This window comes from Chenopodium album, chromosome 20 (genome assembly GCF_948465745.1).
Source record: "Chenopodium album chromosome 20, dcCheAlbu1.1, whole genome shotgun sequence".
Taxonomy (NCBI): domain Eukaryota; kingdom Viridiplantae; phylum Streptophyta; class Magnoliopsida; order Caryophyllales; family Amaranthaceae; genus Chenopodium; species Chenopodium album.
Genome location: NC_137853.1, coordinates 18,837,874 through 18,909,962, shown reverse-complemented (window position 1 = coordinate 18,909,962; position 72,089 = coordinate 18,837,874).

Sequence of the window (72,089 nt, the reverse complement as noted above, 5' to 3'; positions counted from 1 at the left end):
GGACGATCATCTGAAGGATCTACGAGAAACTTTTACCGAACTTATGCGGCATAAAATGATGTTAAATCTAAAGAAGTGTGTCTTTGGTGTTGAGTCTGATAAATTTCTCGGATTTTTAATTGTTCAACGTGGAATTGAGGCCAACCCTGAAAAAATTCAAGCCGTCTTGGACATGAAGTCACCAAGAACAATTAAAGAAGTGCAAAGACTGACCGGCTGTTTAGCAGCTCTTGGTAGATTTCTGTCAAGGTCAGGGGATAAGTGCCGTTATTTTCTCCAAAACATTAAGAAGAAAGCTATGTTTGAGTGGACAAAAGAGGCCGAAGAAGCATTGGTACAATTGAAAAGTCACTTGCATACATTGCCTCGGCTCGTCAGTCTTCTCAAGAATGAGAAGTTATTCATTCATCTTTCCATCTCCAAACACTCTTTAAGTGTCCTCCTACTTGCTGAGAGGGACGGCCACCAGGTCCCAGTCTATTTTATCAGCCACGTACTTCACAACGCTGAGCTTAAGTATCCCCTTATTGAAAAATTTGGTCTGGCATTATATATGGCATCAAAGAAGCTGCGGCCGTACTTTTTGGCACACTTAATTGTGGTCTATACAGACCAACCCTTAAAGAAGCTATTCTCAACTTTAGAAGCTAGTGGCCGCATGCTCAAGTGGGCTTTGGAACTTAGAGGCTTTAATATTACGTTCGAGAAAAGAAAAGCAATCAAGGGGCAAGCCTTTGCAGATTTTTTGGCTGAGATGACACGGCCTGATCTCAGCCGGCCAGAGACCAGATCTGGAAAGTGTTCGTGGATGGTAGTGCAACAGCTACCGGGTGTGGTGATGGTATCATATGTCAGTCTCCCGAGGGAGATAGGTTTGAGTACGCACTGAGATTTTAGTTCCAAGCTTCAAACAATGAAGCTGAGTATGAAGCATTGTTGGGCAGCCTAAGAATGTGCAAGGCAGCCGGGGCAACCAAAGTTGAAGTGTGTTCAGACTCTCGGCTAATAGTCAGCCAGGTCAATGGTGGCTTTGAAGCAAGGGAGTCGGCCATGATGAAGTATATGCAATTGGTTAAGGAAGAGGCCGAGTGCCTAGAACATTTTTCTCTACGACAGGTTCCTCGGTCAGAAAATCATCAAGCGGACGCGCTCTCCAAGCTAGCTTCCTCGGCATCATGTGATACTCCAAGATCAGTATTTCTAGAAGTAAGAGAGAAACGGAGTATTGATGCCGAGCCTGTTCAGATCATAGATAGAAGTTCGACCTGGATGGACGGAATTATCTCCTATTTAAAAGATGGAATTCTTCCGGACGATCCTAAAGAAAGTTGGCTAATGAAGAGGAGAGCGGTTTGGTTCGAGATGAAGAATGGGGAACTATTCAAAAAGACATTTGTGAAGCCCTATCTTAAGTGTATAACTCATGAAAGAGGGCATGATGTGTTAGACAATCTCCATCAAGGGCATTGTGGCTCCCACATTGGAGGACGAGCCTTGGCTGAAAAGGCCACTCATTTGGGATACTACTGGCCGAGCTTGAAAGCGGACGCCATGCAAATGGTGAAAAAGTGTGATAAGTGCAAGAGGTTTGCGACCTTAATTCATCGACCAGAAAATAGTCTTTCGGCCATAAGCAGTCCGCTCCCTTTTGCAAAATGGGGCATGGATATCCTAGGGTCGTATACCCTAGCGTCCGGCCAAAGACGGTATGTATTGGTGACCGTAGACTATTTAACTAAATGGGTTGAAGCCGAGGCCGTCCAAAGCATTAAGTGGATGGATGTGTCAGCCTTCATATGGAAAAGCATAATTACTTGTTATGGAGTATCCTAGTCAATGGTGTTTGACAGTGGACCTCGGTTTGAAACGTGCCAGCTCAAAGATTGGTTGGGAGACCAAGGCATAACTCATTGTTTTGCTTCGGTCGGCCGTCCACAAGCTAATGGCCAAGTTAAGGCCTACAACAAGTTGATCTCAAATAAAATCAAGCGCAAGCTTGAAAAAGCAGGCGGCCTATGGGCCGATGAGTTGGTGAATGTATTATGGTCCATTCGGACAACAGCAAAAAGTTCCACAGGAGAAACCCCATTCTTTCTGGTCTATGGAGCCGAAGCAGTACTCCCAATTGAGATCTACGAGCCCACTTTGCGGGTGATGTTATATGATGAGTCGGCCAATTGGGAGGCCATGAAGACCGCCCTAGACTTTCTTCAAGAGGCTAGAGGCAATGCGGTGCTTAGACACAAATCTATCGTTTAAGGATGACAAGGGCTGATGTGTGTCACAAATGGAACACATTTGATGAGCATTTAGGTCCTTTTATCCTTTTTTTATAGCTTTCTTGCTCAATAAATGTTCGGTTTTATGCTTTCTCTCTCTATTCTACCTTTCTTCTCTTATTTTACGGCTTTTGAGCATTTCTATGGTTTTCTAGTATTCTCTCCTTTTTTTTCTTTTATTTTCGTTATTCTAGTTGTTTTCTCTTTATTTTAGATTTTATAGATTTAGTTTTATTTTATTTTAGTTTATTTGATTTTATTTTCATTTCATTTTCTTTACTTTATTTTATTTTCATTTTATTATATTTTCCTTCCTTTATTATTTTCATTTTCATTTAATTTCTTTTACTTTTATTTGTTGGTTTTAGTTTAATTTAGTTTTATTTTACTTTATTTTATTTCTCGGTTTTATGTGTGTTTTGTAGGTGTTTGTTCCAAGTCCAAATTGGTGCTAGCTACTGCATACTTGGGTCTTCGTCACCATCATGGTGATGATAATGATGGTGTTGACAGCAGGCAAGAACTCCTCTATTTCCCCTGTTCCCGCACTCCTCGCAACAACAACTACTCCTTCCTTATCTCCCCTGCTTTCCCCTGTTCCTGCCTCCCTCAGCTAAACCTTCACACGCAATTTCCACCAGAAGCAGCCCCTCGTAATCCCGCAACACCACCACACACGCAGCCACACAAGCAAACCCCGCAACATCACGCAACAACACCACCAAACCAGCCACCTCACGCAACACCACCGCAATTAACAACCACCAGCAGCGCAGCCCTGCTTCACTCCACCACCGCAACCTCCAAGCAGCAGCGCAGCTCCTTAATTCCTCCTATAACAGCCGCAAGCTTCAGTTACCCTCATCTCAATTCCCGCAAGCCACCTCGCAACTCAAGCAGCAACTCCAATTCTACTCCTCCGCAACCTCCGGCAGCACCGCCGCTGCTCCTTCTTCATTCATACCTCAGCAGGTGCGGGCGCACATTTAACGAATGCGGCCGCACCCAGCTAGGTATTACTTGGACCGTTGATTGGAATTGATTAACGGTTGTGATGGTGTGTGATTTGATGATGATGAATGATGTTGAGCTGCGTGCTTGATGCGTGAGAAGCAGGGAATTATTTTCCCTCTTGATGAGCAGCATTTCCGTTTCTTTTCCTTTTCATTTTCTTTTGATTTTAGTTTTCTTTTTATTTCTTTTATTCCATTTTCTTTTCTTATTTTAATTTCTTTTCCTTTTCTTTTATTTTCTTTTCTCTTTTTATTTCTTTAATCCTTGTATGTATATATACCCATTTTTGGGTAGAGAGAGAAACAATTAGGAATTAGATCACAAATAGAATTAGATCATTTTTCCTAGCTTAGTTGAGAGCTTCTCTCTCTAGTTTTTAGGGTTAATTTTCGGAGTAGATTTTAGAGAGAGAAAGTGAGGAATTTCAATGGTGATTGAGATATTGAAGATTCAAATGTGACAATTTTATTGGAGATCTACTCTATTATCAAAGAGCATTTCTAAACTCTATCTCATGTATTGCTTTGTTTAATATTCATTGTTATGATTGTTTGATTTTGTTTGGAATTTGATGAATTGATGATTGATCTTTGATTAGTGTAATTGTTCTTCTTTTATTGTTGATTCTTTGATTGTTGATTGTTGATTACTTTAGTTGTTAGTTGAATTGATAATGGTGTTAGAGTAGTTGTTTGGTTAGGGATTTGGTGAAGCTTATGATGTAATGAATTGATGTAAATTGGGGATAATTGATGAAGTTGATGATGTGATTAAACTTGGTTGATTGATCATGTGCATGTGTGTGATTAATTAGAGAGTAGCTAACTTTGATTATTGCACTAGATTGCATTGTAAGTTCACATTGATACAGACCATTGATTTGTGGCTTGCATTTACACGATTAAGGTGTCTTGTGATGTTTCCTAGCTAGAGTTTATCGTAGTTGATGCTAGTTAGACCTCTAGGAGAATATCTTGACATGCTCTTTTGGTTGCATGATTGATTTTCCCTCACATTGCTTGACTTAGTCGACTTTCCATTCCAATTTGCTATGTTCATTGCTATTATTTGCGGATCCTAATCCCTAGCTCTTTATTTGTTTGGTTTCCTTGTTTTAGTAGTTGTTAGAGTCACCTTTTACCCCTCATCTTCGACCTAACTTAGGCATATAATTGGAAGCACTTAGACATTACCGTTCCTTTGGGTTCGACCCTTGAGTTACCTCTATACTTGTATTTAGGTTTGTTGAGTGTTTATAAATTTTGTTTGGCTTAGGGAGAATTAGCCCGACGACCTAGTTTTCCCCACGTCAAAATGGCGCCGTTTCCGGGGAACGGTGTCTATGTTTGAGTGTTTTTGATTGCTTGAGTCTAGGTCTTTGTTTATAGTTTTCTTTTATTTGATTTCTTTTATTTGCTTTATATAAAATGGCATGTCTATCTTTTCCTCAATATGATAATGCGCCTTTTTGTGAATATTTATATAGACTAGGGAGATTTCTTGACTATCATCGTTGTAGTCTTCGGGAGGCTTGTGAGATTTGCTATTTTGGTTTGAATGAACAAACTAGGAATGATATAGAATGCATGCATAATGGTAGATTTAGAGCATTGTCAATTAATGATGATTGGGATTTCTATGCTTGGTTTTCTATTTCCCCTATTGTTCATGATAACAAGGTGCATGCTCAAGTTGACAAATCTCATATGTTTGATTGTGCCCCCACCCCCCAATGTGATGTACATGCTCATGATTTCAATGTTGATTCTTCCAATCTTGGTTGTACTTCTTCTTCTTTTGTCGAGCCTCAATCTTCTACACCTTTTGAATCTCTTATTGCTACCTTGGAAACTCAAATTAGACATGTTGAGCTTAGTGATGATCTTGGGCCTAAAATGGAGTCTACTCTTAATTGTTTGAGAAGTCAATTGGAGATGATGAAAAAGAGTGAGGAGCGGCTTGAGGAGGGAAGAAGGAGAAATGAAGAGCGAGAAAGCCAATTGTCATCTTTGATGCATGTGTGTGAAAATTACAAATCCAATGTATGTGTTGAGGATGATAATGGTGATTTTGAGCAACCAAGAGAGTGTGAGGATACCATTGGTGAGCATATGAGTGATGGTGAAGGAGTTGAGAGAGAAGAGAGTGTTGAATTTGTAAATCCCAACCCTCCCACCCATTGTAATGAATCTCAAGTGTATGAATGTGACTCTTCTATCCATGAGTATTTGGACTCGTTTGAGGTTATGTCAAATGTGTTTATTGGGTGCATAAGGAATAGCCATAGCCTTTTAAGCAAGTTGATTGAGAAAGCTTCATGGGAGAGAGATGAATTTGAAGTGAATTTGCCTCCATTCATGCATGGTTTTGAGACTCTAGGCTTTAAGGAAGTTGAGGGAGCTATTGTTCATGAAGTTAGTGGAGGAGATTATGTGGTTCCTCTTGGGAGTTGGATGTTTGAGGGAGATGGTGATCATGAGTGTTCTTCTTTTGAGGATTCTATGATTGATTTTCATGCCCTCATTGGCAATGTGAGACGTTGTGTTGAGGGAGTCGCGAGCCCTTTACCTATTTCTCATACCCCTTTCTCTCAAAAGTTCGACCACATCACCTATTGTCCTATTTTTCTCCCTACCTTTGTTGGTAAGCCTATTGGGGACCCTTTTTTTCTATGAGGATTTGCATGTGGCTTATTTGTTTCAAATCGAGGAAGAGGGTGATGTTGCCACCCAAAAAAATTTTAGTGAGGAGGATTTGCCTTTTTCTTTTTCTTTCCATTCTTTTATTCCCCCTTCTTCTTCTTCTTCTTCTTCTTCTTCTTCTTCTTCTTCTTCTTCTTCTTCTTCTTCTTCTTCTTCTTCTTCTTCTTCTTCTTCTTCTTGTTTTTCCTTTTGATCCTTCTTCTTCTTTCTTTTGGCACCTCCCTTCTCACTTGCGTGCAATGATCTTGTTGCACGTTTTTCTTCCGTCATTTGCCTGCATTCTCTCTTATGAAATGTGTAGTAGTGCATTTGACAAGCTCTTGCGTGCGTTGAATTATTATTTTACTAGAGCGGTCAAGCTTGGACCTTAAGCAAGCCTTTCTCGGGAAGTAACCCGTGTTTTAGATTAGATTTTTCTCTTTCTTTTTAGAATAGATTTTTCTCTCATGGAAATTTTTGTGTGCCTTTTGCTAGGTACACAACTTGATATACTTTGGTGCTTCGATTTGGATCAAGAATCAAGGAAGGTTGACTCCTATCTTTGCGAGCATATGGAGACAAGGTTCAATTCTTGAGAAATTAGCTTTGAAAGGTTAAAATTGGGTCATTTGCGGGTATTTACACCCATCTAATATCCGGTAATATCCTTCCTTGCTCTTTCTCTAGTGGATGATGACTTGTTGGACATATGTTAGTTTGTTGGATTGATCTCCTTGTTTTCCCCTCCCATGGATTATATGATTTATGTTTGAGTGTATTGTCTCATTCAAGCTTGGGGGAGGGTATTCTATCATGTTTGGTGGGATGTTGATCCTTATTTGTTATGCACCTTTGTATATGCTTTTCCATGTTTCTTATATTTTGAAAAACTCCAAAAAGAATTTTATTTCTATCAAGGCAAATTTGCAATGTGTTTTGTTTTGTTCTTGCTTTGGACATAATAACATTTGGACTTGTATAATTGAATGCTTTTCTTCTTAAATGGTAATGGTGTGCACGGTTTGAGAGTACGCTTGGTTGATTCTAGGATAAAGCATGCTAACGTAGTTGGTTAGAACTAGTGGGAACATGAAGCCGGATTCTACTTGTTTGTGGCACGTTTAATTTGGTAGTTGCTTCCTATAGTTGATTTGACGCCAATAGTGAGTTTTTGCTACATCCGTGTGAGTTCTATGTTTTTCAAGCCTTATACCTATATTTGCATGAGCGGCATGGATCCTTGACTTCTTGCAAACCTAATCTTGTAACTTGACTCATAGATCTTGAATCCGAGACCGAACCATTTAGGGAGGACAAAGGCACATTTTTCGGGGTGGTATTTTTCATTTTTGTTATATTTTGTTATTTTCTTTATTTTGGGTTTACATTTGCCTTCTTGCAACCATTTGAGCCTTATACCTTCTTTTCAAGCCACATCTTTAGATCTTTAGCCTTTTGTTTCATTTTCTTTCTATTCTTGGTTTTTGTGAATTAAAATGATCATTTGTGATGGAGTTTGTGGTAGATGAGTTGGAATTTTGGTTTTTATAAAGGCAAGTTTGTGATATCATTTTCTTTGTGAATAATGGCAAATGAGTATGAGTAAAAGCCGTCCTATATTATAAAAGGCATGGACAAATAAGTGCAAAAGTCGAAAAAGCCGTCCAAAGTTAAAGAGGCGAGGACAAAGCATTTTTGAAAAATGAAAAAAAGAAAAAAAAGTGAAAAATGAAAAATATTCAAAAATATTTTGATGTGAGTTTTCTCCCTTTTTAAGCATTGAGGACAATGCTCCATTTAAGCATGGGGAGAAGCGTTCTCACGCTTTTTGTGTATATGTTTGTGATCTATAGCTTTAAATAAGCTTGGGGGTGTTAGTTTGTTTTTGTTTGGTGACTACTTGATTGTGATTCTAAGAAAGGGCTCGTTTTTTGCTTCACTATTAGTAAAACCACCAAATTTTAAATTTTAGCCTACCTTCACCCTTTTGCCTTAACGATACAACCTTGGGGAAAGACCTTTTGACCTAAATGGTTGAGTCATTCATCGGTGGAGAGGAATGTGAGTTTTAGGAATAGGGAGAGGGGATGCAAAAGTCAAGATGTCGAGTAGCCTAAAAATTCTCTTTTTCCGGTTCCTTCGTGGAATCATTGGGATGCTCATTTGAGGCCGATTTGAAGCTATTAGGAAGAACGTGGTAAGATCGTTTAGGATGAAAGTGGATTGTGAAAGCTAGTTCCTATGCTTAGCATATTTATGTTTCAATCAACCTTGGGTATCTTGGAACGTGCACTCCCTTACTTGTTTAGAAAGATTTGCATCCACTTTTGCTTGTACATTTGCAAAAGTCCTTTCATGAACATTTGTTTGCTTTTTCTTGTATTTTATTTTCTTTTTCATGCTTTGCCTTGTTTGTATTATTATGAGAGTTATGGGTCAAACTCTTAGGATACCCTTACGAGACCTCACTCATCCTCATAGGCGACTTTGGGGTTTAAAGGGCTTGTTGTAGCTAAAAGCAACCGTGATTCCTACGACAGTGAGTTAGTGTATATTCTTGTCTCCTTTTCTCTCTAGTTTGTTTTAATAAGCTCGTCATTTTCACTCCCTTGGTTTTGTTTTGCTCGAGGACGAGGAAAAGGTAAGCTTGGGGTTATTTGATTTGTGTCATAAATGGCACACATTTGATGAGCATTTAGGTCCTTTTATCCTTTTTTTATAGCTTTCTTGCTCAATAAATGTTCGGTTTTATGCTTTCTCTCTCTATTCTACCTTTCTTCTCTTATTTTACGGCTTTTGAGCATTTCTATGGTTTTCTAGTATTTTCTCCTTTATTTCTTTTATTTTCGTTATTTTAGTTGTTTCCTCTTTATTTTAGATTTTATAGATTTAGTTTTATTTTATTTTAGTATATTTGATTTTATTTTCATTTCATTTTCTTTACTTTATTTTATTTTCATTTTATTATATTTTCCTTTCTTTATTATTTTCATTTTCATTTTATTTCTTTTACTTTTAGTTGTTGGTTTTAGTTTTATTTTACTTTATTTTATTTCTCGGTTTTATGTGTGTTTTGTAGGTGTTTGTTCCAAGTCCAAATTGGTGCTAGCTACTGCATACTTGGGTCTTCGTCACCATCATGGTGATGGTGGTGATGGTGTTGACAGCAGGCAAGAACTCCTCCATTTCCCATGTTCCCGCACTCCTCGCAACAACAACAACTCCTTCCTTATCTCCCCTGCTTTCCCCTGTTCCTGCCTCCCTCAGCTAAACCTTCACACTCAATTTCCACCAGAAGCAACCCCTCGTAATCTCGCAACACCACCACAAATGCAGCCACACAAGCAAACCCCGCAACATCACGCAACAACACCACCAAACCAGCCACCTCACGCAACACCACCGCAATTAACAACCACCAGCAGCGCAGCCCTGCTTCACTCCACCACCGCAACCTCCAAGCAGCAGCGCAACTCCTTAATTCCTCCTATAACAGCCGCAAGCTTCAGTTACCCTCATCTCAATTCCCGCAAGCCACCTCGCAACTCAAGCAGCAACTCCAATTCTACTCCTCCGCAACCTCCGGCAGCACCGCCGCTGTTCCTTCTTCATTCATACCTCAGCAGGTGCGGGCGCACATTTAACGAATGCGGCCGCACCCAGCTGGGTATTACTTGGACCGTTGATTGGAGTTGATTAACGGTTGTGATGGTGTGTGATTTGATGATGATGAATGATGATGAGCTGCGTGCTTGATGCGTGAGAAGCAGGGAATTATTTCCCCTCTTGATGAGCAGCATTTCCGTTTCTTTACCTTTTCATTTTCTTTTGATTTTAGTTTTCTTTTTATTTCTTTTATTCCATTTTCTTTTCTTATTTTAATTTCTTTTCTTTTCTTTTCCTTTTCTTTTATTTTCTTTTCTCTTTTTATTTCTTTAATCCTTGTATCTATATATACCCATTTTTGGGTAGAGAGAGAAACAATTAGGAATTAGATCACAAATAGAATTAGATCATTTTTCCTAGCTTTGTTGAGAGCTTCTCTCTCTAGTTTTTAGGGTAAATTTTAGGAGTAGATTTTAGAGAGAGAAAGTGAAGAGTTTCAATGGTGATTGAGAGATTGAAGATTCAAATGTGACAATTGTATTGGAGATCTACTCTATTATCAAAGAGCATTTCTAAACTCTATCTCATGTATTGCTTTGTTTAATATTCATTGTTATGATTGTTTGATTTTGTTTGGAATTTGATGAATTGATGATTGATCTTTGATTAGTGTAATTGTTCTTCTTTTATTGTTGATTCTTTGATTGTTGATTGTTGATTACTTTAGTTGTTAGTTGAATTGATAATGGTGTTAGAGTAGTTGTTTGGTTAGGGATTTGGTGAAGCTTATGATGTAATGAATTGATGTAAATTGGGGATAATTGATGAAGTTGATGATGTGATTAAACTTGGTTGATTGATCATGTGCATGTGTGTGATTAATTAGAGAGTAGCTAACTTTGATTATTGCACTAGATTGCATTGTAAGTTCACATTGATACAGACCATTGATTTGTGGCTTGCATTTACACGATTAAGGTGTCTTGTGATGTTTCCTAGCTAGAGTTTATCGTAGTTGATGCTAGTTAGACCTCTAGGAGAATATCTTGACATGCTCTTTTGGTTGCATGATTGATTTTCCCTCACATTGCTTGACTTAGTCGACTTTCCATTCCAATTTGCTATGTTCATTGCTATTATTTGCGGATCCTAATCCCTAGCTCTTTATTTGTTTGGTTTCCTTGTTTTAGTAGTTGTTAGAGTCACCTTTTACCCCTCATCTTCGACCTAACTTAGGCATATAATTGGAAGCACTTAGACATTACCGTTCCTTTGGGTTCGACCCTTGAGTTACCTCTATACTTGTATTTAGGTTTGTTGAGTGTTTATAAATTTTGTTTGGCTTAGGGAGAATTAGCCCGACGACCTAGTTTTCCCCACGTCAAAATGGCGCCGTTTCCGGGGAACGGTGTCTATGTTTGAGTGTTTTTGATTGCTTGAGTCTAGGTCTTTGTTTATAGTTTTCTTTTATTTGATTTCTTTTATTTGCTTTATATAAAATGGCATGTCTATCTTTTCCTCAATATGATAATGCGCCTTTTTGTGAATATTTATATAGACTAGGGAGATTTCTTGACTATCATCGTTGTAGTCTTCGGGAGGCTTGTGAGATTTGCTATTTTGGTTTGAATGAACAAACAAGGAATGAAATAGAATGCATGCATAATGGTAGATTTAGAGCATTGTCAATTAATGATGCTTGGGATTTCTATGCTTGGTTTTTTTATTTCCCCTATTGTTCATGATAACAAGGTGCATGCTCAAGTTGACAAATCTCATATGTTTGATTGTGCCCCCACCCCCCAATGTGATGTACATGCTCATGATTTCAATGTTGATTCTTCCAATCTTGGTTGTACTTCTTCTTCTTTTGTCGAGCCTCAATCTTCTACACCTTTTGAATCTCTTATTGCTACCTTGGAAACTCAAATTAGGCATGTTGAGCTTAGTGATGATCTTGGGCCTAAAATGGAGTCTACTCTTAATTGTTTGAGAAGTCAATTGGAGATGACGAAAAAGAGTGAGGAGCGTCTTGAGGAGGGAAGAAGGAGAAATGAAGAGCTAGAAAGCCAATTGTCATCTTTGATGCATGTGTGTGAAAATTACAAATCCAATGTATGTGTTGAGGATGATAATGGTGATTTTGAGCAACTAAGAGAGTGTGAGGATACCATTGGTGAGAATATGAGTGATGGTGAAGGAGTTGAGAGAGAAGAGAGTGTTGAATTTGTAAATCCCAACCCTCCCACCCATTGTAATGAATCTCAAGTGTATGAATGTGACTCTTCTATCCATGAGTATTTGGACTCGTTTGAGGTTATGTCAAATGTGTTTATTGGGTGCATAAGGAATAGCCATAGCCTTTTAAGCAAGTTGATTGAGAAAGCTTCATGGGAGAGAGATGAATTTGAAGTGAATTTGCCTCCATTCATGCATGGTTTTGAGACTCTAGGCTTTAAGGAAGTTGAGGGAGCTATTGTTCATGAAGTTAGTGGAGGAGATTATGTGGTTCCACTTGGGAGTTGGATGTTTGAGGGAGATGGTGATCATGAGTGTTCTTCTTTTGAGGATTCTATGATTGATTTTCATGCCCTCATTGGCAATGTGAGACCTTGTGTTGAGGGAGTCGCGAGCCCTTTACCTATTTCTCATACCCCTTTCTCTCAAAAGTTCGACCACATCACCTATTGCCTTATTTTTCTCCCTTCCTTTGTTGGTAAGCCTATTGGGGACCCTTTTGTCTATGAGGATTTGCATGTGGCTTATTTGTTTCAAATTTAGGAAGAGGGTGATGTTGCCACCCAAAAATATTTTAGTGAGGAGGATTTGCCTTTTTCTTTTTCTTTCCATTCTTTTATTCCCCCTTCTTCTTCTTCTTCTTCTTCTTCTTCTTATTTTCTTGTTTTTCCTTTTGATCCTTCTTCTTCTTTCTTTTGGCACCTCCCTTCTCACTTGCGTGCAATGATCTTGTTGCACGTTTTTCTTCCGTCATTTGCCTGCATTCTCTCTTATGAAATGTGTAGTAGTGCATTTGACAAGTTCTTGCGTGCGTTGAATTATTATTTTACTAGAGCGGTCAAGCTTGGACCTTAAGCAAGCCTTTCTCGGGAAGTAACCCGTGTTTTAGATTAGATTTTTCTCTTTCTTTTTAGAATAGATTTTTCTCTCATGGAAATTTTTGTGTGCCTTTTGCTAGGTACACAACTTGATATACTTTGGTGCTTCGATTTGGATCAAGAATCAAGGAAGGTTGACTCCTATCTTTGCGAGCATATGGAGACAAGGTTCAATTCTTGAGAAATTAGCTTTGAAAGGTTAAAATTGGGTCATTTGCGGGTATTTACACCCATCTAATATCCGGTAATATCCTTCCTTGCTCTTTCTCTAGTGGATGATGACTTGTTGGACATATGTTAGTTTGTTGGATTGATCTCCTTGTTTTCCCCTCCCATGGATTATATGATTTATGTTTGAGTGTATTGTCTCATTCAAGCTTGGGGGAGGGTATTCTATCATGTTTGGTGGGATGTTGATCCTTATTTGTTATGCACCTTTGTATATGCTTTTCCATGTTTCTTATATTTTGAAAAACTCCAAAAAGATTTTTATTTCTATCAAGGCAAATTTGTAATGTGTTTTGTTTTGTTCTTGCTTTGGACATAATAACATTTGGACTTGTATTATTGAATGCTTTTCTTCTTAAATGGTAATGGTGTGCACGGTTTGAGAGTACGCTTGGTTGATTCTAGGATAAAGCATGCTAACGTAGTTGGTTAGAACTAGTGGGAACATGAAGCCGGATTCTACTTGTTTGTGGCACGTTTAATTTGGTAGTTGCTTCCTATAGTTGATTTGACGCCAATAGTGAGTTTTTGCTACATCCGTGTGAGTTCTATGTTTTTCAAGCCTTCTACCTATATTTGCATGAGCGGCATGGATCCTTGACTTCTTGCAAACCTAATCTTGTAACTTGACTCATAGATCTTGAATCCGAGACCGAACCATTTAGGGAGGACAAAGGCACATTTTTCGGGGTGGTATTTTTCATTTTTGTTATATTTTTTTATTTTCTTTATTTTTGGGTTTACATTTGCCTTCTTGCAACCATTTGATCCTTATACCTTCTTTTCAAGCCACATCTTTAGATCTTTAGCCTTTTGTTTCATTTTCTTTCTATTCTTGGTTTTTGTGAATTAAAATGATCATTTGTGATGGAGTTTGTGGTAGATGAGTTGGAATTTTGGTTTTTATAAATGCAAGTTTGTGATATCATTTTCTTTGTGAATAATGGCAAATGAGTATGAGTAAAAGCCGTCCTATATTATAAAAGGCATGGACAAATAAGTGCAAAAGTCGAAAAAGCCGTCCAAAGTTAAAAGAGGCGAGGACAAAGCATTTTTGAAAAATGAAAAAAAGAAAAAAAAGTGGAAAATGAAAAATATTCAAAAATATTTTGATGTGAGTTTTCTCCCTTTTTGAGCATTGAGGACAATGCTCCATTTAAGCTTGGGGGGAAGCGTTCTCACGCTTTTTGTGTATATGTTTGTGATCTATAGCTTTAAATAAGCTTGGGGGTGTTAGTTTGTTTTTGTTTGGTGACTACTTAATTGTGATTCTAAGAAAGGGCCCGTTCTTTGCTTCACTATTAGGAAAACCACCAAATTTTAAATTTTAGCCTACCTTCACCCTTTTGCCTTAACGATACAACCTTGGGGAAAGACCTTTTGACCTAAATGGTTGAGTCATTCATCGGTGGAGAGGAATGTGAGTTTTAGGAATAGGGAGAGGGGATGCAAAAGTCAAGATGTCGAGTAGCCTAAAAATTCTCTTTTTCCGGTTCCTTCGTGGAATTATTGGGATGCTCATTTGAGGCCGATTTGAAGCTATTAGGAAGAACGTGGTAAGATCGTTTGGGATGAAAGTGGATTGTGAAAGCTAGTTCCTATGCTTAGCATATTTATGTTTCAATCAACCTTGGGTATCTTGGAACTTGCACTCCCTTACTTGTTTAGAAAGATTTGCATCCACTTGTGCTTGTACATTTGCAAAAGTCCTTTCATGAACATTTGTTTGCTTTTTCTTGTATTTTATTTTCTTTTTTCATGCTTTGCCTTGTTTGTATTATCATGAGAGTTATGGGTCAAACTCTTAGGATACCCTTACGAGACCTCACTCATCCTCATAGGCGACTTTGGGGTTTAAAGGGCTTGTTGTAGCTAAAAGCAACCGTGATTCCTACGACAGTGAGTTAGTGTATATTCTTGTCTCCTTTTCTCTCTAGTTTGTTTTAATAAGCTCGTCATTTTCACTCCCTTGGTTTTGTTTTGCTCGAGGACGAGCAAAAGGTAAGCTTGGGGGTATTTGATGTGTGTCATAAATGGCACACATTTGATGAGCATTTAGGTCCTTTTATCCCTTTTTTATAGCTTTCTTGCTCAATAAATATTCGGTTTTATGCTTTCTCTCTCTATTCTACCTTTCTTCTCTTATTTTACGGCTTTTGAGCATTTATATGGTTTTCTAGTATTTTCTCCTTTATTTCTTTTATTTTCGTTATTTTAGTTGTTTTCTCTGTCTTTTAGATTTTATAGATTTAGTTTTATTTTATTTTAGTTTATTTGATTTTATTTTCATTTTAGTTTCTTTACTTTATTTTATTTTCATTTTATTATATTTTCCTTCCTTTATTATTTTCATTTTCATTTTATTTCTTTTACTTTTATTTGTTGGTTTTAGTTTTATTTTACTTTATTTTATTTCTCGGTTTTATGTGTGTTTTGTAGGTGTTTGTTCCAACTCCAAATTGGTGCTAGCTACTGCATACTTGGGTCATCGTCACCATCATGGTGATGATGGTGATGGTGTTGACAGCAGGCAAGAACTCCTCCATTTCCCCTGTTCCCGCACTCCTCGCAACAACAACAATTCCTTCCTTATCTCCCCTGCTTTCCCCTGTTCCTGCCTCCCTCAGCTAAACCTTCACATGCAATTTCCACCAGCAGCAGCCCCTCGTAATCCCGCAACACCACCACACACGCAGCCACACAAGCAAACCCCGCAACAACACCACCAAACCAGCCACCTCACGCAACACCACCGCAATTAACAACCACCAGTAGCGCAGCCCTGCTTCACTCCACCACCGCAACCTCCAAGCAGCAGCGTAGCTCCTTAATTCCTCCTATAACAGCCGCAAGCTTCAGTTACCCTCATCTCAATTCCCGCAAGCCACCTCGCAACTCAAGCAGCAACTCCAATTCTACTCCTCCGCAACCTCCGGCAGCACCGCCGCTGCTCCTTCTTCATTCATACCTCAGCAGGTGCGGGCGCACATTTAACGAATGCGGCCGCACCCAGCTGGGTATTACTTGGACCGTTGATTGGAGTTGATTAACGGTTGTGATGGTGTGTGATTTGATGATGATGAATGATGATGAGCTGCGTGCTTGATGCGTGAGAAGCAGGGAATTATTTCCCCTCTTGATGAGCAGCATTTCCGTTTCTTTTCCTTTTCATTTTCTTTTGATTTTAGTTTTCTTTTTATTTCTTTTATTCCATTTTCTTTTCTTATTTTAATTTCTTTTCCTTTTCTTTTATTTTCTTTTCTCTTTTTATTTCTTTAATCCTTGTATCTATATATACCCATTTTTGGGTAGAGAGAGAAACAATTAGGTATTAGATCACAAATAGAATTAGATCATTTTTCCTAGTTTAGTTGAGAGCTTCTCTCTCTAGTTTTTAGGGTTAATTTTAGGAGTAGATTTTAGAGAGAGAAAGTGAGGAATTTCAATGGTGATTGAGATATTGAAGATTCAAATGTGACAATTTTATTGGAGATCTACTCTATTATCAAAGAGCATTTCTAAACTCTATCTCATGTATTGCTTTGTTTAATATTCATTGTTATGATTGTTTGATTTTGTTTGGAATTTGATGAATTGATGATTGATCTTTGATTAGTGTAATTGTTCTTCTTTTATTGTTGATTCTTTGATTGTTGATTGTTGATTACTTTAGTTGTTAGTTGAATTGATAATGGTGTTAGAGTAGTTGTTTGGTTAGGGATTTGGTGAAGCTTATGATGTAATGAATTGATGTAAATTGGGGATAATTGATGGAGTTGATGATGTGATTAAACTTGGTTGATTGATCATGTGCATGTGTGTGATTAATTAGAGAGTAGCTAACTTTGATTATTGCACTAGATTGCATTGTAAGTTCACATTGATATGGACCATTGATTTGTGGCTTGCATTTACACGATTGAGGTGTCTTGTGATGTTTCCTAGCTAGAGTTTATCGTAGTTGACGCTAGTTAGACCTCTAGGAGAATAGCTTGACATGCTCTTTTGGTTGCATAATTGATTTTCCCTCACATTGCTTGACTTAGTCGACTTTCCATTCCAATTTGTTATGTTCATTGCTATTATTTGCGGATCTTAATCCCTAGCTCTTTATTTGTTTGGTTTCCTTGTTTTAGTAGTTGTTAGAGTCACCTTTTACCCCTCGTCTTCGACTTAGCTTAGGCATATAATTGGAAGCACTTAGACATTACCGTTCCTTTGGGTTCGACCCTTGACTTACCTCTATACTTGTATTTAGGTTTGTTGAGTGTTTATAAATTTTGTTTGGCTTAGGGAGAATTAGCCCAACGACCTAGTTTTCCCCATGTCAAGGGCATATAATCATCGGGTGTCTAAGCGTCCGCTAAAGATGGGGGATCTAGTGCTAAGAAAAATGAAAGCTGTGTCGAGCCAATGAGGACGGCAAATTGACTCCGAACTGAGAGGGGCCGTACAGAATCAGGGAAGAAGTCCGAGACGACACACATATCGCCTTGAAGCCATTGATGGCCATCAGATCCCACGGACGTGGAACACTGATAATCTGAAAAAATATCATGTTTAAGTTTCTTTTTAGTACTTAGCCAAAAAGCTGTATGTACAGCTAGGTCTATCGACCGAGCAATGTAATTAAAGCCATGCGGCCGCAACAATGTAATTTTGACAAAGTTAATGAAAGGTGAAACATTGTCATTTTATCTTGCTATTTTACTTATGCTTATTTGCACTTTCATGGTTTTAACTGAAAGGGAGTGAAACTAGTTACTAGGTTGCTTGCAACATAGCAACTCGGCCTACAAAAGGCTGAGCAAGATCGCCGAGGTAAGAGGGTCACAAGATTTCTTGCAACAAAGCAACCTGGTCGCTAGGGCAAATAAAAAAAAACTGAAAAATTGAAACTAGCTAAAGTTAGAGATGAACGTCCGTCCCAATCCACAATCCATGACGGGCAGTATAGGCAAGGTATCCTAAAATTGTGTAACACAAGTGTCCCTTACAAATAGGGCAAGGGCATACCTAGGCACCTAGCCCAGCCGAGCTGAGAAATTTCTAAGTTGAGATAATACTTGGAATTTCTTGAGTACGTCCGAGCGATAGTTTCAACGGACGGCTCACGTAAAGCCAATAAAACGGCCGTTAAATCTGATTGATTCGACGTTTCACCTAACCCAAGGGCAATCATTACTATGATTTGATTAACTTTCTAGTTGTCATACCCTTTAAGGTATAAAAACTACCAAGTCAATCAAATCACTCAGAGTATGAACTAGGTGAACGCCGAATAAAGGGGCATACCCCTAGGTTCGTACGAAAGTATTAAAAAGCATAAAATTTGCTAAGTATGAAACAGATATAAAAACTGCTCAAAAGGCGGACAAATTAATGTTGAAATAAGACCGCTCAAAAGGCGGCCGAAATATCTTACAACACCGCTCGAAAAATGCGGCATAAACTCTGAATTTTTCAACAAAAGGTAATGAAAAATAAACAAAGAGCTGATAAAAGAAAAGCTGGAAGCTGGGCAGACGGCCGATGGAGGACCTGAGCTCTATTCAGCCGTATCATCTTTGGCAGGCTCCTCCATCACGAGTTTCTCTTCCCACTAGCTCAATAGGAGGTTGGCCAGCCTTCTTTGCCTCTTCCCTGAGGCAGACGAATTCTAGACGCTCGGTGAAGCGTTCATGGTAATAGGCAACATCGCCTGCGTCCACCAACAGTTCGAACGCATCAAAGAAGTGGGCCTTAAGCCGCTCTTCGGCATTTTGCTCGATGCGGATGACCTCTTCAGCACTAGGCGGCCGAGGAGCTTTAAGTTTCTCAGTTAAGTCTGAAACGGACTTCTTCAAGGTTTCAACCTCTGCCCTTTATGCGTCCGCCTCTCCCAAGGCCGTCTGAAGATTAGCCTGTGCCAAGGCTAAGTCACTCTTCAGCTTCCTAGAGGCCTCGAAGCCAGCCTTTCACTTTTCCCCCTTTAGGACGGCCATGTCCCGCTCTTGACGCATGGTCTCCCTAGCCAAAGTCTCCTGTTTGAGAGCTTTGCCCAGTTTGACTAGGTCCTTTGTTTGCCGCGCCACCTTATCGGTTAGTGCGGTGATCTGGGTGTCCAGATGGACCCTCTGTATGGCGGCCGTCCCAGTGACAGCGTCCTCGGCCTTCCTAATTTTGAGCCAGGCCTTGTTTAGCCGCTCGTTCTCTTTGTCCTTCCACTCAAGGAAGGGGTTAAGGCAGAGGAAAAGCTGCAAACGAACGCAAAAGAGTTAGCCAAATGAAGAAAAATATGCTAAGTATAAAGTAAAAAGAACATGGTATAGGGAAAGAATACCTCGGCGCTGCAGTTTATCATGGGGCCAAGAAATCCTTCGTTGATCCCCCGCAGCTTATCTCGCTGCGCTTGGGGAACGGCACGGACCATGCCTTCCCTCATGGCCATCCTGTCCGCGCCAGTTAGAGACTGGCCGGCAGTTTCATGTGCATCTCCTCCAAAATGTCTGCAAACAACCGCACAAAATGATATACGTAAACAAGTTTGAGCTAACTAACTTGTTGAGAAGCTCGGAGGAGATAGGTTGAAAGGAGGAGGCGGTGGTGGTACATCCCCCTCGTTACCGGAGCGAGCAGAAGTGTCAATGGCCGACTGAGAGGCCTTTAGCCAATCAGATTCTTTAACTCTCTCAACATGCGGAATCGAGAAGGGGCCGATTGTTTTCTTTGGGTCGACTTACCCCCGTCGTCCGCTTAGACGGACGCATCATGGACATGCTCAGCTGCAGGATCCACGGACTTGGAGTCCCCGCTTTGTCCCAGCCGAGGTTGATCTCCTTTAGACTGCGTTGGAGCAGTTTGCGGCTTTGTCTTGGTCGCCGTCTTGGAAGGGGTCCTAGAAACGACCGTTTTCCTTTTCCTGGACGCGTTCCTGTCCTGAGCCGATGAGGGCAGCTGCTTCCTTTTAGCCGTAGGAGTTGGAGTGGCCAGCTGAAATACAAGTAAAATGTTAGCAAAGATACAAGCAAGGCAGTTCATCAAGGGCCGTGTAAAGTTGGGAAGGAGGTCCCTTCCAACATACCAACACGGACGAAAGCCACCCGCGAGAAGTCAGAAAGGATTTCTCTCCCGGCATACCAACACGGACGAAAAGGCACGTCCGTGTGAAGTCAGGAAGTATGTTCTTCCCAGTATACCAATGCGGACAAATAAAGAAACATGAAGAAAGAAAAGTACGAAATATTTACCTCCTTGGTTTGCTCGTACATCTTTCGACGAGCCTTGTAGCGAGCCATGTCAATCTCTGACATCTCCACTTCTCTCTTTTGCTCGGTGTCCAGCATTGCGTACGCCTCAGCTGCAAAAAGAAGAAGAAAGTATTAGAAAATTTTTCAACTAAAAAGATATGTACATACAAGAAGTATATCTAAGTGTCTACCTTGGGGCAAGTTCTTGTACAAGCCATAGGCTAACATGAACGTAGGGTCCCGAAGCCAACTGGATAGGGGAATCCAATTGTGCGGAAAACGCTCAGTCTTGCCGTCCTTCTTTACCCTCTTGACCTTGAAGTATTCGAGCTGATACTCCTGGCTGGGGTGGACGGGTGGTTTATCTGGCCTTTATTCCCCGCGTCCGAGTTGAATCGGCTCGGCGTTAAACTGATTCATCCGCAAGTTAAATTCAGTATTCTTGGTCTTGATGCGGTAGAAACGGTGCTTCCAGTCCCGCCATTTGGAGACGCAGTCAACTACCACCATGTAGTCTCTACTGGAGCTCAGAATGAACCAACCGTCTGTATGTTTTTCCAGCCTGGTTAATGGTGCATCTCACAGATTACCACAAAGTCTGGCTTGAAGCCCTTGCAGATGCACGTCACTAGATACCCAAATACATTCAACCAGTTGTTAGGCATCAGCTGGAAAAGGGCGATATCATATTCGTCCAAGACAGTGCGGACGAAGAGGTGGAGAGGGAAGCGCAACCTAACTTCCAAGGCGTCCCTATAAACGCTGAAAGCTCTTTGGCGCAACCTCTCTTCCTCCCAGGCGGCCACAGCATGTGACTTCCTCGGAGGCACAATATTAAATCCCTCCCCAAGATGGAGGAATGCGTTGTATTTTTCAAACTTGTCGTTTAGGTAGCCCAAGGCCGTGCTACCCACCGTACAGGCGTACGGATCTTTGAAGTTATCAATGTTGGCGACGTCCTCCTCGGCCGCCGCCTCACCCTTTGCCGTTTCACCTTCGGCCGCCTTCTCAACATCATCCTCCTCAACTTGACGAGGAGCCGTCCCAAACTCAGAAGACTGCACTTTGTCCAAATCTGCTGCCACAACCGAGCTACGGCTCCTAGAACCCTGGCCGCCTCCAGCTAGGGGAAAGCCTTCCTCAATTTAAGGGCCTTTGCCCTTATCTTTTGCAGCGGCCGCCCGATTTGCCGAAGAAGGGCCACTGCGAGGAGTCAGGTCAGACGGTTCATTAATGACAACCCCCACTCTAGGTCTGTCCAACCTGGTGTGTTGGAGATGGGGTTGAGAGGAAAATGGGACGGACGGACCAGAAGTGTCCGCCCCTGGAGGGGAAGGATGGTCACCACGAAGTAGCAATTCGGCCTCATCCATGTTCGAGTTGGCATATTGAGGGAACCTTAGTTCCAGAGTTCGCCCGGACGTCCGCACTACAGAAGAAGTGCCTTGAGCTCTTTGGCGCTCCTCGAAAGAATAAGTAACCTCTACGGCCGAGTGATGAGTGCCAGTGGAGGTGGTGGTACGGGTGTTAGACCCGGTTTCTATGTCAGTACTGTTCGGGTCATAAGGGACCCTAGGATTCACCAGACTACTGTTTGGGTTTCTGGCCGCGTGTACGCATAGTCCTTGACATGTTCGCCTGTAGGGACAGAGAAGAATAAGTGGAGGTGAGTACATATGCACTAGACATAGACTCACTCCAAGGAGGAGACAACTCTTCTCCGTCCACTCTAGACTCCTCAGTCCCGGGCGAACGGCCGGCCTCATGAAGAGAGTCGGACGAAGCCGAGTGTTGAGCCAGAATTGAAATAAAGAAAAAGACAAGTAAAAGATTAAGGGAAGAGATAGGCGGCCTGCCTCTGCACGTGTTGAAAACCTTGAAAAGTTCTTGAAGTTCTTGAAGATTGATCGAAAAACTCAAAAAACGTCCAAAAAACTCAAATTACGCGGCGGAGCTCTCGAAGTTTCAGGGGAGATAACTTTCTCTCTCTAAAAAGCTCTGACTTCTCTCTAGAATTTTCAAGGATGTAAAGTGCCAAAATGAAGTCAAAATCCTCATATTTATAGGCTGAATTTATGGGGGCAAAATAGTAAAATCATCTCTCCCGCTCAAATATTCAAACAGTACTTTTTTGAAAAATTACCCTAAAAATCGGACGGTTGACGTTAGGGTTCCGTCAGTTTGGATGAGAAATGAGACGGACGAGAAACGGCGCGTCTAAGTAGACGGCCATATAACGGAATCAAAAGCCTATATCTCAAAGACTTAGTGTCATGATTTTTCAAAGTCCTAGCTGGGAAATTACGTCCGTCTAGCTTCTAGATACTATCAGTCTAGAGAAAGCTTTCAGGTGGACTAAACATGGCATGAATTCCAGGGCTTACGCTTCTTCGATGAGCAGATGATTATCGTCCGCCTCACCTTGGATCTCAACAGTCCGAGGACGATGCCTTTATGAATAAGACCCAATATGTGGTCCAGGGCGTTCACCCCCTCAATGCACGGACATAAACTGTTCGCCCCATCTTCTAGTCCAAAACCCTGTACACTTGGACGCGTAAAACGAGTAGAGGATCAGAGGAGGAGGCTAGTAAGAATACGAGCCACCCCTTTTGAGGGGCAAATGTTTAGGGTAAAAATTAACCCCAAATACGTGGTCCAATCCCGTAGTGACACGTGGCCCATTTAAAGGGCGACACGTGTCCCTATGGGAAGATCACACGTGTCAGATGCCCTAAAGAACACCTGAAATCAGCAAGAGAAAGGGCCCGTATTACATCAGGGCCCAAATCCCAAGAAATGTCATTGAAAGCCGCAAAGCAGCGCCCCCCTACAACACGTGGCGTTTTTTGATTGGGCAGCCAATCACGTCACAAAATTTTAGGGTACAAACCCTAAAAGGGCACACACTCCCACCCCTATAAATACCCCAATCATTTATGATGGGAGGGGTGGATTGTGACATAACATTAAAAAGAGTATTAAAAGAGCTCCAACTTCTCTCTACTTTCTCTCTCTAGATTTTCCGTTTCCGATCTCTAACTTGATCGTCGAAGGTGAATATTCCGATAAAGGAACATTCGTTGTTTTGTAGGTGTCAAAGTCTCATTGCTTGAAGAACGTGACCAGTGTCCGAGGAGATCACAAAATACCCTGAAACAGTTGGGGACATTTCCAGTCTTATAATGTAAGGTTCTCTTACTAAGAGGACCTAACTGCTCTATGTCGTCGTTATGATCTCCATGTGCGACAGACGTTTAACCGACACCAAAATGAACTAGTACTCAGACAAAAGAACTCACAATACTCATGGTTGAGGAAAAAGGTTCCGATAGCAATAATGAGAAGTATACTTATGACGATTTTGAATCTTTTAAAGTATTCTCATTGGTCGATCCAGTATGGTTCGTAACCAGTGTAAATGATTTATGACATTTATGTCCTCGTAGCACAAGAAACTGTGCTATAAATCATAATATACACTAATCTCAATTGGTCATTAATCGTCCACCATTTAAATGACCTCGATTAGGGATAAATTTCGATTAAAATATTCAATGTTCACTTAATAGGTGTTTCTTTATCTAAGACATTGTCTTGATACCCTATTTTGAATATTCTCAAAATTGAATAGACTCAATATTTAATTCTAAACCACAATTAAATAGCAACAGAGTAATTTAAATTGCATGAAAAATTTAATTACTCCAAAACTGAATGGTTCATCATAGTGCTTTACATAAAATTGTCCAAAATTAATTAAAACACTAAAATAAGGAAATCAAAGCCAATCTCCGATGTGCCTGATTCCCATTGCCTTAACGTGCTTGTTGTGCTTCACTTGAGACAAAGGTTTAGTGAGTGGATCAACTGAAGGAGTTATGTCTTCGTCATGTGCAATTATTGGATATATAAATGGATCAAATTATGGAGATAATTAAGTTCGAAATTCGTACATTTGGGTCGTCGTTATATCATAGCTAGAGGTACTAACGATCTTTGGACTGGTAAAATAGGCCAAATCTCAATTGGACGGACCGTATAAGGTCACACAAAGGGGCTAAATCGAGCATTAGAGGACAAGGCCCATCATGGGCCTCATCTGATGTGAATCAAGAGGCTAATTCTTTTAAAAGGCCCAAGACACTTTTATAAGGTCCAAATAGCTTCGTTATAGGCTGCCCAAACAATGAAATAAACAAGGAAAGGTCCACTAGATCAATAGAGAAAGAAGAAAGCTTGATCGCCAAGGAAGGAGTTGTGCAGCAGTTCGATTCCGACGAGGTTGACGAAGGCCACGCGCCAAGATGGGGTCCACGCGCCACCTTCCTTGAACCACCTTGAACCCAGCTACAACCTGAGCCGGCGCGTGAGGCAAGGGGCGGCACGTGTGGTGGTGGAATGGCGGCGACATGAAATGGAAGAAATTTTATACTTAGTTTTTCTTAGAGTTTTGCTTGCAAGTTTTTACCTTTCACTTGAAAGGGTTTTTCTTGGTTTAAGCACTTAGGAATAAGTTTATTTTCTGTTATTTAGTTGCTATAAACATCCTAAGTAGTTTAGGAAAGTTTTTAGTTAATTAGAGTTTGTTTAGGATTAGTTTTCCTATTCTAATTAGAAGTAGTTTCCTATTTTTGTTAGGATACTTGGGGGGCAAGGTTAGGGGTTTGTCCTAATCCTTGTAGGAATGAAATTAGCTTATTTTTAGTCTATAAATAAGGGATTTTCGTGGCCTTTTGAGTCATAGAAAATTAGATTAATTCAATACAATAGTTTAGCTTTGTTTAAACACTTTCTTTGCTAGTTTTGAATTCAAGGAGTTGTTTTTATAATTAGAACGTGCAATTCTTAGTTCTAAGAGTAGTCTAAGATTTTCTCATCAAAGTATCTAGTTCTAGGAGTAGTCTAGATAATTTGATTAGGCATTGAATCCGTTCCAGGAGTGGTCGTTTTCAAGGTCATATCCGGTTACTTTGACTCGTTGTTTGTTCGAATTTCTTGTCAAGAACGAATCTTTATTCAAATTGTGTGATATTAGATCTTTTATTAGGTTAAAGGGCTTTAATCCACATCAAGTTGGTATCAGATTACAGGCGTCTTAAGGGAAAAATCGCTCCACTTCTACGCTGCCAGAAAATACAGTTCGCAGGTCCTAAAGTTTTATTCTGTTTCTCTTTTGTTTTGCGACTTTTTTTGTGTTTCTTTAGTGGAATTAGACCTACTGTGTGTCTACGCTGATACTGGAAAGTTTGAGAATTTTTCGATTGCGTTTGCTATTTTATCTGGAATTATTTTCTCAACTGGTCCGGAATCGCGCAAATCCTGCGCAGTTGAAACTTTTTAATTACTGCGACTTCGTTATTGATTTTTTCCAGAAATTCCAATTGGAGTGTGTTCTAAAAACACTAAATTTATGATCTGGAAAGTTTGGTTACGTTTCGCACAGTAACAAATTCATAGTGTCTTATTCTTTTGCTATAAGTTTCTGCCTCTATTCTGTTAACTTGTGGTGTTTTCTTTGGTTCGTGTGAGTTGCCATCATGGATGAGCAGTTGTATAAACGACTCATGGATGATTTCCAGAAGAGGTTTGATGTCATAGACCAAAGAACCGAACAACTACAGGATCAAACTGATTCTAGGTTCGATGCTTTTGCAAAACTGCTTCTTGAAACTAATGAAAAGACAAAGAGGAAAAAACATGATAGTGATAGTGATGCTTCTGGTAGTGATGATGATAATCATCATAATTCACATAAGATTAATGATAGAGGAATCAAACTTGATGATTTCACGGGTCTAGGAAGCCCCGAAGATTTTCTTGAGTGGGCGAGACAATTGGAGAAAATTTCAGATTATAAGGGTTTTGATGATGCTAAACGTTTCAAAATTGCTTATATTCGACTCACTAAGAATGCGGGAATTTGGTTCGATAATTTAAAGGCTCGACGTGCTAGAGCAGGGAAGGAGAAAATCAAGACATGGACTGTTTTGAAGAAGAAGATGAGCTCTAAATACCTTCCACATGATTTCGAACAAACCCTATACATTCGACTCACTTTATTGTCACAAGGTACTAAGAGTGTTAATGATTATATTGCTGAATTTGATAAACTAACCTCTCTTTGTGGTTTGGAGAAGAAGGAACAATTACGGATTGCTAGATTTCTTAAGGGTCTTAATCGGCCTATTGCTAGGAAAATTGAGTTGAGTGCCTATGAGTCATTCAAAGATGTGTGCAAGCTAGCTTTGAAGATTGAAGGTCATTGGCTCGAAGATAAGAAAGATATTGGCGTAAAGAGTTCTAGTAATAGGAATTCACAAGGGTTCGAGGCAAACAAAACTTTCAATAAACCTTCCACAACTTTTTCTAATGAGCACAAAGGAGAAAGTTCGCCAAGTGGAGAAAAGAAGGTTGTCAAGGTTTCCAAAGAGGAATTTGAAAGTCGGATTAGGTGCTTCAAGTGTCAAGGAAAGGGACATAGATCTGATCAATGTCCTACAAAGAAAGCTCTTACAATCAAGCAGTATCGACAAATGGAAGAGGAAGAGAAAAACATAACCTTCGAGTGTGAAGATGAAAAGTCCGAAGCTAAGGAGATACACACTGATGAGGAAGAAGATGAGGCTTTTCCCGAGATTGATGATAATTGTCTTGTGATAAGGAAGATCCTTCATGTCGAGTCCACTTCCAATAACTCTCAACGTGAGAGTTTGTTCCATACTCGATGCATAGTTGGTGGAAAAACATGCAATGTTATCATTGATAGTGGCTCTTGCACGAATGTTGCTTCAACTACTATGGTGAGTAAATTAAACCTTCCTATTCGTGATCATGCAAAACCATATAAAGTGAATTGGCTTGATGACTCAAAGAGTTTTCAAATTAAGAAGCAAGCACTAGTGAATTTCTCCATAGGAAATTACAAAGATGAATTATGGTGTGATGTGATTCCAATGAATGCTTGTCACTTACTTTTGGGAAGACCATGGCAATTTGATCGAAAAGTTAAACATGAGGGAAAAACCAATGTGTATTCCGTGAAGGTTGGGAACAAACGGTTTAGTCTACATCCTTTGTCTCAAAAAGGACATGATAAGAGCTCAAATACTAATAAAAGTTCAAGTTCGTTTCTAAGGGAAAAAGTGTTCAATAGAGGACCCATGGCATGTGTTCTTATGAATGAAGAAGATACTTATGAATATGGTGAGTACAAAGAAGACTTTTCTGTTAATAGTGGTAATGAAGATTCTACATATAACATTGCAAACCTCTTTCCTTGTTTTGATGATGTGAATTTGAGGGCAAATTCTTTTGAAGAAGGGGAGAATGATGTGAATCAAAGGGCTAATTCTTGTAAAGGGCCGAAGACACTTTTATAAGGTCCAAATAGCTTCGTTATAGGCTGCCCAAACAATGAAATAAACAAGGAAAGGTCCACTAGATCAATAGAGAAAGAAGAAAGCTTGATCGCCAAGGAAGGAGTTGTGCAGCAGTTCGATTCCGACGAGGTTGACGAAGGCCACGCGCCGAGATGGGGTCCACGCGCCACCTTCCTGGAACCACCTTGAACCTAGATTCAACCTGAGCCGGCGTGTGAGGCAAGGGGCGGCACGTGTGGTGGTGGAATGGTGGCGACATGAAATGGAAGAAATTTTATACTTAGTTTTTCTTAGAGTTTTGCTTGCAAGTTTTTACCTTTCACTTGAAAGGGTTTTTCTTGGTTTAAGCACTTAGGAATAAGTTTATTTTCTGTTATTTAGTTGCTATAAAAATCCTAAGTATATTAGGAAAGTTTTTAGTTAATTAGAATTTGTTTAGGATTAGTTTTCCTATTCTAATTAGAAGTAGTTTCCTATTTTTGTTAGGATACTTGGGGGGCAAGGTTAGGGGTTTGTCCTAATCCTTGTAGGGATGAAATTAGCTTATTTTTAGTCTATAAATAAGGGATTTTCGTGGTCTTTTGAGTCATAGAAAATCAGATTAATTCAATACAATTGTTTAGCTTTGTTTAAACACTTTCTTTGCTAGTTTTCAATTCAAGGAGTTGTTTTGATAATTTGAACGTGCAATTCTTAGTTCTAGGAGTAGTCTAAGATTTTCTCATCAAAGTATCTAGTTCTAGGAGTAGTCTAGATAATTTGATTAGGCATTGAATCCGTTCCAGGAGTGGTCGTTTTCAAGGTAATATCCGGTTACTTTGACTCGTTTTTTGTTCGAATTTTTTGTCAAGAACGAATCTTTATTCAAATTGTGTGATTTTAGTTATTTTATTAGGTTAAAGGGCTTTAATCTACATCATCATCACTCTAGGTGGCCAGCCATATGGAGGAATAAGGAGGGTTTTGGGCTTCGTGCCCTAGTCTAATTATAATAAGATTATAAATAGACTAGGTGCCTAGGTTTGCAAATATGCAATTAACTCATCTTTTGATCAAACCCAAATTACCAAACACGAAACCCAACCCCTCTCAAAGTCGTCTCTCTCACACGGCTCTCTTCTCCTCCTCGGCGTCGGTGGTGTCTCGTGGTGGTGGTGGTTCGTGCGGTGGTCGGTTGTCTGTAAAGGTGGTGATCGCGGTTTTCCTCAATCACTTGACCAATCTAGTATTGGTGGACGACTCGTTCGAATCTCGTGGACTAAGTAGAGGAGCAACACTTGGGGCTCTATTCTCTCCCTGATTTGCCTGTCGAATAGCTTCGTGGAATTCACGCATCAAAGGTATGATTATGTGTCTTGTGTGTTATGCATGTGATTCTTGGTTTAGGTGCTTTATGAATACGATTCATGTTATTTCCGCTGCGTAGTACCTATAAACTCCTACAGTGGTATTAGTTAGCCTCTTGCATGAACGCGCTAGATCATAATAATACGATTATTTGATGTCCACGTTAATTTTATAATAAATTAACAGGGAGAAATTAATTTAATTATGCTTCAATTATTATTTTAATGTGATTAAACTTTTGGAATTGATTAAATGCGATTTAATTATGCTCAAAATAGCCATGAAGAGGATCGATTTTAGCCCTAAAGTGTTCGAAATTTTCGAACTTCCTAACCCTAATTTTCGAATTTTTTAAAATTAATAGCCCTAAAATATGATTTTTGTGCTTGATTTTGTTTTAATTCGATTTGTTAGATGTTTCATCATTTTAATCGGATTGATTTATGCATAAAAATGTTTTGTGTATGATCATTGATTTAATTTTTAGAGTTAGAATTAAATTGGGATTAATTTTATGATTATCCCTAATTTTAAAGTTGAATGTGATTTAATTTTAATCTTATGGACTGATTTAATTTAATTATGATAAATGTTAATTTAATTAAATTAAAACACAAAACAAAAAAAATTTGTGGTCGGCAACCGCGGTTGGGTGGCGCAGCCACGGCGGCTGCTGACCAGGTGGTCAGAGGGAGGGAGAGCAGGAGGTCCGCGAGGTGGTTGGAGAACAGCGTGCAAGAGTTGCACGGTTGCTGCCATAGCCACGCTAGGGCTGCTGCTGTTGCCGCCTTTGCGCGGCAGTGGCTGCTAACCACAACCAGCCACCGTTGCTAGCCTTGGCGTGCCACGCACGGTGGCCTGCAGCCCCAGCAGAGAAGCTGCCACACTGCTGCCCTTGCGGTAGTGGTTGCTGTGATGGCTGCCAGCCACCGTGGCTAGCTTCGGTTAGCCAACCACGGTGGTCGGCGATGGTGGTTGCAGTTTTTCAAAAAAAAAAAAAATCTGTTTTGAAAATTATTTCAGGATAATTATGAATTGTTTTGGGATAAAATCAGTTTCATTTTGGATAAAATCTTTTGTTTAGGTATAAAATCAAATCTTTCAAAAGTTGTTATATTTGATATTATCCATATTTAAAGCTGTTAAATTGGTAGTTATCCTAATTAAAGTGGTTAATTTTGGATAAGATTGATTAGGATATTATGAGCATATTCCAAAAGGATAATAATTGATTTAAATAATGTGATTATCCCATAATTAGATTTGGATATAATTGATTTTAAAATAATTTGTGTTAGTGCAGAATTTTCATGACGCGTCAAGAAAGCACAAGCGTCGATAGAAGGCTTCATTAAAGGATAGCAACTGACGTCCCTAAAACTCAGGGATTCATTTGACCAAGTATGCCAAGACTATGTGCAGGTTGATAAGTGACATTTATGTCACTCCTAGGGAGTAGTATTAGAGTCATTTTCGTTTTTATTTTCCTTTATTTTTCCTTTTATTCTCTTGTTTTCTCTTTAATAAAGTCTCTAGTTTATTTTGGTAATTTTGGTGTGTTTTAGTTTATTTTCTTTATTTTATTAGTTTTAGTCTATTTTCGTATTTTATTTTATTCTATTTGCTTGCGTAGTTTTAATTATTTTTAGTTTAGTTTTATGTCCCTTATTTTCTATTTTATTTCTATTTTTATTTATTTTATTTGTCTTGGTTTTATTTTATTTCGTCCTTTTTCTATTTTCATTTTTATTTATTTCTATTTTATTTATCTTATTTTATGTCCCGATTCTCCAATGTGTATTTTTGGTTGTGTAGGTATGTTTTCGGGTTGAAGCACGGATTTCAAAGTCAAGTGGTTTGCATTGGATGTTCGAGACCCGAGTCAATCAAGTCAAGCTGCTGCTCATAAACCTTCACCACACCATCACCTTATCCTACACCACACACATACCAACTCTCGTTCTCCCCTGCTCAATTCCCCTGCTCTAACTCTCCTTACTCCCCTGCTTTCCACTCACAAATCACACACAACCGCAACACACACCAATAGCAACTGCAGCAACAACACACCACCAGCCACCAACCTCCCTTGCTCCTCTGTTCCACCCAACACCTCCAATCACCGCCATTAATAAACCACCAAAACAACACCAATCAACCACCAACCTCAATTCACCCCAAAATTCGTACCTCCCCTGCTCTCTTCCACCACCGCAACAACAACAAAACAACCATCAACAACAACCACGCACTCCACCATTGCTGCCCCCTTCACCACGCAAATCAGCAGCGATTTCCCAAACAAAACCACGCGGCCGCGCAACTCTGTCAGAAGGCGCACCAATTGGACTCCAAAATCAGAGTCGAGGCAGAAGGTTTGCGCGACTTCTGTGCGATGTCTGCGCGGGCGCACAAATGAGGGTCAATCACGAGCTTTTCACTTGATTTTTAATGAAAATTGGAAGGCCACGATCTTGGATGCTTGATGAAGATGATGATGATAAGCGGTGATGATTGATTATTTTGATGGTGGTGATATGCGTGAATGGTGAGGATGAGAGTTCAGAGCAGCCAAGAATACGAAGAAGGAGAAATGTGGTCTGATGTTTTGGGGGGATTTGTGGGTTTATTTTTATTTTTATTTCTTTTCCTTTTCCTTTTCTTATTTTCTTTTCTCTTTTATTTCTTTTCTCTTTTATTTTCTTTTTATTTCCTTTTCTTTCTTTATTTATTTTCTTCTTTTATTTTTCTATTTTTCCTAGTTTTATGAAGTTAGTATAAATACCCATTTTTGGGGTAATTAGAAGAACATTTTTTAGCTATTATTCCACTCTCTAATTAGTTTAGGAGAGCTTCTCTCTCTAAGTTTAGCTTAGGATTAGGGTAGTTTAGAGAGAGAAAGTGACGGTTTCACCATTGTTGAACTTGGATTTTGAAGAAGAAATTGATCATCTTTTCTATAGATTTACATCTTCAATCAATGAGAATATCTAACTCTCTCTCCTCTGTTTTTATTTGCTTTATTTTGATTATTATTTTTGTTATTGGTATTGCTTGTTGATCATGTTGATTCTTGATTATTTGTTGATTAATCTTGTTATTATCATGATTAGTGAGTAAATTCCCCATTTAGGGGATGGTTGTGGTGTAGTTGGATCTTGAGCATGTTCTAGGTTTAGAATTGATTTATTTGTGATTAAAGTCTTTATATGCTTGATATTCTTTAATCTTCTTGCAAGTGCACATTGTTGGTTGATTAAAGGTGAATCTTTGCTAACAAGGAACGGAAGTTGACTTAGTTAAGGTTCATTATTATCGATTGTTATTTAATAGTACCTCCTAGTATATGGTTCTAATGTGGAAGCATAGAGGCTATGTTAGGAGAAGCCGATTAACCCCGTAAGGCGGTTAGATTGGACCTTACTTCGATATTCGAGCATGTTTAGTTCATAATTAATTCAACTTCTATGACTTTGTTTATGCTTGAGTGATTGCTATTCCTAAACCATTTCCCTTAATGTTTTATCTCTAGTTTTAGTTTGTTTAGACCTTTAGTTTGCCTTTCCTTAATCCGGACTAGCTTAGTTGTTGATAGCATTTGGTAGTGTTTAATCGTTCCCTGTGGTTCGACCCCTCTATTTGCCCTATACTCGTATTAGGTTAGTAGAGTGTTATAAATTGTATTTGATCTAGGTGTAGTCGTCTAACGATGCGATTATTCCCTTGTCAATAAGTCAAGCAATAATTAAAAAAATTGTTTCTATATGAGAGACTTAGGAGATGTTGAGTACATATTGGGAATCAAATCCTCAAAGTGAATCTTGAAGAATGATTGGATCGAATCACGAGACTTATGGTGGTAAGGTTCTTGACAAGTTCTAGATGTAAGATTCTAAGAAAGGATCTCTTCCCATATCTCATGGTATTACACTCAGTAAAACTCAGTGCCTTCAAAAGCTAATAGAGTTGAGTTGTAAAGGTAGTGTACCTTATGCTTCTGCAAAGGGTCCATTACATGTGCCATGAAATGTACAAAGCATGTTGTTACATATGACTTGTGCATATATAACAAGTTTCAAGAAAATACAGAATAAGCATATGGAGAGTTACCAAGAACAGATCCTTGAGTACTTGAGAAGCACTACAGGAGTTATTCTAGCTATTGTATTAAAAGGTAATTTAAGCAAGTTGTCAAAAAGTTACACGAATGCAAGTTTTCCAAACACGCAGGATGATTCTAGATGTTGATCTAAATGCATACTTGTGTCTGGATAGAGAAGGACAGTGAGCTTGAAGAGTTCAAAGCATAGCACTGTTGCATACTTAATGTCAGAATATGTGTATTAAGATATAGTCAGATAGTTAGAGAGGAAGTTCAGATTAGTATGTCATGTGACTAAAGGGTCACCTTTGCCCAAGAACAAAGGAGCTAGGGTCACATCACAAATCCAAATAAATGGATATGAGATATCGCCTCAGTTATGAGATCGTTCACCAGCGGGTAGTCATGTTCTGCAAAGTTTTATTATGAGTGAGAAATCGCTAAACCCCTTCCATAAACTAAGGTTTGAGAGTCATACTAAAGCGTTGGATTGAAGCAAGTTATGTAACTTAAGTTGTGTATGTTTTTGAGAAAACATATTACATGAGAAGTGCGTCAATTTGCAGAATTATGTTTAATCTGAAATTATTATTTCTCGTATTTAATTATGGTTTTGGAAATTAAATAAAATGTCCAAAATAATTATGAATTGATGGGCTCATCAGGTTGATGACCTGGTGAATTGAAACCCTAGAGGTGAACAAAATTCATATATTATTTAAGTTCCTAGTTTGAGATCATTAAAGTGGGCATAAATGATTTCAATAACTGAACTAGCATGTAAGATTGATTGGATAACGCAGTTTCATTGGCTATAGGGGCATAGTGATGCTCGGTTAATCACTTGGATATGCATGAATGATGCATGATCGAACTATTAACCTACTTTGAAGTTCAAGTATAGAGCTTCCGTATATATTAGTGGATTCCTTTGACATGAATGGAACATTGATTTCATTCAATGGATGTCATGACTATGGTACACTCAAATGTCTAGCCGTAACTAGAGATTATAAAGGGTGTTTCCTGGTTATTTCAAAAGTTGAGTGGGAAGCTTGTGCCCACAAGATTGGATAGAGTCTACCTTTTAAATTAGGAAATGTGTCATGGCCGCTTGAAGAGGGAGAGTTCAGAAAATACGTGGTCGCGTTCAAATGCATTACTAAGTAATCATTTGGTTTTGTATTTCGAACTCAATTTTCAAGATACGATTTGTAGATTAATATGATCTCAACATGTGATGCAATCATATTATCAAATCGACACATATATTGACTTAAGAATTTAAGTATTGCACCCTTGTCTCAGACAAGTGGGATATTGATGTAGTTATGTTTTCGTCGTGTGCAATTAATGGATATATAAATGGATCAAATTATGAAGACAATTAAGTTCGTACATTTGGGTCGTCGTTATATCATAGCTAGAGGTACTAACAATCTTTGAACTAGTAAAATAGGCCAAAGCCCAATTGGACGGATCCTATAAGGTCACACAAAGGGGCTAGATCGAGCATTAGAGGACGAGGCCCATCATGGGCCTCATCACTCTAGGTGGCCGGCCATAGGGAGGAATAAGGAGGGTTTTGGGCTTCGTGCCCTAGTCTAATTATAATGAGATTATAAATAGACTAGGTGCCTAGGTTTGCAAGTGTGCAATTAATTGATCTTTTGATCAAACTCGAATTAGCAAACACGAAACCCAACCCCTCTCAAAGTCTTCTCTCTCACACGGCTCTCTCCTCTTCCTCGGTGCCGGTGGTGTCTCATGATGGTGGAGGTTCATGCGGTGGTCGGTTTTTCGTAAAGGTGGTGATCACAGTTTTCCTCAATCACTCGACCAATCTAGTATTGGTGGACGACTCGTTCGAATCTCGTGGACTAAGTAGAGGAGCAACAGTTGGGGCTCTATTCCCTCCCTGATTTGCTTGTCGAATAGCTTCGGGGAATTCACGCATCAAAGGTATGATTATGTGTCTTGTGTGTTATGCATGCGATTCTTGGTTTAGGTGCTTTATGAATATGATTCATGTTATTTCCGCTGCGCAGTACCTATAAACTCCTACATCGGCTTCATTGTCATCTGTTCCAACCTTGCAAATTCTGATTTTACCTTTCGACTTTCATTCTCTAATCATGTGAAATCGCCTCTGGACATGTTTGATCTTATGATGTTCTCGTGGCTCTCTAGCCTAAGCAATAGCCCCACTATTGTCAAAATAGAGGTCTATTGGACCCTTGATGAAGGGTACAATCATGTTCCCCAATGAACGAATCCAAATTGCCTCCTTAGCTGCCTCATATGCCGCCAAATATTCGGCTTCAGTTGTGCTTTGCTTAGCACTCTTCCAACTAAAGGCTCCTCGATTGAGATAGAATATGTACCCAGACTGTGACTTGAAGTCGTCTCTGTCTGTTTGGAAGCTTGCGTCGGCGTAACCCTCAACAACTAATTCATCTTTGCCACCATAGACTAGGAATATATCCTTGTTCCTTTTCTGGTACTTTAGGATATTCTTGGCTGCAGTCCAATGCACCTCTCCTGTGTCTGATTGGTATTGGCTCGTAGCGCTCAAGGCATACGATACATCTGGCCTAGTACATATCATGACATACATGAGCGATCCAATAAGCGAAGCATATGGAACATGATTCATCCTTTCTCACTCATCAGGTGTCTTTGGACACTGCTTCTTGCTTAAGGTTATGCCATGTGACATGGGTAGGTGACCTATCTTGGCCCTTTCTATTTGGAATCGAGCTAGTACCTTATCAATATAAGTACTTTGACTCAATCCTATCATCCTTCGCGATCTATCCTTATAAATATTGATGCCTAGTATGTACTGAGCCTCTCCCAAGTCTTTCATTGAAATTTTTTTTTTCGAGCCAAGCCTTTACAAACTCTAACAGCGGAATGCTGTTTCCAATGAACACTATATAATCAACATATAAGACTAGGAAGACGACGTTGTTGGGGTTTGGTGAGTCCGACTCACCGCGGAAAAAACCCGAGCCAAGGATCTCGCTCGCAGTAAGTAAAATCACAAAAACATAACAAATAAACACAGAGGGAAAAATAGGAAATATACCTTTGTCGCGTGCTTCGCCCGACCAATAGGGCTCTTACTTGAAAGCTAGCGCTGAAATTACGACAGCCTCCGATGAAGATCCACCCACAAAACGCCTACCGACTTTAAGGTCCGTTGCCTCGGGGTTAGCGAGGCACGACCAAGCCCGAGTATTATGTGAGTTCAAGGGTTTTTGCAATGGCAATGCCCTATTAAACTCCTACTCAAGCATCATTCCCAAAACCCCAAGTTGGGTATTTATAGGGAATGATGAGAGTATGAAATTCTCTCCCATCAATGTGGGACTATGAGAATTTCACATTTTATTTTAAAGCTAAAATAAAATAAATAAGCAAACTAGTAATAAATTAACAAGTGTCATTAATACATGTGAAGGAAAGTGAGGACCATTTGGAGAGGGGGGGGGGGACCAAACTTGCTCCCCACTCTCTTCCTCTCCTTGCGCCATTTGGCACCTCCTTTCAACCCACTCAAGTGGGCTTTCCACATGCTGCCGCTGCTAGCTACTCTGCCCAGCCAAGCCCCGCACCAACGCGAGCTGCTGCTGCTCGCCTTCTCGGCCAACATGCCCACACACATGCGTGCGGGCTGCTGCTGCTAGCATGGCGCGTGCATAGTGCGGGCTGCTAGCTACAGCGCGCTAGCACGCCACACACTTGGTGCGGGCTGCTGCTGCTAGCATGGCGCGTGCATAGTGCGGGCTACTGCTGCTAGCATGGCGCGTGCATAGTGTGGGCTGCTGGCCGCAGCTTGCTAGCAAGCCTCGCACTTGGTGCGGCTGCTAGCTTAGCTAACCCTTTAGCACTCGGTATTTAGATGCTAGGGGTATTTTGGTCATTGTTGATTTATTGCGGTTTTGTCGTCTCGTCTTTTATTTTTTTTTCGACTCGACTTCCGACGCTCAGTTTCGACGCTCTAAGCTCAAAAATCCGACGTCTAAATATTTATTACTCGGGCGACTTATAAATTCCTTCCGAATTAATTCGTCGCGTCGGTTCGTTAATTGCTTGGGTAGGTGTGACCCGAAGGGTTCAGTCAAGATTAAGCTGTAATATTAGTTATGCATTAATATTACTGATCGGAAGCGGCCTCCACCCAGGCATTTCGATCACTTGACCTTACTGAATATATTAGCTTTCTAATAATTCTGAACCCACTATCAGAATAATACACTTGTTCGAAGGACACCATTCCTTTCAATCTCCCACTTGTCCTTCCAGACAAGTGAGCTTTTAGTGTATAGCCCCTTTCCTATGTCACTTCATGAACTATAGGGTAAGATTATTCGTTATCCCTATTACGTCCAGAAGTGTTTCTCAAAATCCGAGTTTGACAGTTAATAAGCAGATGATTTCTAAAATCCATCTGAGCAAGGCCATGCATTTTCAAAGTCTCGCTCTTCGAGAGGCCTTGTAAACAACAAAATATGTTCCCTATTGTTAGTAGGGGGACATTGCCAGTCTTAATGTAGCATCTCTTACTAAGAGGACCTAGTCGTCTGATTGTCGTCGTTATAATCCCTATTTACGGCAGACGTTTGACCAACATCAAAACGGACTAGTACTCAAACAAGAGACCTCACGATACTCATGGTCCAGGAAAAGAGTTCTGATAGCAATAATGAGAAATATACTTATGACGATTTTGAATCTCTTAAAGTATTCTCATACATGAGGCCAACGCTAAAGCCACCAACCTTGAGTTGGAGTTGAAAAACGCTAAGTCTAATATGAAGGCTTTGGAGGAGGCAGACAAGGAAAACACCCAGCTTAGGGAGGAGATCAGCCAAAGGCTAGAGATTGTTCAGATGAAGAGCAATCACCAAGAAGAGCTTTTCATCTGAACATTCTCGAAGAAGAGCTTTCCAAGGAGCAGAACCGGTTGGTAGCTGATAATGAAAAAGACGCTGAGGCCCAGTTGAAGCTTGCTTGGGATCTTGTCCACCCAGGCTCTGATTTTGAGTATTTCCGCCTGAGGTATGACTACGCCACTGCGATGTATGATGCTGAAGTCTTGCAAGATAAGGCACCGCCTCTGTTCAAGGAATAGGCCATAGATCAGGGCATTGAGAATGTCTTTGACGGGGAGGAAGAGAAGACGGGGGACCAAACTGATCAAGCTACGGTTGACCCTAAATTGGTCCAGCCCGAGAAAACTGAAGTCAACCTCCCTACTGGTCAAGACCAGCCAGAGCATACTCATAAGCCTTAGTTAAGCGGCCTTTGTTTTTCTACAGAATTATGTCAACCATATTTTATCCGGCCTGTGTGCCGTGTATCTTTGTATTTAAAACGAACACGGAGTCGGGTAACTCAACCATATTTTATCCAGCCTGTTTGGATGTTTATCTGGTTAACATTATCACCTGGCTATTTGGTCGGTTTTAAATTTATGAAGTATGCTGACTAAGTCGGATTTGTTTAATCACTCTGAATTTGTTTCAATTTTTGCACTTGAAATTTGCATATATGTACTTGAACTTTTGCCTCACTCTTTAATAGCATGCGCCAAATGATAGACCAGCTGTACTTGCCCTTGGGCGGATGTGTGGTTAGTTTGAAGGCTTGATTGATTGATTGACTTCGGAATCTTTAATACATTAAGGAGTATGAGATGTTCCTAAGTCAATCAATCACAGTAGTGATTACCCCAAACCAATTACACAGCCGCCCAATACCACAAACGGATCAGCCTTTTGCCTAGGCAGTTTAAGTAGCTATATCGAACTACTTTCCCACCATCTAGGGTATTTGAAATCCAATTAAACTCAATGTCCTTTTGCCCCTTTGGGAGGACTTGCATAGTTTCGAAAAATAATCTAAGTTAGAATTTCGGCCTGTCCCCAGCTAATGTCTTATTTCATCTGGTGCTCGTTGAATTGGTCGTTCTTTAGATTACCCTGGTCAGACGGCTATGAGTTGACTAATTAGGTCTTAAATCTTTTCCGTCAGTATGCATTTGTAGGGTAAACGACGATTCCACTCGGATGGGCGTCGCCAGACGCCATACTCATGTTGGAGCAAACGAATTTATAAAATAAAGTATTATCTGGCCATTGGCCTCATGTCTCTTAGATATTTGTTTACCTACTAAATTTTTAACTTAGTTTATCATCCAGCCATTAGCCTTATGTCTCTTAGACATTGATTTAGCTACTAAGTTCTTAACTTAGTTTAAATTTAGTATTTGAAAGTTGACCGTCTGTACATTGTACAGGCGGTGCAAAAAACATTGCGCATGTATACAGAGAAATAGATAACATAACTGAAAACAAAAAGCAACTTTTTCATTGATAGGATTTTTATTTACAATTATCTTCAACTCTAAGAAGTAATACTTGTAAAGATTGTCTACATTCCAAGTTCTAAGCAGCCGCCTACCGTTTGGAGCTCCCAGGCAGTAGGTGCCTTCTCTTACTTTTGCATATATCCGGTAGGGCCCCTCTTAATTAGGAGTTAGCTTTCCTTCAATTCCTCATTGGCCCTACCGGTTGCCTTCATTTTGCATAACACAAAGTCTCCAACTTTCAACGGTCGTTTTAGTACTCTCTTGTTATAGGATCTTGTCATTCTCAGACGGTAAATCTCACGACGCAAGGCGGCATTGCCCCTGCGCTCCGTATACCATGAGAAATGGGGTTTCGCCGGTTGCCCCTTTTTCAATTGTCCAGATGGCCCATAGGACATGAATTAATTCCTCTGCCCATAAGCCACCGGCTCTTTTAATTTTCTTTATGTTGTTTGAGATGAGTTTGTTGAAGGCATTAACTTGACCGTTTTCTTTGGGTCGGCCAACTGATGCAAAAATTTGTGAGATCCCTTGACCCCCAACCAAATTTTAAGCTGAGGCGTCTCAAATTGAGGGCCATTATCAAACACCATAGACATAGGTACCCCAAATCGTGTGATGATGTTCTTCCAAATGAAAGAGATGACCTGCTTTGTCTTGATGTTCTTGACCGCCTTTGCCTCCACCCACTTGGTAAAGTAATTGACAGCCACCAGAATGTAGCGATTTCCGCCTGGTTCAGGCGTATAAGGACCTAGAATGTCTATGCCCCATTTAGCAAACGGGACTAGGCTATGGATTGCCGTTAGGTCAGTAGCTAGGCAATGAATTAGCTTGCCAAACTTTTAGCACTTGTCGCATTATTTACCATCTCCATGGCATCTGACTTAAGAGTGGGCCAAAAGTAACCCTACCTCCTGGCTCTGACGGCTAAGGATTTGCTGTCTATGTGAAAGGCACGGTTCTCTGTTTCTCATCTCAAAGTTTATAGCACATTTTTTCATGACAGCAGCTTCCTGTGGTGAATCAGGCGGCGTGCCGTCTTGTAGGTATGCCCGGATAACATCCATCCAAGTAGATCTTCGGTCAAGTACTCTAACGGGCTCTTCTTTAATAATGCTTCGTTTTTCCATTATTTCCGAAGCGTATCATAATCCGCCTGATTGTTCTCAAACCTGGGCACTTAACTTTGGTGAAATTCTTAAAGTGTCCTAGCTCCATCTTTGACCGCCTGAAGGTATTTGATCATATCCAGATGTATGGCTTCATAGGAACCATGGTATTGGCTAACGACCAACTGTGAATCAGAATAGGCGTCAATTTTCGTTGCCCCTACCGCCTTACACATGCGGATGCCGGCTAGCAAGGCTTCATATTTTGCCACATTGTTTGAGGCATAGAATTTAACCGTAGTGTATTCTCATATTTATCCCCTTCAGGAGTGTAGACACCTAAAAATGTCTCCCCAAAACCAAACCCGATGATGAACAACCTTTCACCGTCACTATTGGTCGGGTTTAGTATTTAATCCCGAGAGTGCTTAAAAAATCATATTTAATTAAATTCGTATTTCTGAATAGCCTATGGATCAGTCTTGATGTTTGGTAAAAGCATAGTTTTAATTTCAGTCCAAACCTTTTTTTATTTTATTATTTATTTTGGCCCAAACCTTTTATTTATTTATTTTCTTATTTTAGCCCATTTTTAATGAATCAGAAAATGGCCCGAAATTATCAATCGACATTTAAAAGCTGAGTGAAATTAGGGTTAAAAATGAATTTAGACGGAAAAATAACAAGAACTGTCCCGCGTCACGGCAGTGGTCCCCGCGTCACGGGATTCCCTCCCGTCAGACGGTAACAAATCCCGTGTCACGGGAGACCTGATGTGACACGGGTATAGTCTATGTATTTTCCGCGTAAACCCTAACACGTTTTCTTTCCCCGTGTGTTAAAAAATATCCCGCGTCACACAAAAGTGCACCGTGTCACGGGATTTTCTCCCGTCTGACGGTGGAGTTTCCCGTGTCACGGTACATTTTGCAGTGTCACGGGATACTGTTCTAGGGTTTCTGTCATTTTAGGGTTCCGTGTGTTCCCTCAGCACATTTTCCTATAAATAACCCCTCATTTCTGATGTACGGGGCATCAATTAACTCTCTCATTTCTCTTCTATGCTCTAGCCTAAACACTAGCCTACCTTTCTCTCTTTCAAAATACCTTCCTTAAGCACTCCAAGGAGTCTGTACTTTACCCGGGGGTTCTATCCTTAAACCACGGCGTGAAAGGTAGAACTGTTTGAGGGTTTGGCCCCAAATCCATTCTCATTTAATTTAATTTAATTCCATTTAAAAGGAATCATGTTCCTTTTATTTCTATTATTTTTCTAACGATTTTATATTGTTGGATTTATTGCTATATTGCTTCCAATATTAATGTTTGTTTATTCTATATTTATTGATCACTATATTTCATGTTAAAGGGAATATGTATTTGAAAATCACGACTAATAAGATAATTTGGACAATCGGCTTAGGTTCCTTTTAATCTTACTATTAAATCAAAGTGATCATTAACAATTAGAATTATGTGTTGCATTAATATTAAACCAATTTAGCATAATAATAGTTTGGAGCGAATTTGAATTTTGTTTGTATGCCTTTGAGATCACAGGAATACTTTTCATTATAAGAATCGAGTAGAGGCCAATACGGGCGAATGTGACTCCATGACTCACTTCGTACCATCATCCCCGATCCTCCTTTCGTGGTTCCGAACCATATGGAGTTAGTAATCTCATGGATTATGAATGGGGTGTAACCTTCACGGGTCAATCGTTGTTGCCTTTCGTTGTCCCTTAATCGTGGTTGCCTTTTATGATCCGTGAACGGTTTACAAGTTCCTTAAAAACTTGTTGGCGGCTCCCTACTTTCCTTGTCCCTAATCGTGTCCCTAATCGTATATGTCAATTCCTACTTCCTATGAGTGCCAAGCATATTCACCACTATGCTTTTAAGTAGGCGCACTTCGAGCGACGCCTACAATTTGGCGACTCCACTGGGGAGGATTCTTGGTTATTTATCAATTTGAGTGATCGGTATTTGACTGAGATGAGTGGATGAGACTTGAAAGATTCTTGAAAAATATTCCTGTGATTAATTTGGCATTTTTGCATAAGCATAGACGTTTTAACGTCAAATTTAGATCTGTCCCGTAGGAAAAATTGAACAACTTGATTGCGTACGAAGAAAAACAGGGCACCAGTCAGATTTTCTGACTGCCGTGTCACGGCAAATTCTGCCGTGTCACGGTATAATGTACCGTCTGACGGTACACTATACCGTGACACGGGAATTTCTGCCGTGTCACGGCAGTCCTAAAATCAGTCCGGTGGCTTATTTTCCCTTCTTACAGTCGACTTCCTTCGATTTTTCTGAAAAACCGTATGTGTTCTACATACGTCTTAGCCCCGGGGGATTTAAGCTCTATCAACCCAAAAACGCTCATGGCAATAAGGGTTCATCCGAGTTATTAAATCCACCCAAACCATGGAGTCGAGTTCGATTTCATCACGAACTCGCGGAGCCGCCCGTTGGCATACACCCTCAAGGGAGGCTGCCTTGCTAACGCATCCAAACTCTTAACCATGGTACCCTTTTAACACCCAATGCTTGACCATAGTCGAACATAGAACTTGACTTTAGGTTGAGAACTTTTTGCATCATCGTGACTAAATGCTATGTGGTTTATTTGGTACTAACCCACATGTGTTTGTTCATTTTGTTCTTGGACTAATCTATGACCGAGGGTTTATATTTCCTCTTAGTAATTAGTACGGACCATAAAATCGATTAAAATCTGGAAAATGTCACAAAAAGGCCTGGAACTAAGCACCGCGTCACAGCAAATCTGTCGTGACACGGTGTACAGTGCCGTGACATAGGACATTCTACCGTCTGACGGTGGACTGTACCGTGTCACGACAGTCAGCACCGTGACACGGTGCCCAGGAAAATGTCCCGTTAGTCCTTTTTTTTTCCGAGTGCGTACGTATGTGGTTTATGTGTCAGGTTTGGTGTCATGTATAGCTGTACGGCCATAACACGTGTCCATAACCTCACATAATCACTCACAAGTCGTGTCGAGTTCACACACTTTTCCTCGAGTCATACACTATTTTTTTCGTGACCGTACATTAGAGAAGTCTTGCGTCTTTTTTCCGTTTTTTTTAGGAGTAAGTCGGATGGTATCCTCCCATACATGCTTTCTTTGTTTTCAAAACTTTTTTTTCTTCTTTCCCTTCTTATTTTCCGGATGGGTCAAGGATAAGTGTAGTCATTAAATGTGCGTTGATTTCAATGTCACAGCACTTGGTCAAGAAGCAGGGGTATACTGTTACGGTTTGAGTCGCTACCTCAACAACCTAAGAGGCGTACAAGAAAACCACCACAAGCATCCCCACGAAATCCATCTCCCATTTACTTTCAACCAATGGCCACTAAGGAAGATATGGAAAACCTTAACCATGCCATTGACAGGTTATCTGCTATGATGGAAGCACTCACTACCAGGGTTCACACGGTAGAACAGAACAATCAAAGCAATGTCGCTGTAGCTGCGATAGACAAAATTAGAGAACAAATGAGTAAGATCTCTGAGGAGTTCACCTATGTAGAACAACCTGCCACTTCTCTGAACATAAGGGACAGGCTCCCTGAGAAGTTTTCCACTGCTGACATTCCCAAGTTCAAGCCTACTGATAACCCTATGTTTCACTTGAAAGCCTTTTCTGCAACTATGGCCCTTAAGGGGTTAGATGTGACACTCTTCCCTACTGTGTTCCCTCTTTCCCTGGAGCATGCCTGTCAACAATGGTTCTACTCTCTGGAATCCAAGCACGTTGCAACTTGGGAGGACGTTACTGAAAGTTTCATAAACCGCTACAAGTGTAACATCCAAACCAAAACTTCTGAACGTGAACTCTCCATTCTCAAACAGAAAGAGAATGAAGGCTTCACAACTTATTTAAGCAGGTGGAGGGAAACAGCTGCACTCTTGGTGGATCCTCCCAAGGAGAAAGAGATGGTTTGCCTGTTTATTGCAAATCTGACTCACAAGTATAAGCAACACTTGAAATTCCTGCCACTGAACAATTTTGAAGCTGTATACGATATTGGGATCAATATCGAAGATGAATTGATGAAGACTGCTGGTAGCAACAACAATAATAACAACAACACTTGGAAAAACAAGAAGAACGACAGTCCTTCTTCTTCGTCTTCCAAGCCCAATAATGCTACTAACAATGTCAATATCAATGATGTGCTGGCTCTCAATGCTGCTCCTCAGAGGTTCCAAAGGCCAAGGAGGGTTTACACGCCTTTAGGAATGACTTATGATGCTGCTTTTGATCGTTTGCATAGTCAAGGACTGATTATGCCAATTGGACCTTTTCCAGAACCTCGACCAGAGAACAGAACTGCTAGCTATGACCCCAATGCTCATTACAAATTCCATCAAGGCAAAGGTCATACTACTGAAAAGTGTTGGAAGTTGAAGGATGCGATCCAGGACTTGATTGATGCTAATCAACTTCCTGTCCCTCCAGGGGGCAAGAAGCCTAATATTCAAACAGGTCCTCTTTCTGATGCTTTGGCTATCATGGGAGATGAAGTCTCCTTTTATCCGTCAACACTCATCCAACCTGTGGATGAACCCTTACCAGAAGTTGTTTTTATTTCAAGCTGTGAAGAAGTTAACGGAATTTGGGATAGCGATGATGAAGACGTCTATCTCAAAGACATAGTTTGTTCATCTCTTGGCACTGTCAATCTGCGAGATAGCGAAGATGTTTGGGGGGACTCTGAAGTCAAGGTTCTCACTAGAACCGGAAGGTTACAACAACCTACCCCATCCACACCTCCACCGCAAGCACAACCAATAGTTGATCCCATCGACCCTATAAGCAACGATGTGATCAAACAATTACAGAAAACCAAGGTGGAAATGAATGTTTGGAAGCTGTTGGCTACGTCTCATGAGCATCGAAAGGCTGTGATGAATGCTCTTGTGAAGATAGGAGTTGATAGTGACATGACTCCTCAAGGACTTGTCAGCTTTCTCACTACTGAATTGCCAAGTCCTAGTAACCTGATTTCTTTTTCTGACAAGGATTTACCCCCGGAAGGGGATCAACATAACAAAGCCCTACACCTTACTGTGGTGTGTAGGCAAATGAATATTCCCATGAGCCTAGTTGATAATGGCTCAGCAATCAATGTATGCCCGTTGCGCACTGCAAAGAAATTGAGCATAAAAGATGAAGAATTAATTCCCTCTACTCAGGGAATCCGAGCTTATGATAATACTCGCCGTCAAGCCGTGGGTACTATCATGTTAAATATCACTACTGGAGCCATTGAACGTCGCACCAAGTTTCAGGTGGTGGACATCAAGGCTTCTTTCAATCTACTGTTAGGTCACCCTTGGCTTCATGAGTTGAAGGCGATCCCATTATCACTGCACCAGAAAGTCAAGGCTATAGTTGGAGGAGTTCCGATCACTATTGATGCTTCTCCCATGCGTATCCAAGTCATTGATACCCCTATCGTTCATGTCGAGCATGATGAGGAAGATGAGGACCTCTGGGGGTTTTCTTTAGAAGATGTGCTTATGATCGAGGAAGATGAAAAGTGCCACCTCGAGTGTGACCCCTATTCTAAAGATAATATCAATACGATTATGAAGAAACAAGGGCATTTCCCTAGGATGACCCTTGGCATCAAGAAGAAGATAGCTGAACTTTGGGGCCATCCAGGCTCATTAAAGAAGGACACCTTTGGCCTGGGATTCATACCAACAAAGGAAGATATGAAGCAAGCTGTGATCAAGATGGTTGCTCGGAACGCAGCTCGAAAAGAGAACAAGGAGATGGCTATAAATCCCTATCCTCTCACGCTCAATGGTCAATTCGTCAAGGAAGGAGAGAACTTCCCGTGCTACGAATTTCCTGAACCTCTCATCTACAAGGGGAAACGTGAACCAGGTTTTGAGGTGTTCATGGATTGTGACTTCATTGACGAAGGTGATGTCTCCTCAACAGCTGAAGAACCAACAACCCCAGGTTCCGATGATATGAGCATTAGTCTTCTTTTCGGGTTGGAAAAGAATGAACTTAGGCCCACCAACAATGACGACTCTGCGCTCATTCAAGCGGTCGTATCAAGCAAAGATTTTGATCCTTCGGAGTTAATTGCCCCAGTTGATGGTGTTCTAAAAGGATGGAGCAAGACGGTGAAGGTTACCATGCCAAATGGAGAAAAACTTGAAGTAACCGCTGGCGAAGGCCCCATGTTTGATGAACCTGAATCGTCTGGGTCCGAGTTCGAGTTTGAGTCTGTTAGTGAACCCCTAGGATCTAAGGCCGACCCCCTCTCTGCTATCGAGTCTTTTTCTGTAGTTCCCTCTAGTGCTGAGCCTCTAGTTGAGTCTTCCCTTTCTAATTCTGGCAAGGTCGCAGCTGACCTTGCCTTCCTTGATGTGATAGCCAATGATTTCCATAAAATGTGTACCTTTGCTTACGATGTATGTCATTCCCCCAACCCTGATCAATATTGCTTTGCTAATGATAATAATGACAAAGAAATAATAAAAGCAATGGAAGAACATGATAATAAAACGGCAATTATCGAAGATACTGAAACAATCAATATTTCCAATGATACGACTACCAAAGAAGTAAAAATTGGATTAACACTAAGTCAAGAAGAACGCAAAGAGTTAATTAACTTACTTAGTGAATTTGTTGATGTATTTGCTTGGTCTTACCAAGACATGCCAGGTATTGACAGGGATATTGCACAGCATACGATACCACTCATTCCAGGTATGAAGCCCGTCAAGCAAAAGTTGCGTCGTATGAAGCCGGATGTGGCTCTCAAGATCAAAGAAGAAATCAGAAAGCAACTAGCTGCAGGTTTCATCAAAGTGTTCAAATATCCGGAATGGATAGCTAACGTGGTTCCAGTCCCAAAAAAGGTTGGAAGGGTCAGAATGTGTGTTGATTACAGGGATCTCAACAAAGCAAGTCCAAAAGATGGGTTCCCTCTACCTCACATTGACATTCTGGTCGACAACACAGCAAACCATGCACTCCTTTCCTTCATGGATGGTTACGCTGGATATAACCAAGTGCTTATGGCCGAGGAAGACATGGAGAAAACCACATTCATTACACAGTGGGGAACATATTGCTATACGGTAATGCCATTCGGGTTGAAAAACGCGGGTGCCACCTACCAAAGAGCAGCCACAGCATTGTTACATGATATGATGCATAAAGAGAAGGAAGTCTATCTTGATGATATGATCGTCAAATCAAAAGATCGCCCAGGCCACATCATTGCACTTCGCAAGTTCTTTGAAAGACTCCGCAAGTACAACATGAGATTAAATCCAGCAAAGTGTGCATTCGGAGTTACATCAGGAAAATTGCTTGGCTATGTGACCAGTTCTCGAGGGATTGAAATAGATCCCACGAAAATCAAAGCAATCATGGCCATGCCACCACCCAAGTCTGAGAAGGAGATTTGAGGCTTTATTGGAAGATTACAATACATAAGTAGGTTCATATCTAAACTCACAGCGATATGCGAACCTATATTCAAAAAGCTCAAGAAGAATGTTCCAGTGACATGGGATGACGATTGCCAAAAAGCCTTCGACAAGATCAAAGAGTACCTGTCAAACCCACCTGTGCTAGCGCCAGCAATGCCTGACTTTCCTCTTCGACTCTACCTTACGGTCACAAGAGAAACGATGGGGGCAATGCTAGCACAAGAGATTGAAAGAAAGGAGAATGCAATTTACTATTTGAGCAAGAAGCTTCAAGGATATGAGACACGATACACATTACTTGAGAAGTTGTGTCTCGCACTTGTGTGGGCTGCACAGAAATTAAGGCATTACATGCTTACTCATACAGGACATGTCGTGTCCAAAATGGATCCTCTCAAATACTTGTTCGAAAAAGCAACAATCAATGGTAGGTTGTCAAGATGGATAGTCAACCTTGCTCAATTTGACTTAAAATTCGTACCACAAAAGGCCATTAAGGGTTTTGCGGTTTCTGACTTCCTAGCGGACTTTCCACTTGAAGAAGTTGAGAAAGAAGAAGATGAGTATGATTTCCCTGACGAGGATCTACTTATGACTGAAGATGATAGATGGACGCTCTATTTCGATGGAGCTTCAAACCAAAGAGGGTGTGGTGTAGGGGTCTTGCTCGTATCACCCAGTGAAGAGCACATCCCAATTTCCATGAAACTCGACTTTGATGTCACCAACAATGCCGTAGAGTATGAAGCATGCATTTTGGGATTAGAAACAGCGGTGGCCTTGGGAATTAAGAAGCTCAGAATTTACGGTGATTCATCACTAATCATTAACCAGATCTCTAAGAGATGGAAGGTGAGAAGTGAAAGTCTCGCTACGTATCAAGCTCATCTGGAAACTCTCACGGAGAAACTAGATGAAGTGGAATATACGTACTTGCCTAGAGAAGAAAATCAATTTGCTGACGCACTGGCAAAGTTAGCATCAATGGTGCACATTCCAACGGACACAATCAGGATGCCGCTAACTATAGAGCGAAGATACGAGCCAGCCTATGTTCACGCACTTGATGATGAACAAGAGTCAAAAGAAGAAGATGAAGAACCATGGTACATGGATATCCTTAACTATGTGACCAAGGGTGAATACCCTCCTAATACTGATAAAAGGGCACGCCGTGCTTTGAGGCTCCTGGCCTCACAATATGTGCTCATCAGGGGAGAACTCCACAAAAAGACTGCGCTAGGGAGAAATCTCTTGTGCATAGCCGGGAAAGAAACATATAAGACCATGGAGAACCTTCATGCCAGAATATGTGGAACGCATATGAATGCTAAGATGTTAGTCCAAAAGATTCAACGACAAGGATATTATTGGACTACTATGGAGAGAGATTGTCACGAATGCGTCAAGAAATGTATGAAGTGTCAAGTCTACACAAATCTACAGCACGTTCCACCTTCGCTTCTTTACACATACACTTCCCCATGGCCTTTCTCTACCCGGGGTATCGACATCATCGGCAAAATAACGCCCCCAGGGCAAGGAGGACATGAATTCATCCTCGTAGCAATCGACTATTTCACTAAATGGGTCGAAGCTGCCTCATATGCTAAGTTAACGGCAAAACATGTGGCTCAATTCATTGAGAAAAATATCATATGCCGCTATGGGGTACCTCACGAAATGATCAGTGACAATGGGACACTTTCCAAGCCGAGTGTGCAGAGTTACTAAAGAAATATCACATCAAGCATCACCGATCATCACCCTACAGACCACAAACAAATGGCGTAGTCGAATCGTCTAACAAAAATGTGAAAACTATCATCGAAAAGATGACGGAAAATTATAAGGATTGGCCGAGCAAGCTACATTTCGCCCTTTGGGGTTATCGAACTTCTGTTCGTACATCAACGGGGGCTACCCCATTCTCTTTGGTCTATGGAGTTGAAGCCGTACAACCAATAGAGCTTGAAATCCCCTCTCTACGAATTGCATTGGAAAGCCAATTAGATGAAGTCGACTGGATTAGAGCAAGATATGATGAACTAGTCTTACTTGACGAAAAATGCTTGGCAGCTTTGCATCATGTCCAAACCTACCAACAGCGTATGGCACGACATTTTAATAAAAAAGTCAAGACTAGGAACATCAAGGAAGGTGATTTGGTGCTTAAAGCACTTCGCAAAAACGTGCTTGATCTAAGAGGAAAATTTAGACCGAACAGGTCAGGTCCATATATTGTCAAATCTATTTTGTCTGGCGGTGCAGCACAATTAGTAGACATGGATGGTAACGGGTTCCACAACTTAACCAATTTGGATCAACTCAAGAAGTTTTATGCCTAGTTGCATGGGTTCATGACCCAATAGAGCTACGTTTGGCCTGATTCCTTTTTAAGGATACGTAGGCAACCCCTCAAGGGGGCCCGACCACTTTAAAAACAAAAAATCCCTTCTTCTTCGACTAAATATGGCACACAAGGAAGAAAAACACCACAAAATTACAACGGAGAATCCACCGTGACACGGTGAAATCTACCGTGACACGGCAATATTGGTCTAATCCTTCTTCACTTTCGAAGCTTCATCTTTCTTATCCACCAAGTCGGCCTTCACCATTAGTGTGTCCCTTGTAGCCCGAACCGTCACACCTCTTGTCGAACTCTCACCCCTTTCATCCCTCTTATAGTTCTTAGGTTGCTTTTCCCTATAAATCATCTTTTCTTTGCCCTTTCCTTTCACATAAGTCTTTTTCTTAGGCATTACAGAAGTTTTAAACTCAATTCCTTGTGTTCTTGGACCAAGAAGATCTTTAGGGGGGCGCCTTCTTACTTCCGAGTCGTTCCTTCATATCAAATTTACGTGATCCAAACCTCTCCCTTCTACTTCGAGGATTCAACCATGCTTTGTATACACTAGATAAGGGGGGAGGAGCTTGATCACTCGCAGAAACGGTCCACATAGGTCTTGCAATCCAATAGAGCTCATACTTGTGAACATTACTTTCATGCAATGATACTTCACGAGGACTATCATTATAGCGTGGAATTACTTGTTCAAGTCCATATTGTCGCATCACTGGAGAAGGACAATAAAAAGTCAACTTTGATATACTAGGAATACGACAATACGGTGTATCATGCGTCCCAACCATCCTAGTAAGTCTCCACCAAGGCACCACCCATCGAATGGAAAATTCTCTCTTTGCAAAGAACACCTTCCAGTCATCATACGACATGTTTGCAGAGTAATTTTTCTTCCTTCGGACTAGATCATTGGGACCATATTTTTCAATATCGTCGGGGGCTTTAAAGAGTTCTAAACGCTCCATTAACCAAATCTGCAAAAAAAAAAAAAAAAAAAAAAAAAAACAAAAAACAAAAAAGAGTCAGTTCCGTTAAAATAAAAAAAAAAGAAAAAAGAGTCAGTTCCGTTAAAAAAAAAAAAAAAGCAGATTTTCCACCGTGACACGGCAGACTGCACCGTGTCACGGGAGAGCTTTACCGTGACACGGTGTCTGCCAAGTGTCACGGGAATTAATCCGAGGCCGTCTTTACCTGCAGCAGTACTAGAGAGCCCTTCCTGATGGCTTTCCGGTCAGATTTTGCTTCGACAAGGCCGCGCAAAGTTTCTCCAAGGCAAGTAGGCATAGGGGATCTTCCAGATTCAACATGTTCAAGCACAGACGCTAAACAAGCATGTCCTACCCTACCGTTTGCAAATAAAAGCTTGCTAAACATGCAAAAAATATAAGCCCTTCTACGGTATACATGATATGACTCAGAGACAGGGCGAATAAAATATAAATTTGCAAGCTTTTCTAGATCTACTACATTACCGCACACAATCCTATTCAAATCAGGATCTCTCAAATTCAGATGACGTTCAAAATCCTGGTAATAGTATTCGCGGATAGTAGGCATGGCAACGAGATTCCTAGCAGGAAAGCCAAAGATAGCACCAAATTCCTCTGACAGAGGGCAGAGTTCATCATAATCAAACTTAAAGCAATGAGTTTCTGGACTCCAGTAATCTAAGGATGCCCTCAGAAAATCATGTTCAATCGCGACATGTCTCAGGGCTAATAAACCTCTCACATAAAACAACTCCAATTCTCTTTTGTCAGCAGCAGTCAAAGAATATGACCAATCACGCAATATGTTATCAAAATTCTGAGACATTATTATAGAAATATAAAATTCTAATTATTTTGTATTTTGTAATTATGCATATCATGAATTATGGGTCGTATTTTATAGGCGAAAAGAGGCGGAACGTGGAAAAATTTATCAAGTTACACGCGTATAAAACGCGGCTGCAATTTTTTTTTATCCCCGTGCCACGGGAATATCCACCGTGACACGGGAACCCTTACCGTGTCACGGGACATTTTACCGTGACACGGTACAATATTACATGTCACGGTGCGCACACGCTTTTTTTTTATCCCTGACCTATTTTTCCGGATATTTTTGTTTACCGTTTATCTTCCACTCTTATTTCGAGAGTTTTATTCCCAATAAAATTCTTCCTTTTTATTTTTATTTTTATTTTTATTTTTTGGGGAAGTTTTTTATTCTATCTTATTTTTATTTGCTTTGTTTTATTTTATTTGCTCCTTTTTATTTTATTTTATTTTTGGGGAAGTTGCTAAACTTGCTCCATTTTATTTTTATTTTTTGGGGAAGTTATTAAACTCGCTCCATTTTTATTCTGGGAAAGTTCTTTCTTTTCTTTTGTTTTTTTTTTCTTTTGGGAGAAGGTCGGTACCCTCCACTTACGAAAAATAACGGTATTTTTTCGCGTCGTTAATAAACACACAGTCACACACAATCAGTCTCAAGCACACAGTAACATACACATTAAATAAAATTAAAAACATAGAGTGTGAATAAAATATACAAAGTAAGTCATAGTACATAGATAGTGTCAAGTATCATCAAGCAAAGTACAAATATAAACCCTCGGTCAAAAATCTCTAGAACTACTATCAGTATCATCTCCAGCCTAAGTATCCTGAGTATACGGGGGCTGGGAACCAAAGATTCCGTCCATCATCCGAGTACGAGGAGTAGTGTCCCTACTAGTCCCAATAATCCAGTAGAAGACATGGTCAAAGCAGGGCCTGTCCAGCTGGTAAACGGCGTAGACTGACTCCATGAAGTAGGAAGCGTCGGTGAAGTCATCGTCCCAGACAGTGGAACTGAAAACAAGCCAGGCAACGGTGAAGGTATCCCCCCTGACAACGGAGCTGAATATAAGCCCCGATCCACAGGAGTGATGACTGGAGTGAACTCAGACTGTGAAGGCTGCGAAATGAATGTTGCTGCCACTGACCCTGAAAATGCTGGAATGGCTGGGAAGGCTGAGGCTGCTGCCACTGAGCCTCACGAGACGACTGAGAAAGCGGAGGCTCCCGCTGAGAATGAGAATGCCGACGAACCTGTGGAGATCGTCTGCCATGACTAGGCTCCCCCTCGTCCAAGTCTCTATGCCTCGAGCGCGATCGGGACCTCCGTCGCTCCTGAAAAACACAAAACCAAAGACGTCAATGATGCAAGATAGAACAAATAGTAAAAATAAAAAGGTGAATATACCTCAAGAACATCACTAGAACCGCCTTGACAACTCGCGCCACGCCGAAGCTTGATGATACAATACTTCAAGGCGTCGACCAGCTTCATGAATCCCATCATCTCCGGGTGAGTAGGCTGATAACAAAGCAAAAGAAAATCAGTAACAAGAGGTATTAAAAAGGGTGAACAATATATCAAAAGCTTACCGGCTCAAACACGTCAGGCAAAGACTCATGCGCCTGTCGGTAACCCTCTGGCGCGTCAGCAATGTGGTCCTCAGTAATACCAATAGGCCCCGGGTAACAGACAGATTGAGGTGGCACCTCAATCCTCCCCACAGGGCGAACAGTCGTCTGAAAATACGATCAAATAATCAGGTTATTCGATGATTTAAATAGAGAAAGACAAAATTCTCAAAAGCAACCATACCTCGGGAAGACGGGGTGGAGGAGCCAAAAGGGGAAGCACGTCCCGCGAGTAATCACCCTCCATGTGCACGAGACCCTGCCAAGGGAATGTGAACCGCTCTCCTCTGTTTATCAAGTCCCTGAGTAGTCGTGAGTCCAACATCGACTCTGGTGGAGGCAAAGGCACCACAAAGCGATCATCACTGTGCTGGCGAACGACACGCTCTCCAAGATACCAAACAAAACGACCAGTACCAACAAAAACAATACGGCGCGGTGAAAGCTGCAGGGCCTCAGGAAGGTCAGCCATCCTAGCCCAAGGCCGATACTGGACATCAATAGCCACCTGAAAACCATAAAAAGTTGCAATAAGATGATGAAAATGACGTTAAGATAAAGAATGGTAGGCTGCAAAATTAACTCTTACACCAACAGAACTGGTGCCTCGGCGTAACAACCCGCGCAGCATAGAGACAGACTCCACTCGTGACTCGCCTCGGTCACGCAAGCTATCTCCAACAGGGAAGTCATGGATCGCTCCATGACGTCGACGAGGGGCCAATCCCGGGAAATACTCATAGAACCAAAGCTGCAATGAAAAAGTAATCTCTGAGCAAATGAGTCAAACAGATTCGAACAAAACAAGAAAAGGAAAGATCATTACCGCTACGACTCTCCATAAGCCGTAAACAGTCACCGGGGACTGGTCATTCAGCTGCCTGCAGCCATGACGCAGCGACAAGAGAAGATCCGCAAATCCAACGCTAGCCCAGCTAAGGGATCCTATCTCATTGATCTTGACTAAAGAAGGAAGATAGCAGACGAGCGCGCGTGAACTCCTATCAGGAGAAAGAGTCATAGAAATCAAAATCAAAATGAAAATCCGCACTCGCTGCTGAGGAGATGTCTCCTCCATGTCGAAACCTTGGGCCAGAACGGAAGCCAGCTCCGATCGCCCGCTCCTCGGACCACCTCGAGATACCGGCCGAGTCCTAATATACTGAGCGACCGGACCTAATAGATCTGCTACCTCAGCTGTCCCCCAGCTAAGGTCAGGAAGCTGTCGTACGGCCTGATCGGTGAAGCGCAGACCGGTGATCATGCTGAAATCCAAAGGGGTCACTGTCATCTCCCCCCAAGAAAAATGAAAAGTGTTGGTAGTATCCCAGAAATACTCCAACAATGCACGAACAACTGTCGGGCCGCAACCCCGGGGGCTGCGAAACCCTACGACCGCAGAATAGAAGTCCACTAAACCAGTAGATATCCACAAGGCATTCGTAACAGGATCCCTCGTGATAACCTCATGCAGTCGAGGAATCAAATCTCCAGCTCCGGATCCATGATGGCGAAGCGTGCCATCAACTATGCCGGCAAGTGGACGGTGAGAAACATGGTTCTCACGACAGAAAACCAACTGATCGGGTGTCCATGGAGGTGGAACCCATCTACCTCTACTCGAAGAAGCGCGCGGCTCGGTATCTAGGGCATCATCCTCCGCACCCTCAGGAAATGTGGGAGTGTCCTCCCGAAAAGCCTGACGCCGGCCACGTGTGGAAAGATCGCAATCCCGCCGTTTAGGCATGCTATTTCAAAAATAAAAATCTAAATGCTTAGCATCATTTCCTAAGTTATTTTTTTATTTATTTATCCAAAAATAGCTTATCAATTGCCTCCGGTTGCATTTTCTGTTATACGCTAAATTTTTATCTCAAGGCTAAAAAATAGCAAAATAATAGAATTATTACTAGTATTAAGTTTCTCTATGACAAACTAATACTACAGTTCTCCTAGCCGCATGGTACTATGTTCTCCATGACAATATAGTACATACACAAAATATGCTTCGAAATCGCGCAAAAATAAAAGATCAACATATCATGATATATTTTACAAGATCTAGCACCAATATTTCATCATTTCAAGTGCAAATAAACAACATGAGCAACAAGCTCATCATTTCACAAGAAGTAGTACCCAAAAATGGTGTTTTGTTCAATTCTCCACCAAATCATGCAATTTTTGTCTCCAATTTCTTACAAAAGCACATACATACATGTACAAGCAAATTCATGGCAACAATTGTGACATATAACCTCAAAATCAAAAATCCCAAAATTGATTTTTAAGATTTCACATGAAATTATTCATTTGAAGCAAATTTGAGACAAAAATGAAAGTAAACTTACATAGATCCTTGCGGAGAATCAAAAATGGGGGAAGTAGCAAAAAATGAGAGCAAGATTGATGGAGATTTGAGCTCCAAAAGCTCAAAAAACCGTGAAGACAGCAGCACGGTTTGTAGCTGCCGCGACACGGTCAAAACCGCCGTGACACGGTGTGAAGCTCCCATGTCACGGTGAAGCTGAAGGTCGACGGAGCTCCGGCGAGAGCAACGGTGAGTTCGGCTGGCGGCGACAGCAGTAAAAGCTTCGAATAGCAGCAGCAGCGGTACACAAAGAGGCAGTGCGCAGCAGCCAAAACCGCTGTGTCACGGTTTGAGGACCCGTGTCACGGTGACGGTGGACGTACGCCGGGAAAATAAACCGAGGCGCGGGATTTTGTGAGAAAGGAAAATGAAAAAAATTGAGCAGTATGAGCAGCAGAAATGGCGAAATGATTAAGCAGAAGTTCGAATTTAAAGAAAAATATGGCCGGTGTACGCACTCCGTTCCCGTGACACTGGGACCGTTACCAGGTAACGGGAACTATCTGACGTGGCGCGCAGGATTCTGCAGGTCAAACGCACGAAATTCGACGCCATTTGACCAATTCTGCAACAGCCAAAATCCCGCGACACGGGAATTAACCCCGTCAGACGGCAAAGGCACGCCGTGTCGCGGGATTTATCCACGTGGCACGGAGTCCAGGCTTCTGTCCTGCACACTTTTCGAAGCCATCAGCGAATATTCCTTGCATTTTTGACCAGTTTGAACAATTTTTCCGAGGTTTTTGGACAGTTATTTTCTCACGGAAAAAGCGCCGAAGGTTCTAACTGATATTTAAAGGGGACCAAAATTACTATTTTACCCCTAGCAAGCGTCAAAGTCTATTTTTCGACATTTCTAACACCTAATATGTTCGAAAAGTCGACTTGAAGGTAAATCATCTACGGCCCATGTTCGGGGACAATTGAACCACTATTATTCCGGCACAAGGTTCTCGATACACAGAGACTTGTGATTTCAAATAGACAAATTTTTCCTCAAGCATGGAAAATTGTCGGTCGTTATCACCTCTCAGCATCAAGAAGTCAGCTTTCCTCAAGCATGGAAAGTATTCATCTATCGACTTTCCTCAGGCATGGAAGGTATTCATCTATCGACTTTCCTCAAGCATGGAAAGTATTCATTTGTCGGTTTTCCTCAAGCATGGAAAGCATTATCGGTGGATTTCTTCAAGTATAGAAAACCGCCAAAATCATTTGTCGATTTTCCTCAAGCATGGAAAATGTTATCCGGTAGATTTCTTCAAGCATAGATGACGTGGGGAAAACTAGGTCGTTGAACTAATCATCCCTACGGTCAAACAAATTTATAATCACTCAACTACCTAAATACAAGTATAGAGGTAAGTCAAGGGTCGAACCACTAGGAACGGTTATGTTCAAGTATTTCTAATTTACGCCTAAGCTAGGTCGAAGTCTAAGGTGAAAGGTAGTGCTATTCTACTTCCTAAACCAAGCAAACAAATGAAACACTAGGGAGTGGGGATCAACATGCATTCATGATAATCAAGCTAATTAGGGAGTCAAGCAATCCAAGCAATGCAAAGACAAATAGTAGGAGCAATTAGGAGCATTCAACTAATCATCTTCATACTTTCTAACATAGATTTCTCTAGTGTTAAACAATAGGAAGAAACATAATCAAATACTCAACCAATTATGATCAAATCAATATCAAGTGGCCATGTCAATCAATTCAATCATGCAATCAATGCTAGCAATCATGGTTAGCTATTCCAATTAACTAAGCAACATGCAAACCTCTATGAATCAATTTAATCACAACACAAGAACTACTCAAATTCCCAAATCAACCTCAATCCATCAATCACACATGTTTACCCAAACCCTAGCAAGTAAACTACTCAAGAAACATGATCAAAACTACTATCAACTATAGAGAACAAGAATCAACAAAATATCAAGAACAATTACTCTAATCAAACATCAAATATCAAAATCAAACCAAACAAACATCAAATTAAACAAAGCAATTGAATGAGATAGAGTTTAGAAATGCTCATTGATAATTAGGAAGATCTGCAACACAATTGTCACACTTGCATCTTCAATCTCTCAATCACCATTGAAATTCTTCACTATCTCTCTCTAAAACTACTCCTAATCTAGAGAGAGAAGCTCTCAACCTAAGAGAGAGAAAACTATTCTAAAACTAAAGAATTACATGAATGAAGAATAAAGGAAACCAAAAACTATATAAACAAAAGGAGAAAAGAAGCTTTAAAATCGTAAAAGACCCGGAAACCCGCGCCCGCGGAGAACTCGGCCGCGCCCGCGGAGGAAGACGGAAACCCCGATAGCCGCGCCCGCGGCCCAAGCCCGCGCCCGCGGGGCCAAGGCCCGCGCCCTCGGGGAGCCCTCGGGACAACCGCGGGTGCTTACTGCCCAAAAACGGCAGTTTTGGAGCTGCAGCAACCCCGCGCCCGCGGGTACTGTAGCCCGCGCCCGCGGCAGAATTTCAGGGCTAACTTCGGAAGGCTGTAACTCTCAATCTATGAATCGTATGAGGGCGTGCGACCTATCATTGGAAAGCTCTTTAAGTCTAGTTTCCAACCCAACTTGAATAACATCAATCCAAGTTGTAGAACTTGAGATATGGCTGAAACAATGAACAAAGGTCCTATTTGAAACTTTGCAATCCTTCGTTTTCCTTTGTTTCAAACTCAAATTCAATTCCGAAAAGTGCATATTGATGCTAGTGGGTGCTATTTTCAATTTCCATGCATATAGCCCGCGACGTACCTACAAAACAACACAAAGAAACGGAGAAGCGAGAGAAATAGCCGAGAAATGAATAAAATGATAAGAAAACCATTAAAAGCATGCATTTCTCTAAACCAACACAAAATAACACAAATCGAGCATTATTCTCTATAAACACGACACAAACGACTAAAAACAAGCATAGAAATATAAAGAAAACATAGCCTAAAGGTGCCATAAATGGCACGGATCAAATTCCCCCAAGCTAAACTTTTGCTCGTCCTCGAGCAAAACAAAATCCAACCCAAGGGAAAAATGATGACATTATTCAAGCAAATAAAGAAGCAAGAGAACTAGAGAAGATGGGAATATACACTAACTCACTTTCGTAGGAATCACGGTCAATTTTAGCAACCAAAGACAAGCCATTTAAACCCCTAGATCGCCCTAGAGGACGAGTGATGCTCTCGTAAGGGTATCCCAAGAGTTTACCCATAACTCTCATAATATACAAACAAGGCAAAGCATGAAAAAGAAAACAAAATACAAGAAAAGCAAACAAATGTTCATAAAAAGGACTTTTGCAAATGTACAAGCATAAGTGAATGCAAATCTTTCTAAACAAGTAAGGGAGTGCACGCTATAAGATACCTAAAGTTGATTGAAACATAAATATGCTAAGCATAGGAACTAGTTATCACACTCCACTTTCATCCCAAACGGTCTTACCGCGTTCCCCCTACTAATCTCATATCTCCCCTTAGTGAGCATCTCATAGATTCCGCGAAGGAACCGGAAAAAAATCAAATTTTTGGCTACTCGACATCTTGACTTCGCATCCCCTTTCCTTAGGCAATGACCCATGATTCCCTCCCCCGAATAATGACTCAACTTTCTAGGTCGAAAGGTCTTTCCCCAAGGTTGTAACGTAAGGCATAAAGGGTGAAGGTAGGCTAAATTTTTTAAAATTTGGCGGTTTTCCTAAAAGTGAAGCAAAAGTGTGATCAATCCTTAACAACACGATCAAGAAATCACCAAACAAATTAAAAGCAACACCCCCAAGCTTATTTGAAGCTATACTCACAAGAAATATATACAAAAAGCGTAAACGCTTCTCCCCCAAGCTTAAGTGAAGCATTGTCCTCAATGCTTAGAAGGAGAAAAGAATACATCAAAATATTTTTGAATTTTCACTTATTTTCAATTTTTTTTCCTTTTTTTTTTACTTAAACTTGCAATGTCCTCGCCTTTTGCTAAATTCGAACGGCTTTTTCTATAATGCAATTTATTAGTCCATGCCTTTTATGATTAAGGACGGCTTTTACTCAAACACTTGCCATTATTCACAAAGAAAACTTAACACAATCTTGCACTCATAAAAACCAAACATCCAACTTCTCCACCACAAACTCCATCAAATATGATCAATTTGCTTCACAAAAACAAGAAAAGAAAGAAAATGAAACAAAAGGCCAAAGATCTAAAGATGTGGCTTGAAAAGAAGGAAATAGGCTCAAATGGTTGCAAGAAGGCAAATGGAACCCAAAAACAAAAATGAGTCAAACTAACCTAAAAATAAAAAAATACCACCCCGAAAAAGGTGCCTTTGTCCTCCCTAGATAGCTCGGTCTCGGGTTTAAGAATCATACATCAAGCTTTATAGATTAGGCTTGCAAAGTCAAGGATACCATGCCGCTCATGCAAGAATATGATGAAAGCTTGAACAAATATAAATCTCACATGGTTGTAGCAAAAACTCACTAAGGTTGTCAAATCGAAGATAGGGAGCAACTACCAAACATGCCACAAACAAGTAGAATCCGGCTTCATGATCCCCCTAGTTCTAGACAACTACCTTAGCATGCTTTATCCTAGAATCAACCAAACGTAATCTCAAACCGTGCACACCACTACCATTTAGGAAGAAAAGCATTCAATTATACAAGTCCAAATGTTATTATGTCCAAAGCAAGAACAAAACAAAACACATTGCAAATTTGCCTTGATAGAAACAAAAATCTTTTTGGAGTTTTTCAAAATATAAGAACATGGAAAAGCATATACAAAGGTGCATAGCATACATGAATCAACATCCCACCAAACATGATAGAATACCCTCCCCCAAGCTTGAATGAGACATTACACTCAAACATAAATCATATAGTCCATGGGAGGGGAAAACAAGGAGAACAATCCAACAACCCAACATATGTCCAACATGGCATCAACCATTAGAGAAAGAGCAAGGAAGGATATTACCGGAATTGAGGTGGGTGCAAATACCCGCAAATGACCACATTAAACCTTTCAAAGCTAATTTCTCAAGAATTGAACCTTGTCTCCATATGCTCGCAAAAATAGGAGTCATCCTTCCTTGATTCTTGATCCAAATCGAAGCACCAAAGTATATCAAGTCATGTACCTAACAAAAGGCACACAAACATTTCCATTAGAGAAAAAAAAAGTCTATTCTAAAAACAAAGGAAAAACTAATCTAAAACACGGGTTACTTCCCGAGAAAGGCTTGCTTAAGGTCCAAGCTTGACCATCTAGTAAAATAATATTGCAACGATCGCAAGAGCTTGTCAAATGTACTACTACACATTTCATATGATAGTAAGTATGCACATGACAAAAGAAAGGCATGCAACAAGCTTAGTGCACACCTATGGAGTTGAGAAGAAGTATGCCAAGAAGAAGAAGGAGAGAAGGGAAAAACAAGAATATAAGAAAAAGGAAGAGAAATTAAAGAAAAAGAAGAAGGCATACTCTTCCCAACAAAATATTTTTGGTTGAAAATCCCACCATCATCCTCAAAAGTCATCAAATGAGGCACTTGGGGGACTAAAGGCTTATCAAGAGGAGGGGATATGAGAAAAGAAGGTAATGACATGGGATAGGAGGGAACAAGATCAAGCTTTCTTGAAAATGAGGTGTAAGGCGAAGGAATAGGAATTGGTTGCTCACTTACACCACTATCCATTGAAACATAAGCTCTTTCATCCAATGAACTCACATCAAAAGGGCTCTCCTCCAACTCATCATCATTCAAATCAAGCTCATTCTCAATCACATCCTCCTCACAAACTTCACACCCTAAGAGAGCTCTCAAAAGCTTCAAATCACGATCAAGGTTCAAAGGATGCTCATCAAAGGGTTGAGGGTCAAACTTGGGAGGTAACTCAAAATAAACATGAGAAGTACAATCTCCCTTTAAAAAGGCCTTACCATTCTCAATGGTGGAAAATGTAGAAGAGAAAGGTTCATCAAAGGTGAAAAGGGAAGGCAATTGTTTAACATTAGAGATAGGAGTTGGAGACTCAACTTCACCAAACACTTCACTCCCATCTTCATAATCATCAAAAGTAGGCTCTACCTCCTCAAACTTATCATATGGAACCTCTTCTTCATCAAAATCATCTAGGCTCAAGGCCTTACCCTCAAAGCAACCATGGTCATCATGCAAAGGAGATGGGGTGGATGAAGGTTGGTTTCCAAGATTAAGGTATGGAAGAATGAAATCACAATCAAGGGAGGTGGGTGGGAGAATTGACTCACTAATTGGTTTGTCAACACTTAAAACCTCTTGATCCTCATCACCCTCAAACATCCAATCTCCCATAGAGACTACTTCATCCTCCTCGTCCTTACTCTCTTTCCTAACAACTTCTTCACGCTTCAAAAATTGCAATGTCCCATCCTTCATAACTTGAATTACCATTTCCTCAATATTAAGAGAAGCCAAAAATTTTAATTTCTCATCAACTCCCTCTAAAGGCTCAATGGAACAATATTCAAATTTAGAAGGAGGTTCAAAATGCAAACTCTTTTTAGGAACGTCCATCTCTACACCCTTTTCCTCACTCGTAGGTTCTCTAACATCCTCCTTGCAAACTTTGGAGCTCTCAAAACAATCATCGTCATCATCTTCCATATCTACCAATGTGGTAGAAACTTCATTTACATTCAATATTGATGACAATTGACTCTCCATCTCCTCATTCTTTCTAAAAACAACCTCATTACTCTCTTCCAACTTTTTCAACATTTCCATTTGGCGTCTTACAATCTCCAAATATCTCATCTCATTTGGTTCCAAATTAAAATTCATCTCCAATTTTCTCAAAGAACCACCAATTTGATTATAAGACGACTCAAAGGTAGGATCTAAAGATTGGAAAGATGAAGAGCATTGAGGAGCATCATGGGGGAAAGAATTATGTTCAAGCATGCAAGGATCAACATTAGAGTTATGAGTGGCATCATCAAATTGGGGAATGGGGGCACAAGTAGGCATGCAAGATTCATCATTCATGGAACATGGACCATAACAATCATCAATGGAAACATTTGAATAACCATGACCACGATCATAACTATCTCTAGCAAACCATACATAAAAGTCCCAAGCATCATCGATTGACAATGCCCGAAATCTACCATTATACATGCTTTCAACAATGTCTCTAGTTTGCTCATTCAAATTATGATAACAAATCTCGCAAGCCTCCCAAATATCCCAACCATGGTAACTAATGAAGTTCTCTAATCTATTAAAGTACACCCAAAATGGCTCATCCTCTAATTGAGGAAACGAGAAATTTTCCATATTATACAAAACAAGCAAAAATCAAATAAAAGAAAAGTATACACAAAGACCTAGACTCAACCAATTAAAAACACTCAAACATAGACACCGTTCCCCGACAACGGCGCCATTTTGACGTGGGGAAAACTAGGTCGTTGAACTAATCATCCCTACGGTCAAACAAATTTATAATCACTCAACTACCTAAATACAAGTAAAGAGGTAAGTCAAGGGTCGAACCACTAGGAACGGTTATGTTCAAGTATTTCTAATTTACGCCTAAGCTAGGTCGAAGTCTAAGGTGAAAGGTAGTGCTATTCTACTTCCTAAACCAAGCAAACAAATGAAACACTAGGGAGTGGGGATCAACATGCATTCATGATAATCAAGCTAATTAGGGAGTCAAGCAATCCAAGCAATGCAAAGACAAATAGTAGGAGCAATTAGGAGCATTCAACTAATCATCTTCATACTTTCTAACATAGATTTCTCTAGTGTTAAACAATATGAAGAAACATAATCAAATACTCAACCAATTATGATCAAATCAATATCAAGTGGCCATGTCAATCAATTCAATCATGCAATCAATGCTAGCAATCATGGTTAGCTATTCCAATTAACTAAGCAACATGCAAACCTCTATGAATCAATTTAATCACAACACAAGAACTACTCAAATTCCCAAATCAACCTCAATCCATCAATTACACATGTTTACCCAAACCCTAGCAAGTAAACTACTCAAGAAACATGATCAAAACTACTATCAACTATAGAGAACAAGAATCAACAAAATATCAAGAACAATTACTCTAATCAAACATCAAATACCAAAATCAAACCAAACAAACATCAAATTAAACAAAGCAATTGAATAAGATAGAGTTTAGAAATGCTCATTGATAATTAGGAAGATCTGCAACACAATTGTCACACTTGCATCTTCAATCTCTCAATCACCATTGAAATTCTTCACTTTCTCTTTCTAAAACTACTCCTAATCTAGAGAGATAAGCTCTCAACCTAAGAGAGAGAAAACTATTCTAAAACTAAAGAATTACATGAATGAAGAATAAAGGAAACCAAAAACTATATAAACAAAAGGAGAAAAGAAGCTTTAAAATCGTAAAAGACCCGGAAACCCGCGCCCGCGGAGGAAGACGGAAACCCCGATAGCCGCGCCCGCGGCCCAAGCCCGCGCCCGCGGGGCCAAGGCCCGCGCCCTCGGGGAGCCCTCGGGACAACCGCGGGTGCTTACTGCCCAAAAACGGCAGTTTTGGAGCTGCAGCAACCCCGCGCCCGCGGGTACTGTAGCCCGCGCCCGCGGCAGAATTTCAGGGCTAACTTCGGAAGGCTGTAACTCTCAATCTATGAATCGTATGAGGGCGTGCGACCTATCATTGGAAAGCTCTTTAAGTCTAGTTTCCAACCCAACTTGAATAACATCAATCCGAGTTGTAGAACTTGAGATATGGCTGAAACAATGAACAAAGGTCCTATTTGAAACTTTGCAATCCTTCGTTTTCCTTTGTTTCAAACTCAAATTCAATTCCGAAAAGTGCATATTGATGCTAGTGGGTGCTATTTTCAATTTCCATGCATATAGCCCGCGACGTACCTACAAAACAACACAAAGAAACGGAGAAGCGAGAGAAATAGCCGAGAAATGAATAAAATGATAAGAAAACCATTAAAAGCATGCATTTCTCTAAACCAACACAAAATAACACAAATCGAGCATTATTCTCTATAAACACGACACAAACGACTAAAAACGAGTATAGAAATATAAAGAAAACATAGCCTAAAGGTGCCATAAATGGCACGGATCAATAGAAAGCTACCAAATTCATCAGTCGGCTTTCCTCAGGCATGGAAAGCATTTCAGCGAAACATCATCCGGTGGTTTCCTTCAAGCATAGTAAAATACCAAGCATCATTTGTCACCGATACACTGGTGTCAGATACGTATTCTATCCCTTTTCTCTTTTATCTGTAGAACTAACATTTTTCTGCATGTATCGACGTATACAGAGTGATTTAGGATCGCAGAACGTCTTAAATCATTCTCCGTCCCTATCGACTACTTTGACTATCGTTTTCGAAACTTACGTTTCTACAAACTCAGTCAAAGTGGGGGCTTCTGTAGACACCTTAAAATGTCTCCCCAAAACCAAACCCGATGATGAACAACCTTTCACCGTCACTATTGGTCGGGTTTAGTATTTAATCCCGAGAGTGCTTAAAAAATCATATTTAATTAAATTCGTATTTCTGAATAGCCCATAGATCAGTCTTGATGTTTGGTAAAAGCATAGTTTTAATTTCAGTCCAAACCTTTTTTTATTTTATTATTTATTTTGGCCCAAACCTTTTATTTATTTATTTTCTTATTTTAGCCCTTTTTTAATGAATCAGAAAATAGCCCGAAATTATCAATCGGCATTTAAAAGCTAAGTGAAATTAGGGTTAAAAATGAATTTAGACGGAAAAATAACAAGAACTGTCCCGCGTCACGGCAGTGGTCCCCGCGTCACGGGATTCCCTCCCGTCAGACGGTAACAAATCCCGTGTCACGGGAGACCTGATGTGACACGGGTACAGTCTGTGTATTTTCCGTGTAAACCCTAACGCAATTTCTTTCCCCGTGTGTTAAAAAATATCCCGCGTCACACAAAAGTGCACCGTGTCACGGGATTCTCTCCCGTCTGACGGTGGAGTTTCCCGTGTCACGGTACATTTTTCCGTGTCACGGGATACTATTCTAGGGTTTCTGTCATTTTAAGGTTCCGTGTGTTCCCTCAACACATTTTCCTATAAATAACTCCTCATTTCTGATGTACGGGGCATCAATTAACTCTCTCATTTCTCTTCTATGCTCTAGCCTAAACACTAGACTACCTTACTCTCTTTCAAAATACCTTCCTTAAGCACTCCAAGGAGTCTGTACTTTACCCGGGGGTTCTATCCTTAAACCACGGCGTGAAAGGTAGAACTATTTGAGGGTTTGGCCCCAAATCAATTCTCATTTAATTTAATTTAATTCCATTTTAATTATTGTTTGATTATTTTCCTTGAAGTTACTAACGCGTTTATTGTTTTTATAGTAGCAAGCAAACAAAATCAAAGTAAGGAATCATGTTCCTTTTATTTCTATTATTTTTCTAACGATTTTATATTGTTGGATTTATTGCTATATTGCTTCCAATATTAATGTTTTTTTTATTCTATATTTATTGATCACCATATTTCATGTTAAAGGGAATATGTATTTGAAAATCACGACTAATAAGATAATTTGGACAATCGGCTTAGGTTCCTTTTAATCTTACTATTAAATCAAAGTGATCATTAACAATTAGAATTATGTGTTGCATTAATATTAAACCAACTTAGCATAATAATAGTTTGGAGCGAATTTGAATTTTGTTTGTATGCCTTTGAGATCACATGAATACTTTTTATTATAAGAATCGAGTAGAGACCAATACGGGGGAATGTGACTCCATGACTCACTTCTTACCATCATCCCCGATCCTCCTTTCGTGGTTCCGAATCATATGGAGTTAGTAATCTCATGGATTATGAATGGGGTGTAACCTTCACGGGTCAATCGTTGTTGCCTTTCGTTGTCCCTTAATCGTGGTTGCCTTTTATGATCCGTGAACGGTTTACAAGTTCCTTAAAAACTTGTTGGCGGCTCCCTACTTTCCTTGTCCCTAATCGTATATGTCAATTCCCACTTCCTGTGAGTGCCAAGCATATTCACCACTATGCTTTTAAGTAGGCGCACTTCGAGCGACGCCTACAAGGAGATTCATAGATTTCGCTTGCACCACAGCCGTTCATAGTAGAGCTCTCGTTTACATACACTTTTCAAACCTAATCAGGATTATCCGGTGCAACCGGCCTTGTCATTTCGACAATAAAGTCGGCAAATGCCTGAACTTTCATTGCTTTTCTTGGTTCAAAAGTGATTTCAAGACTTTGCATTTCAATGACCTATTTGAGAATCCTACCGGATGACTCCAAGGTTGACATAGTCCTCTTGTGGGGTCGGTCACAACCGGATGTGCCAAGAAGTAAGGTTTCAACTTCTTGACAGCCATTTAAAGAGTAAGGCTAAATTTTTCAACCATGGGCACAGTAGTTCAGCAGTTCTGAGTACATGGCTAATGAAATAGACCGGGAGTTGTATGTCATCTCTCACAGAAAGGAGAAAAGCACTGAGGGCATGATTTGAGACGGCTAAGTGCATGTATAACGTCTCTTTTGACAGAGGGCTAACAAGCCTTGGCAAGGCAAGGACAGATTAAGTGAGAGCGCCTCAGCATCATCTCCCCATTCAAAACTAGTCTTCTTCCTTATTCCTTGGAAGAAGTAAAGGCATTTTTCACCTGACCGACTGAGGAATCTCCCCAATGTCGTTAGGCAATTAGTGATTTTTTTAGCTTCTTTGACAGTGCGGGGTGACTTCATGTCAATTATCGCCTGTATCCTCTTAGGGTTAGGCTCTATCCCCCCTTTGATCAATGAGTAATCTGAGAAACTTCCCAAACTCAACACCAAAGACGCATTTCTTGGGATTCAACATGAGCTTATACCGCCTGAGTGTAGTGAAGGTTTCTCGATGATTAGCAAGATGATCTGTCTTTAGCTTGGATTTGACTATCATGTCATCAATGTATACCTCTACATTCCTCCCAATTTGATTAATGAAGACTGTATTAATCATTTGTTGGAAGGTAGCAGGCGCATTTTTCAAGACAAACGACATCACAGTATAACAGAATAACCCCTTATCAGTGATGAAGGTCGTCTTCTCATGATCATTCTTCCATGGGGGAATATGGTGAAAGCCTGAGTAGGCATCCATAAAACTCATCAAGGCGTGCCCGGCTGTAGAATCGACTAAGCTGTCGATCTTTGGAAGCGGGTAACTGTCCTTAGAACATGCCTTGTTCAAGTCGATGTAACCAACACACATGCGTCAGGTACCATTCGGCTTCTTTACAAGCACGACATTTGCAACCCAATTAGGGAAGTTACATGGCCGAATGAACCCATTTAACATCTTTTTAACTTCAGCAGCTGCCGCTTGACTTCTCTCCTCGCCTGACATCTCTTCCACTTCAAAGGCAAAGATGTCTTTGAATTCTTTCAGCCAAAGGTGCAAGTCTGCACCCAACTTAGTGAAGGCAGTCGTCCCAACCTTAACAGTACGCTCTGGACAACTATCATCTAGAGCGATGTAAATGTGTTCACCAGTTGGCTGGGGACAGAGCTCCTCTGATCGTTCCCCAATCAATGATTGCTATTTTTTTTCTTTCTTCACCTAGACCAGCTGATCAGCTTTTCTATTCTTTCCGGCTGCTGGTTGGGTTTTGTTGGGATCCTTGACATCATCAAGGTCTATTGGCTCCTCCTCCAGGCCGGCTAAGGCCACAGCAGGCTTAACATCTGAGAGGTAGCACTTTAGAGCCGTCTTTTGATCCCTACTCAGGGAGCCAACCGAACCATCAGCTGCCTGGCCAAGCAAACCCATATTTTGCATGGGTAGGTTGGCCAAGCTAGGCTTGCTTGCCCATGCTTGGGCTGCTAGGGGAGCTTAGGCAGGCGCATTAGCTTGGGCAAGCAAAGGTGTTTGGCCAAGCAAACCCATATTTTGCATGGGTAGCTTCGCCAAGCTAGGCTTGCCTGCCCATGCTCGGGCTGTTAGGGGAGCTTGGGCAGGCGCATTAGCGTGGGAAAGAAAAGGTGCCTGGCCAAGCAAACCCATATTTTTCATGGGTAGCTTGGCCAAGCTAGGATTGCTTGCCCATGCTCAGGCTGCTAGGGGAGGTCATGCGCGGGGAGCATGGTCAAGCAAGGTAGGTTGCCCAAGCAAAACGACTTGACCAAGACAGAAAATTTCCACTTTAAATCCTTGAACAAAATCTTCAATTGCTTGGGTAAGCAACTTGCCCAAGCCACTATGATTTTCCCAAGCCACTATGCTATAAGATCCAACTTGATTTGCTTGCGCTCTAACTTCCCCTACTCGTTTTTGTTGACTTCCAAAGCTCATGTTGGGCTTCCTCCACGGCATTTGAGCCTCAAGAAATCCCGACACGCCTACAAAATATGCCTAACAAATCGGAAATCGAGAGAATAATCAAAGTAATGTGTAAAATGATAAGAAAACCATTAAAAGCACGCAATTCTCTAAAATAATAGTATAGCACGCAAATCAAGCTTAATACCTAAAAACCCGAAATAAAAGGCTAAAACATTCATAAAACTACAAAGAAACCTACCCTATGAGTGCCAAAAATTGCACTCATCAAATTCCCCTAAGCTAAATTTTGCTCGTCCATGAGCAAAACAAAATCAAACCCAAGGGTAATGATGACATTATTCAAAACAAGAATAGAAGAGGGGAGATGAGAATATATACTAATTCACTTTCGTAGGTATCACAGTCAATTTTAGCAACTAAAGACAAGCCATTTAAACCCCTAGATCGCCCTAGATGACGAGTGATGCTCTCGTAAAGGTTTCCTTAGAGATTAACCCATAAATCTCATAAACAATACAAACAAGGCAAAGCATGAAAGAAATCAAATGAAAAACAAATGCTTTTGTAAGGACTTTTGCAAATGAACAAGCACTAATGAATGCAATTCTTTCTAAGCAAATAAGGGAGTGCATGTTCCAAGATATCCAAGGTTGATTGAAACATAAGTTATGCTAAGCGTAGAGAACTAGTAAAAGAAGTCCACCTTCATCCTATTCAATCTTACCGCGTTCTCGCTACTAGCCTCAAATCTACCTATAGTGAGCATCTCTATGGTTACTCGAAGGAACCGGAAAAGAAGATATTTTAGGGCTACTCGACGTTTTGACTATGCAACCCTCTCTATAGGCTATGACTCATATCCCCCTCCACCGATAAGTGACTTAACCACAAAGGTCAAAAGGGCTTTTTAAGGGTTATAACGTAAGGGCAAAAAGGGTAAAGGTAGGTGTAGACACCCATTTGTGTCTCCCCAAAACCAAACCCGGTGATGAATGCCTTTCACGTTGAACCATAATCGAATGAGGTGAAAGTGGTTGAAAGTCAAGTGTTGCGGTTTAGTTTTTATTAAATTCTCTTCTCTCTGTTTTTGAAAATGACTTTATTTATTTGAAAAAAGCCAAACCAGTTTAGTGTGGTCCATAATTAAGGTCCAATAATTGTGTAGTTGGATGGGGCTTTACAAGACCTTTCCAACGATATATTATAAGCCCAATTCTGATGAATATTGAGGAAGTTATGGCCAAGATACTAAACTGGGCCTGGTTAATTATTTAAATACGGCCTAATGATCTAGAGGAGGGCCCATGTTAATTATTATTCCTAAAATTATTAGGATTAATTACAGTTTTCTGGAAGTTTCTAGAAAGTTCTTTTTAATTCTAATATTATTAGATTTAATAATTAATTATTTTAAAATAGACTTTTATTTGGAGTAAAATATTGTTTTATTATCTTAAAAATACATATTTTATCGTATGTACGGATTCCGTAGATCAAGTTGATTAAAGATCGGATTCCGCGTGAAGAAAACACGCTAATACAGGTTGTCGCCAAACGAAAAGTCTGTCGCCACGCGACAGACCCTGTCGCCTCTCGACAGACATTGTCGCGTCGCGACAGAGTCGATTCCTGGCGACAGCATGTAGTTTTATTCCTTATCAAATTCTATGATTTTCCGGACTATTTTTCTTATAAATAGGGTCCGAATTCTTGTTTTCAAAAATCATTCACAATCATCAATTCTTCCTTAATTCTCTCTATTCCCTCTCAAGAATTACTTAATTCTTTCTTTTTCTCTCTCTTTCTAAACTAGTTTTTACAAACACAATTCCGCATTCACAAGATCTTGAAACACCTAGCCAAGTTCGAAGTTGCCTTCGCCTTAGACGTGCAAGGTTAATATTTTCTGAGGGTTTGGTCCAAAACTAGTTTAAACTTCATTTAGTTTGATTTCAATTTGATTCTTTAATTATTCTTTATTATTTTCATTGAAGTTACTAACTTGTGTATTTTGTTATTAGAAAGAGGTACGAGGCTTCAAAGTAAGTAGATTAGCTTACTCTCTATTTCTTTCACAATGTAGATTGCATGCTTATTATTGTTAATTCCTGGTATCATGTTAGGATGCTTTTACTGCTTCCTAGTATCATGTTAGGATGTTATTTTATGCTTTCTAGTATCATGTTTAGGATGCCTTTACTCTTTCTAATATCATGTTAGTACCATGTTAGGTTTAAAGCTTTGATCTTTATTGCTTAGTGACATGCTAGGGTTTGTTATTAACCTTGTTAGTATCATGCCTAGGATCTTGCTATTATTATTAAGCTTTATTATGCCTTATCATGCTATTACCATTATTGTTATTGATTTATTATTATGTTGCTTGATATAATCTATTTTATTGTTATTGCTTGATCACACCTTTTATGATTGTTAAAGGGAATTTGTACTTGAAATCACGCTTAAGAAGATAATTATTAATTTGGTTTAGGCTAATGTGATTTTAATTCAAGTGATCGCCAATAA